The 72,089-nt window shown below is 33.4% G+C and overlaps 1 protein-coding gene across 1 annotated transcript; it reads left to right on the top strand.

Annotated features, from left to right (window-relative positions):
- Positions 1 to 21,113: 21,113 nt before the first annotated feature.
- LOC139503656 (chitin synthase chs-2-like) lies at positions 21,114 to 68,482 on the top strand. Its single transcript, XM_071293477.1, has 17 exons — positions 21,114 to 21,367; positions 39,701 to 39,970; positions 42,034 to 42,424; positions 45,029 to 46,098; positions 46,789 to 46,888; positions 50,472 to 50,641; positions 52,252 to 52,331; positions 53,448 to 53,556; positions 54,851 to 55,004; positions 55,961 to 56,171; positions 56,876 to 57,076; positions 57,819 to 58,103; positions 59,062 to 59,174; positions 60,809 to 60,973; positions 62,390 to 62,646; positions 63,026 to 63,228; positions 64,515 to 68,482. Exons 2-17 carry the CDS (start codon positions 39,765 to 39,767, stop codon positions 65,984 to 65,986), a joined length of 5,187 nt encoding a protein of 1,728 aa, XP_071149578.1. The 5' UTR covers positions 21,114 to 21,367; positions 39,701 to 39,764; the 3' UTR covers positions 65,987 to 68,482.
- Positions 68,483 to 72,089: the final 3,607 nt, after the last annotated feature.

Below are 72,089 nucleotides of genomic sequence, written 5' to 3'. Positions count from 1 at the left end.
TCTGATGCAGATGGTTTATCAAGAATACCAACCAACAAAGAGACAAACATACCAATGGAATCAATTAAAGCGATTTGTGGAATGATTTCAACACCATTAGTCGAAACTATCTCAATATCACCAGAAGTAGTTGATGAAACAACAATAGATACGCAACATCAAATTTACAACGACATAGATTGGGTAAGTATACAACATCAGGATAAGGAACTACAACCATGGGTTGAATGCGTTAAGATAGGAAAGAAACCAAAGAAGGGAGAAATTATACAGAGTCCGTTACTCAGACAGTTTGAACATCTGAAACTGATAGACAACATCTTATACCGAGAAGTAACAGATAGGAATGGTAAAATACTCAACCAGCTTGTACTACCATCAGATTATGTCAAAACAGTATTAGAGGCTCTACATAATGAAATGGGACATCCTGGACGTGATAGAACTACATCATTATTGCGCGACAGATTTTATTGGCCAGGAATGTCAAAAGATATAGATGATTGGATTGAGAACTGCGATCGGTGTATAAAAAGGAAAAAACTACCATCAAGAGCACCACTGGTAAGTATAGCAACTTCACAACCTTTGGAATTGGTATGTATAGACTTCTTAACTTTGGAACAATCAAGAGGAGGACATCAGCATATTTTATTAGTGACAGATCATTTCACTAGGTACGCTCAAGCCTATCCGACAAGAAATCAGACCGCTAAAACTACAGCAGAAGTTTTATTTTATCAGTTTATTGTTCATTACGGAATACCGAAACGCATACATTCAGATCAGGGACCAAATTTTGTAGGGAATTTAATACAGGAACTTTGTAAACTTTTGGGAACTAAAAAATCACGAACTACACCGTATCATCCAATGGGAAATGGAATGACCGAAAGATTTAACCGCACTTTACTCTCTATGTTAGGAACTTTGGAACCGAATCAAAAACTCAACTGGAAATTACATGTAGGATCACTTGTTCATGCGTATAATTGTACAAAACATGAATCAACCAATCAATCACCATACTTTTTAATGTTTGGAAGAGAACCGCAATTGCCTATAGATCTAGCTTTTGGATTAGTTACTGAAAAACAACGCAAACCGCAAACAAAATATGTTCAGGAATTAAGGGAAAGATTAGTTAAAGCGTATGAATTAGCAGCTGCACACTCAAGGAAAGCTCAAACGAAACCAAAAGGAAGGTTATGACATAAGAGCAAGAGGTGCAGCAATTGAAAAAGGAGATAAGGTTTTAGTTAGGAAAGTTGCGTTCGATGGAAAACATAAAATTGCTGATAAGTGGGAGGATGAACCGTACATTATTTTATCTCAACCAAATTTAGAAATACCTGTTTTCAACGTTAAAAAGCAAAATGGAGAAGGCAGATTAAGAACACTCCATAGAAATCTACTTCTACCTATTGGTCATATTTCAGACAATACCGTTAAAACTCCACCGAAACCGAAACCTAGATTTAAACCGATGAAATCACCACCGAAACCGAAATCAGATACAGACACTTCAGACTTAGCCAGTGAATCTTCATCAGAGGATGAATGTTATTTTGTACCTGCTATGACAACTGACAGTGCTCCAACAAGCACTGAGGATACTGTTGCATTACAGGAAGTGGAAATTGAACAGGATACAACAGAATCAGTTGGGGACGCCCAATCTGATATTCAGGAAATCAGAGATGATTCTGAATTAGGAAGCGCTTCTGGACTTGAGGAATCTAGTCATGAGTTATTGAACGCAGATGAAACCGTTCAATCAGATGATAGTGATGCGTTAGATGATTTGGTTCTTACTCCGATACCTCCACCTAGAAGGTCGCGTCGTGCTAGGAGAGAACCAAAGTGGCTAAGGTCTGGAGATTTTGTTGTAAAAAGTGCAGTGTGTTGCGATTGGAAAGCAAAAGCAGAATTTATGGCTGCTGCAATTAAGGATGGAACTCTAGCTGGATTAGAAAAAGAAGCTGGGAAAGCTTTAATAGACATTATTATGAAATCATCTTAGAAATTCAGTGAGATTATTCCATTCAGTGATTGAGATATGTGTTTTATCTTTTATATGTTTGATAGTTAATTTCATGAATTGTTAGTAAGAAGTACTGAGAGTCAGAACTTCATATGTGTATTGTATTTTGTTAAAACCTGACTGCAATGACGGGGACGTCATTTCCCAATGCAGGGGAGTTTGTAGTACAGCTTGATTATAGCATTTATGTTAATAAATAGTATTTGTATATATTTGTTCATGCACTGACTTGTTGACTGACTTTGACAGAGTATACAATATGACAGTACTTTGATTTTCTATTCACTTTGGTATTTACATCCTGGGTTTTCTATTTCTTTATTCCGATTGGTTACTCTGTGAACTCCTTTGATATTGAGGCACTCTTTTCAAATTCTACACAGAGAACACTATACTTGATTGTGATTGATATATTCTATTTATTCTTATTCTGGAAACCATTCTTTATATTCAGGTCAGTTATATTCTTTACATTAGTATTTGATGCATTTATTTCTATATTTTTATCTTGGTATAAAAGATATGAATGTGTTATGAAAATGAGTATGAAAGTCCACTTTGATTCCCATGAGTATGAAAGAGTTCATATTTTTACTTTAAGTTGGTATTTGCAAGACAGAAAGAATATTACAGTTATTGTATTATTTTTCATATTTGGCTGCTATTAGATTCCAGCATAGAATATTGTCTTACATTGAGTTTAACTATATTATTTACTATTTTTGACATTAAGATTTATGAAGTCATATTTCTTTATATTCAGATTCCAGTATGTGAAGTATAGTATAGAGTACAGTAACTTTATAGAGGAGCACTGCTCAGCCCTTGTATTATATACACGGTAAGCTGTGTTCTGTGTTTACATGTTTATTTGTTTACGTGTTGTCTATTTTTACTATGTGTTTTAATTAATGTGTGTCTTGTCTGTGTTTGTAATGTGTTATTGTTTAGTTTACTAATATCTCCGAATACAATAGTGTATTAGAATCGATTACTGTAGATAATGATCATTGACACAAGGTGTTATTGATATCTGTAGAATTGCATATTGAACAGTTACCGGAAATAGACTTTGGTATAAATGCTTATGATTTGTAGTAAAACATATTTTATAAATTATGGTATATTTCGAACTGAGGTTAACTACTTGGATAATTTATATTTCATTTTATTAATATGGAGATAATGATTAGAGTTATCGTTCTTTGAACGTATGTATTGTGACTTATTGTGTATTCTATATGTTACAGGGTGTTTATTCAGGATTACTATAATAAACCAATAGAACCCAACTCAAGTGTTTATTACGCCCAACTTGATGAGTCTACACATCTTTTGACATCAGACTCGGACTTCTCTTGAACTGAATTTTAATGTGCGTATTATTATGCGTTTAATTTTCTACATTGGCTAGAGGTATAGGGGAGGGTTGAGATCTCATAACCATGTTTAATACCGCCTCGATTTTGCGCCTGTCCCAAGTCAGGAGCCTCTGGCCTTTGCTAGTCTTGTATGATTTTTAATTTTAGTTTCTTGTGTATAATTCGAAGTTTAGTATGACGTCAATTATCACTGTACTAGTTACAGCTGAAGGACACCTACGGTTTAGGGAATTCTCGCTACATTGAAGACCCATTGGTGGGCTTCGCCTGTTGCCTGCTCTATGGTCGGGTCGTTGTCGCTTTGACAAATTCCCCATTTCCTTTCTCACTTTTATTAAAAAAATTTGAGGATGTACTTAGGTAAAATTGAAAAACAATAATGCCTGAAATTGGAAGAGTATTAATTAAAAACAAAAAAGACTGAATATATTGATAGGAGATAGAGCTCCTTTTCGAAATATTCCATTTAATAAAAAAAAAATCGAAAAACTCTGACTCGTATTTTTCCTTATATTTGCATTGCTATTATGTGGATGCTAAACCGAAAGGAAATAAATAAAAAATCTGCTTATATTTTGTTAAATGCCCTTTTTTATAAGCATTGAATTCGTATATGAAAAGAAAAATGGGTGTTATGGAGCAAAATATTTTACCGTGTATTGAAGAAAAAAAACAAGCAGTCCAAAAATTGACAATTAATTCCTAAACCTCAACTTAGTTCATCCTTAATATAGCATATGGCTTGTCATTTATATTAGTCCCCGAGGGTATCACTAGTCCAGTAGCCAGTACTTCGGTACTGGCATGAAAATACGGATTTTTTTATGTTATTAAAATTTGCTGTTACAAAATGATAGAAATTATTATAAATTAAGGAATGTACAAAATGTATCTCCCTCATGCAAAGCTCTGATTCCTTTCACGGATTTGGCTATACTTTTTGGACCTTTTGGATTATAGCTCTTCATCTTTTACATAAGCTTTGGATTTCAAATAGTTTGGCCACGAGCATCACTGAAGAGACATGTATTGTCGAAATGCGCATCTGGTGCAAGAAAATTGATACCGTTAATTTTAGTATAGTTGTAAAATTTATAAAATGAATTTTGATAATGATTATTTCATTCCTTCTCTACGCTCTGATTTCTTTACTATAGATTAGGGAGCAACCATTTGATTTTTAGGGGGGGGGTGGGGGGGGGGGGGGGGCTAGGATGAAAAATTTTGTCCTGCATTTTTTTTTAGCTGTAATCTCTGTCCTTAAAAAATAAATTTTTATTTTTCACTCTGTTCGATCCTGCCTTTTTTTTTAGTTTATCCTGACTTTTTTTACCTAAATTGTCGTCCTGACATTTTTTTTACTCAAAAATCCTGTCCTGACTATTTTTTTCAAATTTTATCCTAGCCCCCACCACCACCCATCCCCCCGACCACCCCCCCCCCCCCCCCCCCCCCCACCCCAACCCCATAAAAATCAAATGGTTGCTCCCTTAGGTCACTTTTGCTTTTATCAACTCTTCAGGGTTTTTTTTTTAATATTTTGACGTCCTTCCATACGCCTATATCACCCTGCTCAGTCGCTCCGTAATACTCGTATCACGGCTTAGATACGAGATCAGTAATAATATTGGTATAGTTAAAGTTATTACATGATCTTTAACAATTTCTCTGCTACTGTTTTTATTTGCAATTCCTATTATGAAAGAAAAGAAACAGTAGTACTATGTCCGCCGTAACCATCCAAGAAAATCTGACAGCATCGATAAAGCCAAGCGGGATTAGATATGCGTCTTCCACAGTCAATAAGTCATTCTAACGATTTGATAATAGGTACACTCTGAAAATGTAGCTTTCAACGTTCATACCCACATCATGGAAAGGTGCTGGAAATTATGAAAACTGTGTAAGTGTGGTGTATATGATGTAGAATACAAGAAAACGTATATTTTATACATGTATCTAGGAGAATGAATGACACATTTACGTTTCATTTGTCGATGCTCTTCAATTTCATACTTTAAATGGCTTTTTTATTTTGTTTTTTTTTTCGAGCGGGATTTACGCGTAATATGCATACGAAACGTGTTTGGTAAACAGAATTTAATTGGCCATAAAACCAGGTTCAACCTCCCTTTTTTTCTTAAAATGTCCTCTACAAAATAAAATCATCAGAGATACCAGGATTAAATTATGTATTTATGCCAGACGCGCGTTAGGAATATGTCAGTTGTTATCAGATAGTCCATTTGTATGAATGTTGGCGTTTGTTTGTTTTTTTTTCTTTAGTTTAGTGTTTCTATTGTTCTGTTGTTTTCCTCTTATAGTTGATGCGTTTCTGTCGGTTTTAGTTTGTAATCTGGATTTGTCTTCTCTTAATCTATTTAGGACTTTTGAACAACGGTATACTACTGCTGCCTTAAATTTAAGAAGTATCCCTAAGAAGTAGTTTTTGAATGCTTTTAAAAAAATCATAACCGTTTTTATGTTTTAGTTGATGACATCAAGCCAAAATGATATTCAAGTTTTTTCTCTTGGCCGTCTTGCAAACGGTTAATGTCGAGTGCACCTCTATATATCGTTATCCAACGGATGTAGACTTCAAAGAAGTGAATAATTTAATTGAACCCTTTCAAGATGGATACCAAAAAAGAATTTTAGAAAAACAATTATTGTACTGTCCAATGGTTCCTCTCTGCAACAATTTGACGAGACAAGATTCATACCCAAACGGAACGTCCCCGGATGTTGGAAGTTGCTGTTTTCCATGCTCATGTCAGAAGAATGGAATATTGAACAACGAACAATGTCCAAATGCTGATGTCATGTTATCAGCACATAAGAAGACTTGCATATATCCACAATATCTTACACAGGGTAGAACAAAGATTATTTCAAAGCATTCGTACTATATGATTTCGACATGCGCACCAAATTTTTATACTGTCTCAATAATTCAAAAATGTACAGTTGACCAGAGGAAGCTTGACACGTTTGATATTTCTCTTTATATACCCGTTTCAATAAACAGTAGTAATCTTCTTTTCAAAAACAAATATTGTGCCATATGTAACAACCATACGACTAATGAAATGATTCCATGGTCTGCAAACCTCACATGCATATTTAAACCGTTTGATACAATTTCATTTTCACGCAGCATAATGAAAGAGATCGCACAGTCAGATGATTGTAATATATTATTTCAAAGTTGGAACATGACCTCTGAACCGGAAACATGTGACTGGGGTAGATATACCGTTTGTAATCAAACAGGTAGCTGGAAAGTGTATGACAAGTTTATTGAAGACGCTTGTAATTCGTATACCTCTGTGTACAGGGCCAAGTATAGAAATATTTTTTGTTTCCTATGCAATTCCAACGAAACACTTTATATGGGATGTGACTATTGGGACTTATATGACAGAATTAAAGAAATTCCAACAGCGACGTTTGCTAGTCTAATAAGTTTTAGGGAGAAGGACCAAAGAAACACTTACCAGGATTGTTCAGATAATGAAATATTTTATAGTTATGAGGTAAGACAACATTACTGACTGTGGATTCATTTACTTTCGTGGGTATCAATTTTCGTGGATTAAGGAAATCTTACATATTCGTGGATATTCAATTTCGTGGGTACCAATTTTCGTGGATTAAGGAAATCTTACATGTTCGTGGATATTCAATTTCGTGGGTACCAATTTTTGTGGATTAAGGAAATCTTACATGTTCGTGGATATATAAATTCGTGGTTTTGCTGAAGTCAACCTACAAGCATATAGGAAATTTGTCATTCATTGAACATTTAATTTCGTGGTTCACCTGTACCTACGAAATCAACGAAAATTGGTATCCAACAAATGATAATGAATCCACAGTATTTTGTTATATCAAAATAAGTAAAAAGTAAAATAAGAAACCAAAAAAAGCAGGGGGGCAAATAGTGTTCCTAAGCCAAAAACAAATAAAGACTGATAAGGTTGTTTAGTGCCCTCCTAGGGGAACCTATGATATTGATTATTTCACAAATATGAACTGTGAACTAACTAGTTTCTAGCGATAAGTAAAATAAAATCGAGAATGGAAATGGGGAATATGTCAGAAAGACAACAATCCGATCAAAGACCAGATAACAGCAGAAGGCCACCAATGGGTTTACAATGAAGCAAAAAAAAAAAAAACGCCCCGTATCTTTATGCATGCGTTGGTCCACAGTTTTTTTCCTCACAAATATTAACTAAAAAACAACAATCTGAATCAAAGCTTTTAAAATCTGAAAAAAAAATGTTGGATAATTTCTATGACCTTATCTGTATTCAATAAGTATTTTCAAAGTATACTAAGACAGATAAGCTAAAATGTGAGTGTATCGTTAATTGTTAGTTGATGAGTTTATAGATATTCAAGTTTTAGGTGATCTATAAACTTTTAAAGAGTGATTTTTAGATAACATCAAATAAGTATCGTCATAGGTAACCTACTGTAATAAGCAACACGACAGTTTTCATAAAAGAGAACTAAACCTTAGGAGTCATTTTAGATATGGCGATATGTGTATATGTGCTGTCCAATGTTTTTTGGACTTTTGTTAATTAGTTACTTTTCAAGTTTTTTTTATGTTTGTCTAGAAATTAAATGAGGGACGCAAGATACCGAGGGGACAGTCAAATTCATAAATTGAAAATAAACTGACAACGCTATGGCTAAAAATGAAAAAGACAAACAAACAATAGTACACATGACACAACATAGAAAACTAAAGAATAAACAACACAAACCCCACGGCTGATATGCATAAAACTACTTAGGTTAAGATTTGTTCCAAACGCACAGATTGTACTACAGGTCCTACGATAAATTAGTATTCAGATTTAAATGGTTCAGTGCGTCTGCTGTTGACTACTCAGGATTGTCTGTCATTTTTGTTATAATGAGGAGCAGAATGTTATTATATCAAAGGGTGATTTGTTAGTTACACCTAATGAAGTAAGCCCTTCAAATTCAGATGAATATTCCAATCGCGATAATGTTAGTAAAGAGAAACCATTACTGTACACATCTAGTGTTTGTCAAACTGTTATATATATCGTTTGTTTTCCATTAACATTAAAAAAAAATATTCACTTTTATGATGAATAAAACAAATGATAAATGTGAAATGGAGTACTGCTTGCCAATACATCCAATCGCTTCATTCCATGTTCTTTTTGGCAGAACAATCTTCCACAGCTTTGTGCATGTCATTTCGAGTTTCTAATTTGCTGTTTAAGGAATGACTGTAATATTTTTTCTGTCTATGAAGAAATAACATAAAAAATTTGGTGCACACTGAATAACGCGCGTAGCGGGTTATTAACAGTGTGCACCACATTTTTTTTTATCTTATTTCGAATAGACAGAAAACATATTACAGTCATTTGTTATAATTTAATTCTAAATTCCATTTTAAACCGTAGACAACCATGAAAAAACGTTGATGACGGCACGGTCACATGACTAAATTATGTCTATGGGCTCATAACAAAATAACGTCAGCCAATCAGAAGACGCGTTACACCCAAAATTAAATTATTATGTATTGTTATTAAGAATGTATTGTAAATATTTGTCAGATATTCGGGCTCCTTGTTTTATTCCTTCAATACAGGAGAAAATAGTTTGCCCCATAACACCATTTTTTTTATATTAGACTTCAATAGCTCATAAAAGGTCATTAACCAAAATTTAAGCAGAATATAGATTTCTTTTCTTTAGCTTAGAGAACAAATAATAACAATGCAATATTAATGTAAATGTCGGAGTCAATATCTTCAACAGATAGATACTATATATAAAAAAAAAGGTGTGGTATGATTGCCAATGAACCAACTCTCCACAAGAGTTCAAAATGACACAGAAATTAACAACAATAGGTCACCTTACAACAATGAGCAAAGACCATACCTTATAGATCCACCTTTCACCTAGTAAGTACATCCTTAGGAGGATCACATAAAGGTTACACGTGATTTAATATGTTTGTCAATTTTGAACCCTTTCTTCAACCAAAATATGATTATCTATACATAAATATGTTCTTATAGTAATTTAATTATTAATATGGTATTAATGAATGGGTGTTTTTATAATGGCCCTGTTATATGTCCAAGGTCTGTAATAATGGTCGAGGAAGTATGTAATGGCCCGAGGCAACGCCGAGGGCTATTACAGACATCCGAGGCCATTATTACTGACCGAGGACATATATCAGGGCCATTATAAAAACACCCATTTCTTAATACATTTATTAACCAACTGAACAAAAGTGTATGTGTTGCTGCTAACTTGATGTACTGTCTTACTCTTTTAATGACAGTTTAGTTTGAACAAAATAATTTGTACTTCACCATTATAAAGCTTTAAATATACCAAATATCCAAGATATTAAGTTGAAAGAGATATGTGTTAAAAAACAGGATGAACAGTGGTCCCTTTATATGTTTCTTTAATGTTGGTTGCTGGTTACTAAATTAAATAAAATACAAAAAGGTATTATACTCTTTACAACTTAGTTTTATTAACTTTATCAAAAACAAAATGGGCATTAATACAGGGCCATTACAGAAAAACAGGGCCGTTACAGAAAAAACAGGGCCATTACAGAAAAACAGGGCCATTACAGAAAAAAACAGGGCCATTACAGAAAAACAGGACCATTACAGAAAAAAAACAGGGCCATTACAGAAAATATGAAATTTTTAATAAACAGTCACTTTTGGCAATAATGCACTTAGTTGGTTAATAATTTATTATAATACACACTTCTCTGTTACATTCTCTTAGTTGTCCTGTACTATTTATGGAAAAGTTAACCAATAAATATAATTTATATAGTTTTCATTTATTTGATGATATTAGCATTTTATATTTTTTTATGCATTTATGTTAAGGAAAAATGCTGAGAATTAGTATGTTTTGTGATATAAGCATTTCGTTATTTTCTCAATTTTTTTTTTTACGATTATTTCAACGAAAAGTGCATAACAAATAGTATGTTTTGTAATATTAGAATTTTATAACTTTTGTGTTACATTTTTTCCTAGGGAAAGTGCCGAGAAGTTGTTTGTCCGAGTATGCACTACTATAACAGACAGAACAACAAATGTGAAGGAATTTTCAGATATATCAGTGATGTGTTTTATCAAGTTTACTACAAAGTTACAGTACAAGTCGACAACGTCATATCCGGTTGTTCAATGAACTGTGTGTTATACGATTATTATACAGTAGATATGGCTATAAGTTTATATGTTAATGATATTATAGGTGGTGCCGATTGTTGTTACATTTCGGAATTTCATTATCCGAATGAAATGAAGAACTTGACACATCACGTATACATAATTGGTGTAAACTTTTTAGCTACAGATATTCATAACCAAACATTGTACGTTGAAGCTCTGTCTTCTTCTATTCAATATACATTTGAAGATAACAGCCTAGTATTTGAACCAATTTCACAGAAAACGCTTGAGCTTATTCCGGACTTTACCGAATTGGATCATTATTATGACGATTATGACGATTACTGGTATGATGACAACATTGATCGATGTTTTGCATACCATAAAACAATTAAAGTTGTTTCACACTACTTTTGCCCAAGAATCAAACTGCAATTCAACGAAGTCCAACTGTCCACAAATTACCTTACAATGTCGAATATGAAGATAGATTTTGAACTAAACAGTGTAATTCAAATAGAAAATGATTTCCTAGTTTGTTTAGACGACAGAATTATATCAAACAACCGAAGTGGGGAATCAAAGTCTCAAACTCAAAAGAATGAGATTGAAAAAATTTTGTCTTTGATTTGTTCAATTACATCAATAACTTCGCTGACACTGACGATGCTAGTCTATCTGTTACTGAAGGAACTTCGAACTCTTCCAGGATTGCAACAATTGATGTTATCCTTCCACTTGTTAGTGGCGCACGCACTCTACCTTTTTGGTATGAATGCAACATACAATACAGCCGTGTGTGTTGCTATTGGACTACTCACTCATTATTTCTGGTTAGGATCCGTCATGTGGATGCATATCTGCACGCTTGATATTTTCAGGGTATTCTATTATCAATCAAACTCTCGGTGTAATTTAAATCGCATGAAGCTTTTTAAACGTTATCTTTTATATTCTGTATCAGTTTGCTGTTTTATGTTGACAATTAACGTAGTTTACTTTTTCGTTAGCGACAAATCCACGTTAGGCTATTTAGGGTATGGCGGTGATAGTTGTTACATTACAAAGGCAGAAATGGTACTGTATACGTTTGCCATTCCTGTAGGTATTTTCGTACTCCTTAATATGATTTTGTTTTGTTTTGTTATTTTCCGAATTGAAACGGCTCCACAAGTAGGTTCGGAAACCAAAAACGACCGCCCAATGTTGATTATTTATACCAAAATTTCATGTATGACAGGAATTACTTGGTTCTTTGGATTTCTTCACCAATGGACGCTTATTGATGCTCTATCCTACGTCTTTATTATTTTGAATGCTTCACAAGGATTGTTTATTTTCCTTTCGTTTGGTTGTAATGGCTTCGTAAGGTCACGCATCAAAGTAAAATTATTTGGACAAGGGGCACAGAATTCACGTGACACAGTCATTACGAGTGTAGATAAAGAGATTTCTATGACTTCCTTAAGCGTAACACACTAGAACCAATCAAAATGGCAAAAAGATATGTTTCCACAAGCCGTGGTACCATAGCATATCCAAGTGTGTCCATCAATTTGATTCGACTAAGTGAGAGGTTTGGCGTTTAAAAGTCAGGTTTAATCCATCATGTTCTACATAAGAAATTCCTGTACCAAGATAGGAATATGACAGCTGTACCCCTATTGAAACAAATTTAGCTATTATATAGATAAAGGCAGATGTGGTGTGAGTGCCAATGAGACAACTCTCCATCCAAATAACAATTTAAAAAAGTAAACCATTATAGGTTAAAGTACGGCCTTCAACACGGAGCCTTGGCTCACACCGAACAACAAGCTATAAAGGGCCCCAAAATTACTAGTATAAAACCATTCAAACGGGAAACCCAACGGTCTAATGTCTGTTTTGTTCACGCATTGTTGTAAATATGATGGACTTTGATCCAACTGTCATACAAGTGAGAGGTCAGGAATATGACAATTGTTATCCAGTCGTTTGATGTGTTTGAGCCTTTGATTTTGCCAATTTGATGAGGGACTTTCCGTTTTGAATTTTCTTCGGAGTTTAGTAATTTTTAGATTTTACTTTTTTGTTCATGTCAATCTTCGTTTTTCTATGATTATTATGTAGATTAGTTTTACATCAGCGTGGAAAGAGCAATATGTTGACTCTTTTGGTTGATCATTTTTTTTTCAAATCAATGTGTGTTGCTAAAAATATTTATCAAACCTCAAATTTATAATTTAATTCTTTAATTTAACATGTTTAACAATAAATGTATTTTCGTAATCGTAATAAAGAAATCAAAAACTGTTTATTCATGTTGTTTGTATGCATTCACACAGAGTAAAACTTGATCATGTTGATACTGACAAAATAAAATGCTCAAATACGAGAGAAAAGGATGATACAAAATGTTCATAGACGCAATAAAAACACAAGTCTCAAGTCAACATAAAAAAATGCATTATTGTTTTCTCTATGGTCGGGTTGTTGTCTCTTTGATAAATAAAGGCAACAGTAGTATACCGCTGTTTAAAACTCATAAATCTATGGACAAAAAACAAAATCGGGGTAACAAACTAAAACTGAGGGAAACGCATTAAATAGTAGAGGAGAACAACGACACACCATTAAAATGTAACACACACAGCAACGGACAAAGCATAAGACAAAATCCGATGAGGATAACCAATATAACTTCAAAACCAAATACATGAATTTGGGATATAAAAGTACCTTGACACGTCTTATAGTAACGTGAATTCACACTCAAAAATAGGAGAAAACAAACGACACAACGGAAACACAACGTAAAAATGTTACACACACAGAAACGATCTATGACACATTCCCCATTTCCATTCTCAATTTTATTAACAAAACTAAAAACAATATTATAGGACAAAACATAGAGAAATATTATTGTACAACACAAACCCTGAAATAAACTTGAAGAAAATGTATCTGAAATGCCCTTCGTATAATGTTATTTATTCTGTTCAAGTAAGCATACATAGAGGAGATGTCGCCTTACAAGTACTGGAACAATCTTAATGTTTTGTTTGGGATTTGAATTTAATTAAGTAAAATATTTTAGTTATAATGTGTTTTTTATGTTATCGTGACTGATTCGTTGGTCATAGTGTCGTCTGTGTTTTTGTGTTGTTTTGGGGTTTTTTGTTTTAGGGGGTATTCTTTTTTATTTGACTTGTGTTTTGAATGGCATTTCCTATCCCCTTATTGTATTACATTACATTTTAATTAATTATTAGATAAATTGTAAAAATAAATGTATGTTTTAGCAACTGGAGTCCTGATACATTTTATACCTAACAAGTGACATATAAATACTACACTGTTGTAAAAGAGGGGTGGGAGACACATTCAAACCCAAAAATCGAAAATAATCTGACAACTCCATGTCTAAAAATGAAAAATAAAAACGGACAAACAACAGTACACAACAAAAAACAACAGATTAAAAACTGAAAACTGAGCAACACGGACCCCATACATACTTGGGGTTTTCTCAGATACTATGGATCAAACTCCATATGTGGTGCCTGTCATGTCGCTCATGTAAGTACAAACACCAGGATAAAAAGCAAAATCACAAAAATACTGAACTCAGAGCAAAATTCAAAACGGAAAATCCATAATTAAATGACAAAATCAAATGATAAAACACATTAAACTTATAGACAACAACTGTCATATTCCTGACTTGGTTTAATTCGGTAGTTAACATTCGGAGAAATGGTGACGGAATAGTAGTTACGACAATTGGAAATAAACTCATCATAGATACCATCATATTTTTTTTCTGCGACGACAGCGCTCGAATAAAAAAAATGTTAAAGTCCAAATAAAGTACGAAGTTGTTAGAGAACATTGAGGACCAAAAATTCATAAAAGTTTTACAACATACAGCTCATAACATTAACGGTACTTCGGTACTGGCATGAAAATACGGATTTTTTGTGTTATTAAAATTTACTGTTACAAAATGATAGAAATTATTATAAATTAAGGAATGTATCTCCCTCATGCAAAGCTCTGATTCCTTTCACGGATTTGGCTATACTTATTGGACCTTTTGGATTATAGCTCTTCATCTTTTATATAAGCTTTGGATTTCAAATATTTTGGCCACGAGCCTCACTGAAGAGACATGTATTGTCGAAATGCGCATCTGGTGCAAGAAAATTGGTACCGTTAATTTTATTACTAACACTGGGTCGATGCCTCTGCTGGTGGACTATTAGTCCCCGAGGGTATCACCACCCCAGTAGCCAGTACTTCGGTACTGGCATGAAAATACAGATTTTTTTGTGTTATTAAAATTTACTGTTACAAAATGATAGACATTATTATAAATTAAGGAATGTATCTCCCTCATGCAAAGCTCTGATTCCTTTCACGGATTTGGCTATACTTATTGGACCTTTTGGATTATAGCTTTTCATCTTTTATATAAGCTTTGGATTTCAAATATTTTGGCCACGAGCATCACTGAAGAGACATGTATTGTCGAAATGCGCATCTGGTGCAAGAAAATTGGTACCGTTAATTTTATCACAAGACAGTGTACAAAATAAACAACGATTTGAACCAAGCTATAACAGTACCTACACATTTAATGGTAAATAAAGTAGTATACCTATGTTCAAAAGTCATAAACAGATTGAATTGAAAGAAAACATGTATGGGTAACAAAATAAAACCGAGGGTCACACATCAACTATAAAAAGAAAACAACAGGACCAACAGGAACACTGAAGTGGTAAATCAAAGGAACAATGCTGAAAACAATGAAGGAACTTATGTTCCACGTACGGGTCAGTTATTTCTCATCTGCATGTGACATCCATTGTTTCAAACTTAAAAAACATAAAGAGGTCATATCTATTCATAACGCATATTAGAATAGATTTTCAAAAACAAACAATGCAATAAAAAATAACACTACGTACACACACAAAAAATTACACTACGTACACGACTCATGACTGAACAAACAAATACATCATAGAACATGTAGAAATCGGGATAGAAATGAATATGCCAGACGATTGTTTCGTCTCTCAGTAACGTTCGAAAGATAAATAGCATAAGGGACCAAATATTTCTAAAGGTTTTGCAAAAATACCGCTTACATTATCTATTCTTGTAATGTAATAACGATGACACCAAAACGATCCAACCACGTTTTATAAAATTGTTTTATGTAATTTGTCTGTAAATATTAAATAACGTTCATACTTGAAACCATGACTACCTATTGTACATTACAACATATGTTACTGAATGAGTTAAAGTTTACATAATAAATTATTCACTGTTTTAGTAAGACTGTTATGACTCCTAATGTTTTGTTTATGAAATGTTGTATTGTTATAGCGAACTGTATTAATGTATTAATAAAAAACCAAAACAAAATGACCCTCGATCCTACAGAGAAGGCATACGTTAAATATTATAATAAGGAGACTTGGTATAATATTCAATTTTAAATTAGCAACAATCAAACAGTGACTTGATGACGACGACTTGACTATAAATTAACCACAATACAGCTTTTCACATTGAGCACAAAATTAAAACTAAAATCGAGGGAAACACATACATGTATATAAAACGATTTAGATTCGAAAAGAACTTACGAGACTTAGTTTAGTACATGTACGCATGTATTGGTTCAATAAATTCGTTAAACTCTTTTAACTTGTTAAATATAACTTTAAAGAGACCATTTATACAAGCCCAATACAGATAATATCTATATTGCTCTTTGATGCCAAAATATCAGACAGGCGATGTCATCAGCAGTAATAACATGCCGTTGCTTTTCCTTTTTGAATTGTTTTACACTGGTCATTTTGGAGTCCTTTAGGGAGCTACCATTTGATTTTTATGGGGGGGGGGGGGGGGGGGGGGCTAGGATGAAAAATTTTGTCCTGCTTTTTTTTTTAGTTGTAATCCCTGTCCTGCCTTTTTATTTTTTACTCTATTTGGTCCTGCCTTTTTTTTTTACTAGTTTATCCTGACTTTTTTTACACAAATTGTCATCCTGCCTTTTTTTTTACCAAGTTGCTCATCCTGCCTTTTTTTTACTCAAAACTCCTGTCCTGCCTATTTTTTTCAAATTTCATCCTGAAATTGAATATTCTTTATTAGTATCTATCAGATTCTTGAATTGCACTATATAATTACTCTGTACTACGCAATTTACCTATTTTTCTATATATAAATAAAGAGGATGTGGTATGAATTCAAATGAGACAACTTATCACAAGAGACCAAATGACACAGTAATTAACAACCTTAGGTCACCGTATTGCCTTTATCAATAAGCAAAGTCAATATCACATAGTCAGCTGTAAAAGGCATCGAAATGGCAAATGTAAAACAATCCCAACGAGAAAAAAACTAACGGCCTAATTAATGTACGGGAAAATAAACGAAAAACATATATGTACCACAGCCACTGAATTAGAGAATCTATATCTGTACCAAACTCGTTGTACTGTTAAATCTTGTCGGCCAATAACTATTACAAACAGGGGTTGTATAACTCATGCTTATATTCTAAAGGTCATACTTAACGTGATAAATAGGATATTTTCAGCAGGTTCTGAATCATCTTTTAAGGCGTGATTCTCTGAGCTGAAATTCTGCCGCCTTTATCAGTTAATATAACATTCTCAAATTTCACTGTAAATTGAGAATGGAAATGGGGAATGTGTCAAAGAGACATAAACTCGATCAAAGAGCATGAAAACAGCCGAAAGCCAGCAATAGATCTTCAACACAGCTAGAAAATCCCACATCTGGAGGAGTTCTTCAGCTGGCCCCTAAACAAATATCTGTTCTAGTTCAGTGATAATGGGCGTCATACTAAACTCCGAAATATATTAGTGAACTCAAATTAAAAACACACGAGACTAGCAAAGGCCAGATGCTCCTGACTGGGGACAGACACAAAACTGCGGCGTGGTTAAAAATGTATTGCAAGATCTCAACCCTCCCCTTTACCTGTAGCCAATATTTGATAAAGAAACACATAGCAATGCCCACAGTAAAACTCAGTTTTAAAGAAGACCAAGGTCGATGTCAGGATAGGTAACAAAAGAAACTAAGCAAAATGATAATGATCCATTAATTAACAAAGGACTTATAGCAGTTACTGACATGCCAACTCCAGACCTCAAGTACTACGCTTTTGTCGCAATTTACCTGTTTCTCCACAGTACATTTACGCATTATTTGAGATAAAAACTACTTCGCTTGTGTTTAACATGACTGTGTAAAACTATGTATTAAATTTACCATTACTACATGATAAGACGGTCCAGAGAATAATAGACAAAAAGTATTGAATAAAGGGCTAAATAATGAGTTGCTATCTTACTGTACGTATTGCTGCGTGTATGTTCATTCCACATTGGCTAGAGGTATGTAGTAGATTTCATCTTGGCTAGAAGTATATTGTTTAATTGAGGTACATGTATAGGGAGGTTGAGATCTCATAAAACATGTTAAACCCCGCCGCTGTCCCATGTGTGGAACCTATTGCCTTTGTTAGTCTATTTTTTTTCTTTTTTCTTTTTTTTTTCATTTGTATGTTTCGGAGTTCAGTGTGACGTCCATTTTTGCTGAACAAGTATACATACATTTGTAACTGTTCCGTTACCATTGTAAATTTTATAAGTAAATATTGTTCCACTTTCTTTTGTGCTTTATGTTATGTTTGGTACATGATTACATGTCAAAAGTAAAGACAACCCGAAATTCGAATAATATTGACCTGTTCAAAGTATACCGATGTTTGATAATTGTTTAGGGAGCTACCATTTGATTTTTATGGGGGGGCTAGGATGAAAAATTTTGTCCTGCATTTTATTTTTAGCTGTAATCTCTGTTCTGCCTTTTTATTTTTTACTCTGTTCGGTCCTCCTTTTTTTTTTAGTTTATCCTGACTTTTTATTACCTAAATTGTGGTCCTGACTTTTTTTTTTGCAAGTGTCTCATCCTGCCTTTTTTTTTTTACTCAAAACTCCTGTCCTGCCTATTTTTTTAAAATTTCATCCTAGCCCCCTCATAAAAATCAAATGGTAGCTCCCTTAATAGATGTGTGTATAATAGTCTCATTTGAACAAATATATACAATCAGGTGATGAATTCGTTATGTCAACAGCTAAGCCGCTTTGCATGAAGTGAATACTCCGAAAATGGAAAGATAAAATAGGCAAGACATCGGATTACTACATTCTAATGATATCTGTGAAACATGGACTTCTTTCTTGTTCATTTGCGAAATATCTGAGTTCACTCCCTTGCACTGCTTTGTGACCGTGTGTTGTTCAATCTGTAGTTTTACATGACTCACAAATTTATTTTGTTTTCGTTTTTTGTTTTCGTTTTTTTCTTTTACTTCAGAAATGTCTTTTTGACATGTATTACCATATTTTGGTCGGGTTCGTGTAGTTTATTCTTTAGTTTTCTAAGTTTTGTCTTGTGCACTCTGATTGTCTGTTTGTATTTTTCTTTCTTAGCCATGGCGTTATCAGTATATATTCGATCTATGAGTTTGAATTTCCCTCGGGTATATTTCGCCACTCTAGTATGTGCATGTATATAAAATTATATATTTTGTTTAGGGTATTTTTAATATTATATAATGCGCTGTTATAAATACTGTATAATAATAATTATCAAATAAATCAGTGCATGTAAATATTTCGCATTCAGTTTAATATTGTATACAAAGTTGACAGTTTTCATCGTCCCTCTCGCGTAAAGTTATAAACGTTGATACTGACACATAATTCCCCTTATGAATTTTCTAAATAACTTGAACTGATTTTAAGATAAATATTCTGTGCTTTCATTTCTAATCGAAATCTATGTACTTAAATATTACCGCCACACATAATGTATAGATTATATCGTGTTTCTTATATAAGTAGCATACTTTTTCAATTTGAATCACATTAATGCACATGCATTTGCTTAAAAATTAGAAACCAAAAAATGTCACATTTTAAGTCTATTGAAATTGTTTTTTAAAATATAGATTTTCAATACGTCAAGTAGGCTTTCCGGTGACCGAAAAAATGAGACTAGCTATTTTTAATGTTTTTATCAATGCGATAAGTTGTACAGATTATTATTATATAACTATATCACAAAAATTTATAAAATTTGAAAGATATCGAATATTCTTTATTATGTAAAAATTTACTTTCAGTTTCTCTGCGTTTAAATATACACACGATTTATCTTGTCATACATTAGGGTTTTGCTTAGGGTTCCTCATTTTTTGTATTATATTAATTTCTTTTACCTTTTCTCTCTATTCCTAATACTTTGTCTCTCCATTTTTCTCTCTATTCCTAATACTTTGTCTCTCCATTTTTCTCTATTCTTTATATTTTTACGAATGAACTAGCTATCAACCAGGGACAAAATCATATAGACTTTAATAACTATTATATTTTACCGTTGCCGGATTTTTAAAAGTTATAATTTACAGTTTTAAACTATTCTAAATTGAAAAAGTACTAAACTGCTACTAGTTTTATTTGAAGAAAATACATAATTATATTCTTTCTATTAGGGAAGACAATTCTTTTTCTTCTCTCTTGGTAGGAAAAAGGGGAGGGTCGATATTAATATTGTGGACTGATACTAATTGAAAAAATAAATATCGCTTGAGGCACGAAGAAGACTTTTATTCTGTCATACAAAATGCATGCGGAGTTTGTGTACAATATCAAAAATAAATGTTACGTCTCCAAAAAATCCCTAATCAAAGAATATCAAATTATCTTCTCCTGAAAAAGTAGTACAACAGATATTGGAATTCTCTTTCTGAAAATTTTAATTTGTTGAAAAGTGTATTTGAAAGCAAGTATTTTCATTTATTTATTAATATTTGTCTATTTTCCTTATATTTTTAACATTCATTTATCTCTTTTCCTGCTTTCTTCTTTTAAATTTTTCCTATACACCATATATTCAAAAGAATTCCTAAATTCAATGCAAATACTTAGTCTAGATTAAACATATTTATTTAAAGTGGATTGTGAAACAAGTTTTGCAACTTAACTTATCCCTTTCCACTTTGCGGTTGCGAGTGCTTGCATTGCTGCCTTGTATCGACATTAGCCTGCTCTTTTTTCGATGTCTACAAGGATGTCTTTAAAGTGTAGGATATATTGCTCTTTCTGAACACGGGTCCGCCATTTATCGTTGGCCATAATGGCCATGTATTTTTGACAACATTAAAAAAAAACCACAGTAGCTCTACTCCGCTTGCTTCTATAGTTTAAAACAACCGAGTCATGCTGCGAGTGACACGAACCTTCGTTTTTAAGGGGAAGTCGATTTCACTAATAGCCAGTTACGATACCAATGATAGATAAAACAAGGAAGTACTACAATGACTATAAAGGATAGGGGTTTATCTAATCTGATATGACACAGAGCTCGTATCTTGAATTCAACGACATTGGATCATTTATAACAATCGTTCAAACTTTTATAGATTTTTCATTGATTTTTAGTGAATTCGACAAACGGCACATGCAGTGATCATTTGGGAGATATCGGAGCAACATCTATTCGTTTTAAAGTGTTGTTAGGAAACTTAAGTCATAGCGGCAGGGACACGGGACTTTATTTGTATGCATACTTTTATAGTACTTATTGGTAGGATGAGTCTCTGTGCAGTAAGTCTTTTATTTTATTATTATACCTGAATATATACATGTATATATATATATACGTACATGTATTTTCCTTATTGAATCATAAAAGAATACATTTGCTACTTTTACGAAACTGTCCGAAAAGAAATATCTACTATCAAATAGTTATATACAAAACTATTTACTTGTTATGAGCTATTTAGTACTGAAACAAATAATTTGCTGATCAAAATAGTTTCAATTATTTTTTTCCCGTAAAAAGACAATTTGCCGGCTAATAGTTTCAAAAACTATTTCCTGGGTATGAGCTATGTACTGGACGCAAATATTTTTTTCGTAAAGAGACTATAATTTAGCGGTCAATAGTTTCAAAAACTATTTCCTGGGTATCACGAACTATTTACTGGAAGCAATTATTTTTCCGTATAGAGACTATTTACTGGGCAGACATGGGGTAATTGAAATATGTAATTGTAATTGACTGTAATTAATTACAATTTATCATGTAATTGAATGTAATGTGTAATTGAGCATTTTTTCAATTACATGTAATTGAATGTAATTAATTACATAGCCAAAATTGCCTGTAATTGACAATTACTTTTCAATTACAAGTCAATTACATTTGAAATTTTGGATCAAAAGATTAAATCTTGTGTTTTCTCAAAAAATTATTAAAAGCAATAATCTTAACAAATGTTGTAAGCTGACAAAGAAAAGCCTTCACAGTATACTTTCTGTATTAACACAACCATGGTAGATTCTTCATTTTGTATTGAATGATAAAAAAAATGTACCGAACCAAACAGTTTCCCCCAAAAACTATTTACTTGGTACTTGAGTCTAACATTTTCTCTCATTTCCTGGAAATATAAAACATATGAACAACGGCTATGAGAACAATAGCAAGTGTATTATAATATCCCTCTAGATACCAACTATTTCCCGACACGTTTTTTTTAACACAATAGATTAAGGGACGACATCAAAAGATCGATGTAGGATAAAAAAAACTTAAATCAAATAGTTTGGGGTGGGGTTAAAATTCTGCAAGTTTTGTATATCTAAAATCGATTTTTACATATATCCCTATTGGTAAATAAATTTTTCCCAAATTAAGATAAGAGGGGTGGGGGTGGGGGGGGGGGTGGCAGTGAAAAAACTATGTGAATTAAGTTTTGTATCCTACACTGAACTTTTGATGTCGTCCCTAAGGTCGTCGAAGATAGAAATGCGACATTGACTATATGAAAAACAATTTGTATTCTCTCTGTTATATGAACAATGCACCTGTAGAATATAGGCCGGACAAGGTTGTTCGACAATCTTTATCCTTAACTAATAATCTAATGTTGTTAAGATCAAAGATTAAGTCATTTTTACATTTTTACAATATTAACAGGAAATGGATTGAAGAACAAAGATAACAATTTCCTGCATGCATTTTTTATTCAAAAAACACAATCCCCTTAATCTTTTATCAATTTTTTAAAAATATTGTTTATCAATTTGCCTGGTGCTTTCAAAGTGTCCGCAAATAACCCCGTATTAAATCGTTCCACTTCAAAAGTATACAAAGAGAAGATAACCCCGTATTGAATTGTTCTTCTTGAGACTATGGTAAATAAACTTAAAATGATAAAAGATAGCATGCAGACTTCTCATACGTTCAGGTATTTCACATCCAATATTTTATGGAAATATTCTTTATAAAGCACAAAAATGTCAGTATTCACCGCAGAAGCTAACAAAACCTTTAAATAGACTTATTAAGAAGGGATATAGTTACGATACTGTTCAACTTGTCAGGTCATTAAAGATTGCATATTTTGGCGTTAATACTGATTCACTTATAGGGTCTTTGCATCGGAACTAAACACATTCATTATAATGAACCAGTTGTTGGCATGACACGAGTTATGTTCTTCTCATATATGTTATGATGGTATGATACTAAACCCCTCACGGGGAGGATTGTGCCTGATATTCATATGATGAAGACATAATTTTTCAATCAGTTTAATTCAAGTCCGGATCTGGCATGTCAGTTAACTGCTAGTAGTCTGATGTTATTTTTGTATTATTGTCATTTTGTTTATTTTCTTTGCTTACATCTTCTGACATCAGACTCGGACTTCTCTTGAACTGAATTTTAATGTGCGTATTGTTATGCGTTTACTTTTCTGCATTGGCTAAAGGTATAGGGGGAGGGTTGAGATCTCACAAACATGTTTAACCCCGCCGCATTTTTGCGCCTGTCCCAAGTCAGGAGCCTCTGGCCTTTGTTAGTCTTGTATTATTTTAAGTTTTAGTTTCTTTTGTACAATTTGGAGTTTAGTATGGTGTTCATTATCACTGAACCAGTATATATTTGTTTAGGGGCCAGCTGAAGGACGCCTCCGGGTGCGAGGATTTCTCGTTGCATTGAAGACCTGTTGGTGACCTTCTGCTGTTGTCTGGTCTATGGTCGGGTTGTTGTCTCTTTGGCACATTCCCCATTTCCATTCTCAATTTTAACTTATAATGTAGCAACGAAAAAACTGTTATTTAAATTTAATGTTACATTCTTGTACTTGTCGAATTCTAAATGATATTATAATGTCAACTTAATATCGTTATACGCGAACTTAGCAATAAATACAACTTGCTTACAAAAAAAAATAAAGATATATGACATCCGCACAATTTAGAAAATTTAAAAGAGGGGCGAAAGATACCAGAGGTACTTTCAAACACATTTTCGAAAATAAACTGACAACATCACTGTTAAAAAAATACATGTTTAACCCCGCCACATTATTTATGTATGTGCCTGTCCTAAGTCAGGAGCCTGTAATTCAGTGGTCTTATGTTAATGTGTCACATATTTGTTTTTCGATTATTTGTTTTTTTTACATAAATAAGGCCGTTAGTTTTCTCGTTTGAATTGTTTTACATTGTCTTATCGGGGCCTTTTATAGCTGACTATGCGGTATGGGCTTTGCTCATTGTTGAAGGCCGTACGGTGACCTATAGTTGTTAATGTCTGTGTCATTTTGGTCTTTTGTGGACAGTTGTCTCATTGGCTATCATACAACATCTTCTTTTGCGTCCAGTACATAGCTCATATTAGTCATCACAACACAACATGAAAAAATTAAGACTTTTAGTGTTCGATAAACCAACTTATTTTCGCGAGTGATTTATTTTCGCGACATTGGACTAGAAATCGTAAAACGCGAAATAAAGTATCCGCGAAAATAAGTTGGTTTACAGTATCCAAATATGCATAAACGAGTTTCCTAATCTTATTGAATGAATTAACTGCCCTGGTTGACCTTAATTCTTCGGGTCGGGTTGGGGGTCGGACGCTTTTTTAAAAATGGGTGAAATTATTACCTTCAGTCTTTGTCTTCTATTGCCAGTTTGTGTTTCAGTTTAAAAAAATAAACAGCTTCGCCATGAGCGCATGATACGCCCGTCATCTTGTGTAGAAGTTTTATGCAAAATCATAAATGGTTTCTGAGAAAGTTTTAAGCAATAACCATATATTGTTTTTGAGATACGGCAGGACATGTGAAACCTCTTCTGTTTTTTTTACAAAAAACTAAATATCACTAAAATAAAATTTTGAATCAAAACCAAAAAGTATTCAAACTCATAGATCGAAAAAAAACTCCCCCTTTTTTACAAAATACTCAACGACTCAAAAATAAAATGTTGAATCATCACCAAAAAGTATACAGATCTTAAGATTAATATAATAAAGAAATGTGTAAAGTTTTAAGCAATAATCAGAAATCGTTTTTGAGATAAGGCACGACATGAAAAAAAAACCCTCCCCCTTTTTTTACAAAATACTCAATGACTCAAAAATAAATTGTTGAATCATCACCAAAAAGTATACAGATATTAAGATTAATATAATAAAGAAGTGTATTAAGTTTTAAGCAATAATCATAAATCGTTTTTGAGATACAGCGCGACATGTAAAAAAAAATCCCCTTTTTTTACAAATACTCAATAACTCAAAAATAAATTTTGAATCATCACCAAAAAGTATACAGATATTAAGATTAATATAACTAAGAAGTGTGTAAAGTTTTAAGCAATAATCAAAAATCGGTTTTGAGATAAGGTGCGACATGTGAAAAAAACACACACCCTGTTTTAGTTACAAAGTGCCGTAACTCAAAAAGTTTTGATCTTATTTTCACCAAAAAGTATACAGATCATTTGACCATCATAAGAAACAACTATTTATAGTTTTATGAAAGTTGGATAAGTCGTTCTCAAGTTACGGTGCGACCTGTTTACGCCGGACAGACAGACGGACAGACGGACGGACGGACAGACAGACGGACGGACAGACGGACGGACAGACGGACATTTGTATACCATAATACGTCCCGTCAATTGACGGGCGTTTGAAAACGGTTGTACTATAATTCAGTTATTTACTGTGTCCATTTAAATTACAGATCGAGATGAAGAAAGTTAACAGAATCACCGTTTAAATCACAATTTCCTCCAATTTAAAAGGGTTGTTGTGAACGAGGAAAATAGGAGCCTTCAGTGTAACTATGTTTGTTAACCGCTTATTTAAATCGACCAAAAACATTCTAAACTATAGAAAAGGGGGAGGGAGTCTGCCTTGAAATGATTAGTTTACTGCGGGAAGGCTACCATTACAGAATTCTAATTGTTTGCTCTATTTGTCTTACAATTTCCCCAATATAAGATTGAGGGTTCACTTAAGGTTTTTAATGAAAAATGGAAATATGGAATACATTAATTTTACAAATTGGAAATGGTAACTTAATTATTCAACATATTCTCTGTAGTATAAATTTTATTGAGATATGATAAATTTATCTATTAATCTATCTATCTGTCTATTTATCTATTCATTTATTTATTTGCGTTCTAGTATCTATATGTAGTTACATGTTTCTTATACCAATAGTGTGCACATTAAAAAATGTCCGAAATACCGCAATTAGTCATGTCAAGTACATGTATGCACATGTATATATGTTCAATCCTGTCATCCTACTTTGCTATAAGTTTTTTTTCTTTCAATAATGATATTTGTATTTGTAAAGCTATTTAGAGTATTTTAAAAGTAAGATTGTACTTTTATAAAGAATTTAAATTAAGAATAGATTCGTTTAAGTCCACTTTATTACACGAAAGACTTATGCATTGCTTTAAGCACAGAGTTGTATATAAAATTGAACATTCAGTTTATAAAATATCAAATAAAAACAGATTCGTTTAAAAGAGGGACGAAAGATACCAAAGGGACAGTCAAACTCATAAATCTAAAACAAACTGACAACGCCATGGCTAAAAATCAAGTATTTTACATGACTTTTTTTGTATACTTTGCTTGATCCATACCTTTATACGTTTATCAGTCTACCAGTGTCGTGAACTAAAAATACAATATAAAATATCCTCTATGAACCATATTTAGATAAATATCACATTGGGGTGCATGTTTTGGACAAAATATCTTCGAAATACCGCAAATTGTCATGTCAAGTACGTTCATGTATATGTTAACTTCTATAATCAATATTATTAGTTTTTTTATTTCCTTTTTTTCCATAATGATATTTGTAATTCGAAACAGAGTATTATATAAGATTGAAATCTTATACCGAAAGAGTCTAAGAAAAAGTGATAATCACAAAGAATGTCTATCCCGTCTACATGTATAATACAGTCAACATTTTGTTTCATTTTTTTTTCAAAAATAATATTTGTGAAGCTAAACAGAGTATTAAATAAGATTGAACATTTTTATAAATTATCAAATAAGAAAAGATTCGTTTAAATAAACTTTATTACACTAAAGTCTCATACATTGCTTAAGCCATAATATCTTTATACGTGTATCAGTCTACAAGTGTAGTGAACTTAAAATGCAATATAAAATAGGTTTTAAGAACCATCTTTAGATAAAATTCACACCGGGGTACATGTTTTGGACTTTTATCAAAACGACGCGAATTCGTACGTGTAATCATTTGTAAATATAACCCATGATAAAACTCTGCACATACTACACTTTGTTAAACGTTAACCTTAGATACCTACCGATAACCTTTACAAATGATACGTTTAGTATAGAAAAAGTTTTACAATGTGGAAAATTTGTTTTTTGCCAAGATTCAAATATATTACTTTTTATATTATTAATATTTTTTTTTGATAATTTTTGATTACTTAGCTTCAATTTAAAAGGACAGAGCAAAGCAAACATTCATCTAGGGGTAATATATAGACTCCCCCCTTTTTTAGTTAATATTTTCTTTGCAAAGTTTTTACACGCCGCGACTGTCAGGATATATTCATCAATTGAATACGTTATACTCAAATACTCATATATTAGAATATTTCGGGAGTTTTCAGCCAACCAAGTAACTTTTTTGATAAATTACATGCGCACTATATTCAATCATGCGCATCTTCTTTTTTTTATAAATTACATGCGCACTATATTCGATTATGCGCATCTTCTTTTTTTTTTTTTTATATATATACACAGTTCGTAGTACGTAATGTTTATATTTTGAATCACATTATGATTAAGAGCATTTGATAAACATTGTATCAGTTAAGTCCAAATGTTCCCTCAAAAAGCATTTTTCCAGAAGATTTACAAAATCGTATTTCCATTTCTTTATGTTGTAAGTGACATAATAAGGCAGACACAGCAAGGCGAAACAAAGGAAAAGCAACTGAGCAGTGGCGGATCCAGGGGGGGGGGGGGGGGGGGGGGGGGTTCCAGGGGTTGGAACCCCCCTTTTTTTTTGGCCGATCAATGCATTTGAATGGGAGCATATAGTTGGAACCCCCCCCCCCCCCCCCCTCTTTTTAAAATGTCTGGATCCGCCACTGCTGAGGTTTTTAATAGCTAAAATAAGACCAGGTGAAACAGACAAAGGACAGCGGACCAATCTAGTTGACCTTAAAATTAACCAGGTTCACTCCAAGGTCAATCATAAACAAGGAAGAAGCCTGTCAGATCAATTTTAAAAAAACGTGTGAAGAAAATTCATAATTTTTATTGACATCTTTAAACCATTATTAGATCGGTATTGATCGTAGATTCAAAAGCATTCACTAGTTACCAATCAATTGAAATATTTCGCAGATCTAAAACCTCGGAAATAAAAGATACGAACATGAATATACAATGTATAGGCAGTGACAGCCAGGTGTCCGGGGGTCTGGATAGAGGTTATTCGTTTAGTTCAATGTAGGTGGCCTTAGTTTATACATATTCATTTATAGTGGATTGGGAAACAAAATTAAATAGACTCCAAAGTAGGTGGCCTTGTGGTCGCACACACTGAAAGCGGGATCGTCTCGATATCCTAATTGCATGAGTTTCAGTCCCAGCGATTGAAAAACAAAATTGTGCTTCCGCAAATTTGAAGCGGGGTTGTCACGATATCCTAATAGCATAAGTTTCAATCCCAGTAATTAAAAAACAAGATTGTGCTTCCGCAAATTTGCAGCGGTGTTGTCTTAATATCCCAATAGCGTGAGTTTCAATCCCAGCGATTGAAAAACAAAATTGTGCTTCCGCAAATTTAAAGCGGGGTTGTCTCGATATCCCAATAGCATGAGTTTCAATCCCAGGGATTGAAAAACAAGATTGTGCTTCCGCAAATTTAAAGCGGGGTTGTCTCGATATCCCAATAGCATGAGTTTCAATTCCAGGGATTGAAAAACAAGATTGTGCTTCCGCAAATTTGAAGCGGGGTTGTCTCGATATCCCAATAGCATGAGTTTCAATCTCAGGGTGGAAAATTTTGTCCTGCATTTTTTTTAGTGTAATCTCTGTCCTGCCTTTTTATTTTTCACTCTGTTTGGTCCTGCTTTTTTTTATTTTTTAGTTTATCCTGACTTTTTTTTACCTAAATTGTCGTCCTGACTTTTTTTTTTGGCAATTGTCTCATCCTGCCTTTTTTTTTACTCAAAACTCCTGTCCTGCCTATTTTTTTCAAATTTCATCCTAGCCCTCCCCCCCCCCCCCCCACTAAAAATCAAATGGTAGCTCCCTAACCTAGAAATCTGCGAAAATTTGCCATCCAACGAATAATAGTGAATCCACGGCATACTCTTTTTCTGTATGTATAACCCCTTCATACCCTCGTGTCCCTATTTATCAAAATATGTTAGAAAAAAAATCACATCATGTGAGATAAACTATGATTGATAATGATTGTGTAATCGATAAATGGTCTATTCATATCTGTATGTTGTTTTAATGTGCTTTATTTCAATACATTTAACGTTTACGTAATATAGCTTTCAGACTATGGATTTAGTGTATATAAAATGATATGTGATATAATTGTCATTGAGACAACTCTCCACCAGAGACCAAATGATATAGAAGTTATCAACTATTGGTCACTGTACGATATCTTTTTACATTAACGGGTACTAGTACAATATTTTTTTTTTCTTCAATAAAATAAATAGGTTAACATTTCACTGTTGTTCTTTGGATCTCATTCAAAACCTATGTTGAAATTTGAAAATTAAAGACTCAGTGTAAATAGCGTACTTGAAACACTAAGTAACATTTTTAACTCAAAATTGTAAATTTTAAATTGAATTGTTGTACTCGTCCTTCACGGGGGATCAGGCCTTACGGTCATAAAACTTTCGAGCATGATTTTTGTACTCAGACTCGAAAATCAACCAATCAAATTGCTGGATTTCATGTTTCGAGCATGATTTTTGTGCTCCAAGCACTGATAAAAGTTTTATGCCTTCAAGGCCAGATGTGAACTCGAGGCGAGCACGCGCCTACCACAACGCCATCGAATCTGTTTGTCTATTTGAAATCACATAATACAAATCTGTCGTTAAACTGAAGGTCTGTCTAATTTGATTCAAGGTTATGATTCGTGTTAGCTTGAGACATAACAGTCAGCATATTGTGTTCTTTTTGTGATAATTTAAAAAAATCGTGAAATTAAAAACATTTTTTTACACCATAAAATATTTTTTTTCAATTTATTTTTTAGTTTACTACTTTTTATAATAGGGAAATTCATATATACCTTTAGTTGACTTGGGTGACCTTTAAGCCAATACACATTGATACAAATGAGATATTCATTCACGCAAAAAGGATTGAAGGTTTCGAAGTTTAGTGTAGCGTCCATATTGGGGATTATAGCTGGACTAGTAAACATTCTTGTTTGAGGGAAACCAAAACCCGCCTGGAGTTGATAGATTATATAGCTGCACTGAACTCTGATTGGAGGCATAAAGCTGTGTTATATACTCTTTGGTCAGGCTGTTGTTTTTCTTACATTCCTGTTCTATTGTTATATTTCATATTTTTTTATTTCTGAAACATTCCCAGTTTCATGCTTCAATGTATTGTAAACAGTTTAAAAACAAATTCCCAGTATATATAGAAATAAGAAGATGTTGTATGAGTGCCAATTAGATAACTCTCAATCCAGATCACAATGTATAAAAAGCAAAGATAAATATACAATTTGAACATTTTGCAAAAGAATAAGTGCTATGTCATAATATCAGTATAAGACACTGATTTTTGGAGATTCACCATTACTCAATCACACCTACACTTTATGTCCCGCTGGTATAAATATAGTTGAAACGCAAGATATAGATTGAAAAGAAAAACTTCTTAGAGATTATATTATAAAAAAATATCTAATATAATTGTCTTGCGTAAGCTTAAAATCGAATATTTGTCATGATTATAAGCGCTCTGTGGGATATTGACAGACCTACAGTGTCAATTTTTTTGGGGATTTTTTTTATCATTGTCTCATACCTTTTATTGGTTTTTAAGTTATGCAATAAAGAGGGGGGTAAAGGGTTATTTTCGTGCAACGGGTTTTGCCATTTTTATTTCACGTGCAGCCGTGAAAAAGGTTCCTTATTCACCGTTGTTTGCGAAATTGGTAAAAAGATCAACATGAAGGAAAATTCTGAAAATGACAAAGCTCGATGTGCGATATAAAAAAAACCAGACATCTTCTAAATTCGTCCTATGATTGACAAGTGTAACTTGTTAAACGTTCAGTAACAAATATTTCAGTTTAACTATTTTTTGCACACACAACGTTCAGTGACAAATATTTCAGTTTAACTATTTTTTGCACACAAAACGTTCAGTGACAATGATATTTCAGTTTAACTATTTTCTGCACACAAAACGTTCAGTGACAAATATTTCAATTTAACTATTTTTTGCACACACAACGTTCAGTGACAAATATTTCAGTTTAACTATTTTTTGCACACAAAACGTTCAGTGACAATGATACTTCAGTTAAACTATTTTCTGCACACAAAACATTCAGTGACAATGATATTTCAGTTTAACTATTGTCTGCACACAAAACGTTCAGTGACAAATATTTCAGTTTAACTATTTTTTGCACACAAAACGTTCAGTGACATGATATTTCAGTTTAACTATTTTCTGCACACAAAACGTTCAGTGACAAATATTTCAGTTTAACTTTTTTTCTGCACACACATATTGTGTGTGATGTATAAGTACTTGTCTACGCCCACTCTATGTTTGTGTTTGATGTATTTTTATTTGCATCCATCTGATGAGTAACATGTAATAAAATAGAGAATGGAAATGGGGAATGTACCAAAGAGACAACAACCCGACCATAGAAAAAAAACAACAGCAGAAGGTCACCAACAGGTCTTCAATGTAGCGAACAATTCCCTCACCCGGAGGCGTCCTTCAGCTGGCCCCTAAACAAATATATACTAGTTCAGTGATAATGAACGCCATACTAATTTCCAAATTGTACACAAGAAACTAAAATTAAAATAATACAAGACTAACAAATGACAAAGGCTCCTGACTTGGGACAGGCGCAAAAATGCGGCGGGGTTAAACATGTTAGCGGGATCCCAACCCTCCCCCAAACTGGGACAGTGGTATAACAGTACAACATAAGAACAAACGATAAAAATCAGTTGAAAAAGGCTTAACTCATCAGATGGACAAAAATATAAGTGGACGTGGACACTACATATCATCCTTAAAAAAAAGCCTTTCTCAACCGATTTGTACAGTTTGTCCTTACGTTGTATTGTACATGTAACACCTCTGTCTCGTAATATTAAAGTTTATAGTGTATACTGTTTTTGAAAAGATATGTACATGTATGTAAATTTTACAAAAGATTAAGTGTTATAACATACAACTTATATCATTATATCAGTATAAGACAATAAATTTTGGAGCACACATCACGCCTACATTTTATTTCCCGCTGTTATATATTAAATAGTTGAAACACAAGATATGGATTGAAACGAATCGCTTTTAGAGATTAATCTATAAAATAAAATCTAACGAAATTGTCTTGCGAAAGCTAAAATTCGAATATTAATCATGTTTATTAGCACTCTGTAGGTTATTGACAGACCTACAGTGTCATGGTTTTTTTTTTCTTCATTGGCTCATACATTTAAGTGGTTTTCAAGTTACGCAATAAACAAAGGTTGTTGGTTTTTTTTTTTAATTCAAAACCAATAATTTATATTAAGCTTATCTGTTATTGTAATATTTAAAGAAATATAGCTCGATGTGTCATGTAATGAAAGTCATGACAATGCTCAACGTGAGCTATATAAAAAAAAAAAAAAAAAGAAGAAGACATCTTCCAAATCGCAGGCTCTCCGATGGTTGACAATTGTGTCTTGCTTAACGTCCAGTGATAAATGTTAATGAGTTACTATTTACTGCGCATAAAAGTTTTCAACTGGTATATTTTATTGTACAGTTACATGTAGGAACGTTTTTGAAATGTTGCTGCCAGTATTTCCCGGTATTACATTATTTCCCAGTATTACACAGTGAAAGTTATGCACTTGTTAGACAAAATCGAATGTAAGTAGCATCGCCCAGAGGCGGATTTAGGGGGGGGCAGGGTGCCCGGGTCCCCCTTTTTGGCAAAAAATTTGGTTGCTTATATAGGGAATCATTGAAGCGTGACTGGAGCGGGCCCCCTCTTAGGTCAGTCAGTGGGCCCCCACTTATGAAAATTTCTGGATCCGCCACTGTCGCCAATAATATACACATGATCTATGTATGTAATTAATTGTTATGGGTTAAGGGTTACTGTGAAACTTACTACTCTTGGGGCTGTGAGATTGTGAAAGAGAAACAGAAAATTAATTTGAAAATAAGAAGATGTGATATGATTTCCAATGAAACAACTCTCCACAAGAGACCAGATGACACAGAAATTAACAACTATAGGTCATCGCAAGGCCTTCAAAATGACATCGTTTTTTTTATATAGATAAGACCGTTGGTTTTCCCGTTTGAATGGTTTTACACTAGTAATTTTGGGGCCCTTTATAGTTTGTGAGATTGTGAAAGGCTCCGTGTTGAAGACCGTGCATTGACCTATAATGGTTTACTTTTTTGATAAATATTATTTGGATGGAGAGTTGTCTCATTGGCACTCACACCACATCTTCCTATATCTATAGTCATTTATAAAAAGGAAGCTTTTCTCTAAATTTGAAGAAGGGCATTTTAACTCTTAAACAAAGTTTAAAGTTACTGTTAAATTCAAAAACTTTCATCATGACTTGTTTAAAAAAAAAAATAGATATAAAATTTTTGAAAAAGCCAAACAAACTTTCAAAAAGCACTCTAAGTAAAAAAAAATATGTGGTGTACACTATAAGATTAAATTGAGAATGGAAATGGGGAATGTGCCAAAGAGACAACAACCCGACCATAGAGAAGATACCAGCAGAAGGTCACCGACAGGTCTTCAATGTAGCGATATTCCCGCATCCGGAGGCGTCCTTCAGCTGGCCCCTAAACAAATATATACTAGTCCAGTGATAATGAACGCCATGCTAATTTCCAAATTGTACACAAGAATCTACAGTGAGTTCAAATGAAGTGGATACATTATAGACAACCACACGGCCTTCAACAATGAGAGAAGCCCATGCCGTGCAGTCGCCCCAATTGCATATTTATTTAGGTTAATATAATTGAAATTACAGATAAAATGTAAATTCCATGAAATCATATAAATAGTATCAAATTAAGTGTAGGAATTTTAACTCTACAAATTATGACAAGCTCGTGTAATATTTGAATAAAAAGTTATAACCTGCACAACTTTGCACCATACATTATTAATAAATGAAAGAATGTTATTGACTGAACTTAAATAATGCATAAGTTATAATATTGATTATGGATTCGGAGTACCAACATATGCATTTGTTTAGTTTTAAAGCATGGTGACTTTGATGTTAGCAAGGTGCGTGTAAATACAAAAGTAGACCAAGTTTAAAATTATAACTGGATATTAAATATGTATTACAGATTAGATTCTGAAAGTGATCGTAAAACAATACATGTAAAGAGAATTTGTATGTGTTCCACTTGTTAAAAAGAATAATTAAAAGTTAATTATATTAATTTACTAAGTTTCTTAAGACTTTGACATCGACCATATGTTTCCTAATTATTTGTAGCGGGATTTGCTTCAGGATAAAACGGGATTACTCCCGCTTTTGTTGGGTTCGTGTTGCTAAGTCTTTAGTTTTATATGTTGTGATTTTAGACGATTATTTGTCTTTATATCGGTACTCGTTTCTGATCATGGTATAGTCTTCGACTTATGAGTTTGAATTTTTCGAAAAACTAAGGATTTTCTTATCCCAGGAATAGATTACTTTAGCCTTATTTGGAACAACGGATTTGAATTTTGGGTCCTTAATGCTCTTCAACTTTGTATTTGTTTGGCTTTACAACTTTTTGATTTGAGCGTCATTGATGAGTTTTATGTAGACGAAACGCGCGTCTGGCGTAGTAAGTTATAATCATGGTACCTTTGAGGGGGAGGACAGGGGTAAGGGAGACAGGGAGAAAGGGGGTAGGAGAAAGGAGAAAGGGGATGGGAGAAAGGAGAAAGGGGTAGGAGAAAGGAGAGGAAGGCTGGGAAAAAGGAGAAAAAGTTGGAGAAAGGAGAACATTTTTTAATTTATCTCAAAAGGAGATGTTTTATTCTAATAGGAGAAAGGAGAACGGGGGTAGGAGAAAGGAGAAGAGGGGTGGGAGAAGGGAGAAGGGTACCCCTGTCCTCCCCCTCACCTTTGATAACTATTGTATTTCTCTTTGGTTTATTCTGCCTTTATTTTATTGACAAACCAAGAAATGTATGGGTGGTTATATGGCTCATGGTAATTCTTAAAGATGACCATATGTTGCTTACATCTTTTTCATTTGGACTGTGGTGAATTGTTGTATCATTGGCATTCACATAATCTAATTTCATCATAGTCAAAATAAATCAGTGTATATAAAAAAAGAAGACGTGGTATGATTGCCAATGAGACAACTGTCCACAAGAGACCAAAATGACACATACATTAACAACTATAGGTCACCGTACGGCCTTCAACAATGAGCAAAGCCCATACCGCATAGTCAGTGTATGTACATGTATCAACATATATGTCAGTGATTCAGTAAACAAGTATCTTTAAACAACGAAGAATTGTAGTCGAGAGTCTATCATATTTCTGCAAACAAAAGTGCAAATTATGTCTGAGCCTTGTTTGCCTCTGTGGCAAGTCTCAAACATTTATATGTCAATTTCTGCAGATAAACTCCATCTCAGATTCTCAACTTCCAAAACGAGGCAGTTTTGTATCCATTTTTGAATCAGGCAAGGATATAAACATACTATGTAGCTTTACAACTTGTCACTAATGACCACTTGTTAATAACAACCGTCTTGTTTCGTGGGTGCCTTCAGGGAAAACGGTACTATTACATTTTCCTAGCAGTAGGTTGGCCGGCCTTTTGTGTACCCAAGGCAGGTGGAGGAAGTCAAATTAGGAGCGCTGTGATTGGATGTAAGGATACACTTTTATCTATGAATAACGTTAACTGCAGTGTGTATATTTACAATATAAATTTCAAAAACTATTGAAATATTTTCTAGAGAATTATTCGAAAAGGCTTCCAAAGTTTCATAAATTTGGTGTAAAATGACGGTGGGCATGGATAACATAACCAAGCTCCGTTGGAAATTGGTCATCATACTATTTGGTTTCATTTTTTAAAATAGAATAATAAAGTAGTAACATCACACATAACTGTTTTATCCAGGTTTTTATTATAAAAAGTGGTAAATTTAGGAATTGTTAGTCTATGGCAGAATAAATAGTACCGTTTTCCCTTCATTGACCGCAACACTTTGTGTAACCATAACTCCTTAATTTAACTTATAGTAGTAACACTACAAATATGTTACATGTGGAGAAAGATCTGATTATATCCGGAGCACTCCCGTTTTTCAGTGGGATTCGTGCTGTTTGAAATTCCAAAATCTTGCAAAGATTACTCTACAAAATATCATTTTGTGCACTTGTTGTTTTGATCCGAGCGAATTTTGGGGATTCCCAACCCCCAAACTTTGGAATTCGCCATTTTTTCCAATATTACTTGAGGACAGGAGGTGACATACTATTTTTTAATTTTTATGTTAAAATAAATACTTTTATTCGTATTATCAATAATCAAATATAAGTTTACTCTTCTTTTTATCTTTAAAGCATGCAAAATAAAATTCTCAAAATCGAATCAGGAAGTGGCTTGCCTATCAATATTATTAATTGTTAATGTCATTATAAAGGTACTGATAATATAACGTGAAATGTACAAATCATATCAGTATTGATTATTTACATACATAAAAGGGTTGCTAATCTGTCCAAATACAAACAGTAAATCTATTGATATACGCACAGTAATCTTGATAACATTTTGGAAATCTCATTCATTGCTTTTCCAAGTATTTTTAAATGAAAACAAAGTAAATTAATAAGGACCACTTGAATATCTATATCCATTGTACTAGGTGGTATTCTGTTGAAACGTTTTTGTTTGAAAGTGAACTTAAATCATGCTGTTATCAATATAACCGGGATTATCCTTCTTTTTGGATTTTCCCACACATTGCTGGGACGGCAGACAGACTTTTCGACAAGAAGTTATAAATATGTATTTCTAAACCGATTGCGGTAATATATATAAGGTCCAAATAGTTCATGACACATAATTCACACACTATAACTTCTGGGTAATTATGTGTTAGAATAAAAAACAAAATCAAATGTGAAAAAGATGACATTTATCATTATATCTGACATTTGAAAATAAAAATCAAACCGTCCCAGCCTGTTTAAAAGAATTGCTTATACATCTCATTATCTGAACTTTTAAAAAATAGATTCACAAGATTTTAATTACTTACAAGCATCTAAAGATTTGTCTCAACAATACTGAATTTAGGGAGCTACCATTTGATTTTTATGGGGGGGGGGGGGGGGGGGGCTAGGATGAAAATTTTTGTCCTGCATTTTTTTTTTAGCTGTAATCTCTGTCCTGCCTTTTTATTTTTCACTCTATTCGGTCCTGCCTTTTTTTTTAGTAGTTTATCCTGACTTTTTTTACCTAAATTGTCATCCTGCCTTTTTTTTTTTTGCAAAGTGTCTCATCCTGCCTTTTTTTTTACTCAAAACTCCTGTCCTGCCTATTTTTTTCAAATTTCATCCTAGCCCCCCCCCCCCCCCCCCCTAAAAATCAAATGGTAGCTCCCTTACTCATTTCGTAGCATACCTCTGTCTTTCTATATTACATTCTTTTGGTATGTTTCAAATGTGTGAAATCTTGAACTCAAATCCAGGCGCGGATCCAGAGGGGGGGGTTCCGGGGGTTGGAACCGCCCTTTTTTTGGACGATCAATGCAATTGAATTGGAACCCCCCTTTGTCCTGGGTTAGGAACACCCCCCCCCCTTTTTAAAATGGCTGGATCCGCCCCTGAAATCGCTTGGATCCAAATATAAAAGTGGCAAGGGTTTTGATTGCCTGGACCCTTAATCTATCCTCCTCTTTTTCAAAAAGGGGAGAACAGTCAGTTCTGTAACGTAGAGAAATCATTTTTATATTGACTTATAAGTATTTCTGTGGAAAATCTGCATGCAGATATTACTTCTTGGACTCCCAAGAATTAAAACAGACTATACATACAGCTTGGACTTTATTCTTTGTTGAAGGCCTTATTTAATAGTTATCCCACAAAGACTCGGTGTGTCAGTGTAAGATCACCCCGATGGCCGTGCCAGGGAATGATCTAACACTGACACACCAAGTCCGAGTGGGATAACTATTTTACATCCCAGCTATTTAAGATTAGACGAAAATCATTTACAATCTAGTTTAGAACGCCACACAACCATTATTATATACTTTAAATATTACTATATGATGTATACCCTTTATGGCCCCAAACACGATGAGTAGATATCAAAGAATATCAACTCGCCCCACTTGCCAATCGGCCCACACTATATCGCCACCTAATAAAAAAATCGCCCCATTCTTGTTTACCGATTTTTTTTGAAAAAGTGTAAAATCAAATTGAACAATCAGTCTGAAAACTCACTTATTATCGAAAAAGGTTTAAACCCCACTGAATAAAGGTCTGACAACTCGACCCACTTATAAAAAGATCTTGCTTCCTTTAAGTATGTCAAATAACTATTATTTCGTATCCAGTCGTCCTGGTGTAGTGGTATTGTAAATACACGGGATTATTTCTACGTGAATTTTGATAGGTAGTCTTTTCCGTATAAATAATTATAAGTTGTATAGTGGATTTGACATTCCGGCCAAAATGTTACAGAACAAAAGAGAGCATGCATAACATAGAAACTCAAACTGTGGTGATCTGGTAGGGGTGATCCGGCTCAGACCACCACTGTTAGAACAAAGGAGCTGGGGTGTAAGGTGACATATAGAAGGGGGAGGACAGGGGTAAGGGAGACAGGGAGAAAGGGGGTAGGAGAAAGGAGAAAGGGGGTGGGAGAAAGGAGAACGGGGGTAGAAGAAAGGAGAAGAGGGGTGGGAGAAGGGAGAAGGGTACCCCCTCCTGTCCTCCCCCTCATATAGGCTATAGTTTATAATTACTGTGTCATTTGGTCTGTATGGAGAATAGTCTCATTGGATGGGCAATCATACAACATCTTCTTATTTTTATATTGTCGTATTTACTGCTAAATGATGTCTCGAAGATGTCTGTAATTTCAGAGCATCTTTTTACTGGTTAAAAATTGACTTGCAATAATTTTTACAGATTTTGAGCCAAAGGGAAATATATGGATCAGTATTGCAGTACGTTTTTTTTATCTTCATATCATGACACTTTGACACTTGTAAAACATAAAATAAAATCTTATCTTGAATTGAAAAGCATGTTTAAATGCCGTGTTATATATCTTTATAGGTGAACACGATTTGACGCAAACGAAAAATTCAATTCTGAAATTCACTGATAAGCAAATATAAAAATGGAATACGGAAGAACCAGACCACAACATAACTCGTATCTGAATCATGGTTACGACGAAGACCAGGATGAAGGAAGTGACGTATTAGCTCACAGTATCTCGGATCAGAGTGATGGTGAGATGGAAGATACAAATCAGACATTCCAAACAGAAACTGAACAAATGAGACAGAGGCAGGAAACATCAAGGAAAAAATCCGTCAAACAGTAAGTTTTATGATATTGGGTCCCTTTTTTTCTGTTTTCTTTAACTTTAGATTATTTTTTCTCTTTTCTTTATTGATTATGTCCATCCATTATTCTTTATTCTTAATATTTTAAAATCTCATTATGTTCTTTTCTTGTTATTTCAGTATCCCAATATTTTTCTTTTATATTTTTTTGACTATTTTTCTTGTTTAATTCTTTGCTATATTCTGCACTTTTCGGACAATATCTCCAATTCGGAAAACACTACCCACACCCTCTTTTACCTATAATAAGATTAATTGATCGATGTTTGCTTTGCGTCTAGAGGCAGGGAGCATCAATGAAAAAAACTGTAAAACAGTAAGTTTTATGAAGCGCATAACGGCGGGTCCTTGTTCTGTTTTCTTTAATTTTAGATTATTTTTCTCTGTTCTTTTTACATTATGTCCAATATTTTCGATTCTTTATATTTCAACAACCAATATATTAAACTGGTACAAAAATGTAATTATCAGGGTTTCTTTAATTGAAAATATTAAAATTGATTTTGTTTATTTTTCAAACTGTCTTTTCTTTCGTTTCCTGTTTTTTTTGTCTGGTGTCATCGAAGCACAATAACAAGACACATTCCTTAACAGTTGCAAAATTTCAACACAATTCTTGCATTGGAAGAAACAAAGCTGATTTTGACAGTTTGGCATTAATATTTATATAAGCCTACTCAAAAAATGATAATTACGAATATATTTGTATGTTTGTAAATATCAATTTTGCTAAAATGCTACATTTATAAAATTGCACTTAAAATATGTAAAAGGTCACTTTCTGATGGAAGCTTTATCTCCGATATTGTATCAACTAAATAACCAATGTTTCATTTTGTCCACTAAAACTATTCAATTAATAAAACTATTTTTATACTGCACCAAAACATACGTTGTAACCGTTAACGTGTTTGTCTGTTCTCTCTATTTGTTGTTCTGTCAAACTTTTAACATTTTTTGTTGTTCTATTGGGAGCTACCATTTGATTTTTATGGGGGGGCTAGGATGAAAAATTTTGTCCTGCTTTTTTTTTTTAGTTGTAATCTCTGTCCTGCCTTTTTATTTCTTACTCTATTCGGTCCTGCCTTTTTTTTTACTAGTTTATCCTGACTTTTTTTACACAAATTGTCATCCTGCCTTTTTTTTTTACCAAGTTGCTCATCCTGCCTTTTTTTTTTTACCCAAAACTTCTGTCCTGCCTATTTTTTTCAAATTTCATCCTAGCCCCCCCATAAAAATCAAATGGTAGCTCCCTAAGCTTCCAGCTCCGCTTCAACATGATGCAGATCAATCGAACATCTCCACACAACACGTGTTGTCCTAACTTAGATAGTATTATAAGGCATTTTTGTTGACGTTATGACACCACACAAATGTATAGGCAGTTTTTCACCATACATCTGTCAATAATTTAATTTTGGATGTAAAGCGTCTTCTGATTGGCTGACGTTATTTTTTTATCAGCCCATAGATATAATTTAGTCATATGATCGTGACGTCATCAACGGTTTTTCATGGTTTTCTACGGTTTAAAATGGTATTTAGAATTAAATTATAAGAAATGACTGTAATATTTTTTCTGTCTATTCGAAATAACATAAAAAATGTGGTGCACACTGTTAAATAACCCGCTACGCGCATTATTCAGTGTGCACCAAATTGTTTATGTTATTTCTTCATAGACAGAAAAAATGTTACAGTCATTCCTTAAATATAGAAATATAAAATCAGGCAGTAGTGGTGTGATTGACTATGAATAAACTATCCATCAAAATTCAAATGGAGTGGTTGTAAGTAATTAAAGGCCACAGTACAACCTTCAACAGTGAGAACATTATCAATACTATAAAAACACATTTGTAAGAATTTGACTTTTTTTGGCAGTTTCAGTCGGTAGGAAATGGGTGAAAATAAGAGCTCTAGTCACATTTTTATATTTTCGTTATTAGTTTGTCTTACACTGAAGCTAATTGATAATATTTGTAATTTTCTTCTTTACTAATGATCTTTCTTTAATGTATCTTTTTTTTCTAATAGAAAAGAAGGATGGGATGTGTTCGAGGCACGTTCCAAAGATGTGAACAGCCAATCAAACATAGACTTCTGGAATGTCGTTTTCAAAATCACGCGAACTATCGTTGTGACGGTATTTGCTCTTATTGTATGTTTGACAGCTGTGATGTCCAAATTAACGCTTATATACATGTTATCTAAGATAAATGTGCCAATAAATCAGGACGAAACATCTCTAAAAACTTTCAACGGAAGTGTGATCTATCCTACCGGAAGTGCCAGTAAAACGGAAGTGACGTGGATATGGGCTGTGCTTGTTTGCATGTTAGCGCCTTACGTATTTACATTGATCAAAAGTATGAATAGATTACTTTTCAAGAAGACGAATTCGATCAAACCAGTTGCTTTGGTTGTAGTAAGTATAATAACAATTAAGAAAAGAATAGAAAAAAGAAAAACTGCGGCATAACTCATATCTGTATGTAATAAAATTGAGAATGGAAATGGGGAATGTGTCAAAGAGACAACAACCCGACCATAGAAAAAAACAACAGCAGAAGGTCACCAACAGGTCTTCAATGTAGTGAGAAATTCCCGCACCCGGAGGCGTCCTTCAGCTGGCCCCATAACAAATATATACTAGTTCAGTGATAATGAACGCCATACTAATTTCCATATTGTACACAAGAAGCATAAATTAAAATAATACAAGACTAACAATGGCCAGAGGCTCCTGACTTTGGACACAGGCGCAAAAATGCGGCGGGGTTAAACATGTTTGTGAGATCTCAACCCTCCCCCTATACCTCTAGCCAACATTTATAGTACTAATGTATGGACTGTTTCATATTGGCCCTGTAACATTCCCTAGGTGTTAATAATGGCAAAGGATGGTTGTAATGGCCCGAGGCCATTATTAATATCAAGGGCATGTTACAGGGACAATATGAAAAAGTCCATATATTGATACTTTTATTAACCAACTATAAAGGCAACTTCATTCAAGAACAGTCATCGAGTCTCAGATCCAAAATTATACAGAGCTTATCCACAAACTACAACAGGACCAATACAGAAAAGCCCGTTTCATAACATTTTTAGCTCACCTGGCCCGAAGGGCCAAGTGAGCTTTTCCCATCACTTTGCGTCCGTCGTCCGTCGTCCGTCGTCTGTCGTCGTCCGTCGTCGTCCGTCGTCGTTAACTTTTACAAAAATCTTCTCCTCTGAAACTACTGGGCCAAATCAAACCAAACTTGGCCACAATCATCATTGGGGTATCTAGTTTAAAAAATGTGTGGCGTGACCCGGTCATCCAACCAAGATGGCCGCCACGGCTAAAAATAGAACATAGGGGTAAAATGCAGTTTTTGGCTTATAACTCAAAAACCAAAGCATTTAGAGGAAATCTGACATGGGGTAAAAATGTTTATCAGGTCAAGATCTATCTGCCCTGAAATTTTCAGATGAATCGGTTAACCTGTTGTTGGGTTGCTGCCCCTGAATTGGTAATTTTGAGGAAATTTTGCTGTTTTTGGTTATTATCTTGAATATTATTATAGATAGAGATAAACTGTAAACAGCAATAATGTTCAGCAAAGTTAGATTTACAAATAAGTCAACATGACCGAAATGGTCAGTTGACCCCTTTAGGAGTTATTGCCCTTTATAGTCAATTTTTAACCATTTTTCATTAATTCGGTAAATTTTTACCAAATATTTTTCTCTGTTACTAATGGGCAAGGTTCATTATAGATATAATTGTAAGAAGCAAGAACGTTCAGAAAAGTAAGAACTTCCAACACATCACCATCACCAAAATACAATTTTGTCATGAATCCATTTGTGTCCTTTAATATGCACATAGACCAAGGTGAGCGACACAGGCTCTTTAGAGCCTCTAGTTATAAAATGGTTTTAATTCTTCAGGCGCAAAATCACGGCAGGGTTAAACAAGTTGATGAGATCTCAACCCTCCCCCTATACCTCTAGCTAATGTACAAAAGTAAACGCATATCAATACGCATATTGAAATTCAGTTCAAGATAAGTCCGAGTCTGTGTTTCTATGTGCTGTGTGTTCTTGCGTTAGTTTGTTCTGTATATCTGATGTATTGTTATCCTTTAATGATATGTTTTGTTAATATTGCCATGTGAGCATTAGGTTCTGCTAGCCGTGAAACTAGAATCAACCCACCATTTCTTTTTGAGATGTCTTTTACGAAGTCAGGAATACAGCAGTTTTTGTCAAGAAGGCCGTTTCTATTGCCTTTATTTATTTATCCAGACAACAGACAATAACATTCACTGGACTTATATGTATATAAAAAACAAACTAATTAAAACCTAATTCAAGTAGCATATATTTCTACGTATTGTGTGTATATTAAGGAAACAAACAGTAAAAATGGTTAAAATCTCATTAATCGGCGAACATAGTTTTAGAAGTATGGGAAATATAATTAATCGTTACCTTTAAATGAATCCCAGAAAATAATTAAGATAAAACTTATATATAATGTAGTTTAAGATAACTATTGTTTACTTTTACCTTTACTGTATAGATATAGGAAGATGTAGTATGAGTTCCAATGAGACAACTCTCCATTCAAGTTACAATTCATGAAAGTAAACCATTATTTGAATATGTTTGTCCTTGACACAAAAACCGAATGATATGAATAATCAAATTAAAGACAACATTAAGGGTCAACATAAAATGTTTTTACACTTTATACAAAAAAAAGTCTTCATAATCAACATGTCCGTCTCTTTTGCTAGTCCTGGATATTATATGGTCTATTCAATAATCATGTTTGTGAGGGTGCAGCCCATCTCTTTGCAACATTGTTAAAGTTCAGTTTTGACTGATCGGAATGAAGTACAACTTAAAAAGTTATTTGCTTTTTAATAATTACTGTTCGTATAACTATTATTGTTTGCATGTAGCATGTGTATCATACTTATCTTCCTTATTTTCTAGCCTATAATTATAATTTTTAAAAGTATTAATATTATTTCAGGCTCTTTTGGTTGAAACCATGCATACCATTGGATTGTACATCTTAATGTTCGTAGTCTTGCCAAATCTAGATCCGGTTATCTCCGCCATTGTTATTCTAAATGTCGGAACGATTCCGGGTCTCTTGAAAATTATTTATCCTTCTAGAAACCGACTACCAAGCCATGAAAGGGAGCCAGAAGATCAAATGAAATTTGGGAAAATATTTGCATCAGTTATTATGAACATCGTTATTGCTTTAATACATATAGGAGGGCTTGGACTTACATGTTTTTACATTTTAAATCCTCCAGCGTCCTTTAGAAATAACGTTTCACAAGACCAGAGACAAATTATTGCCATTTTATTAGTGTTATCATCTATTTTTATATCTGTGTATTGGTGGGAGAACTTTGTGCCAAAAGGAAGGTCCTACTCAGAGGGATTACCAAAAATAAAACGATATTTAATGCAAAGTAAAAGTAAAATTCTATTTATATCAATCTGTTGGAAGATAGTCTTGTCCACGTGTATTTTACCAGTAATACACGGTAGCCTTATGTGTGGAAAAGACTGTGTAAACATGCTGTACTTTAAATATCAAAAAGATGATCGCCTAGCTAACAGCACACCGTCTATTATGAACACCATGTTGACGGATGGAACGATTTTAAATGAATGCCCGACTTTTAAAAAGTTGTTCCCCTTCATGATAGCTCTTGTGTATATTGTAATGAATGGAGTGTGTTATAAGATAGCAAAGGCAGCTTGCAAAGTAGTTGCGCAGAGAATGGCATTCGGATTACCTCTAGCCATGTCAACACCAATAGCACTGGTCGTTTTATTTGTGCTTATGTCTTCGAATGGTACCGGAGATTACAACGACAATATTGGGAAATTCTGGTTTGGGAAATGTGAAATTCAATTTCCGCACTGGACAGATAATGAACATAATCCAATACTAAATTTAGTGGACAGATTTACTGATATTTGGCCACTAGTGACCGGGGGAATAATCAGTTATTTATCTCTTTTACTGATCACAAATTATATTTGGAATCCAAAGAAAGAACGACTCCAGTCAACAGACAAGTAAGTCAAATAAATACTTTTTTATATTTTTTATAGTATTGGAAACTTGTTTACGGAAGTTATTTAATATGTGTTGAATTGAGTGTTTCCCTCAGTTTTAGTTTGTAACCCGGATTTGTTTTTTCTCTATCGATTTATGAATTTCAAACAGCGGTATACTACTGTTCCCTTTATTTGTTAATCTTAAACTGAATTATACATTTTGAATGATAATAAGCTTGCGATTCAGCGGCGACCCAATTTGCACGACGATAGCCTTTAGATGAAAAAAAAAATAGAAAATTCCTATATTGCAAGTCCAAAAAGAAATCGAACGATACTAATGGGGAGTTAAACCCATAATTCGAAAATAATTTGACAAAGCTATGGTAAAAAATGAAAAAACAAAAAAACAAAACAATAGTACACAAAATACAAGAAAAAAAAACACTTACGACTGAGCACGACGAACCAAACATTTAGAAAAGTTATGTTAATAGTAAATCTTAGAATTGTCAATCTAGACAAAATCTAGGGAAACAGATAAGGGTAAATAATACTGAATTACTTTGGATGAATAAAATATTTCAAAACTAACATAATATCTAACTCAGCACTACTTGAAATAACTTTTATAAACAGATCGCAGATACAAAACATGTGTTCCATTAAACATATCGTTAATACCTTGTCTATGTGAATGAATTTCAGACTATTTGTTAAGCCATTGTATTGCGGAGTCTTATTGGACCAATCTTTCATGTTGAATAGAAGACGAACTGACGAGGAATTTAAGACCACGATAGAATCGGTAATATAGCTATACTAAGTCAATTAAAGAAAGAAACGAACTATGGCAACGGGACATTTAAACTTGAAACTGAACTGACAACGCATGCCAAGTCAAAAGACAACCAAATTTACTCAAAATACAACTTAAAACTAAACAACACCAAAAACCCAGTGTGATCTAATGTGCTCCGGAAGATTAGTAGATCCTGCTCTACATTTGGCACCCATCGTGCTGATATTGTTAGTATGAACCCGGTGGTAATTTAAATTCGGTTGTCAAAGATTAAGTTGAGTTGAATTATTTAAGTCAAGTTCTTGTTATAAGTATTTCAGCTTTTTTTCTAAAACGATACATTTCTATGTCTCTGAAAAAATGTTCTTTATACAACACAAGTTACTTAGATGAAGTGTCACCCGGTCTCGCACTTTTGTCAAACATGTGAGTTAAGTACCTTGTGCAATATTACGGTATATAGGGGAGATTCAGAGACACGTGCCTTAATTTGACACAGAGGAATTAAGACACTGTCAATCAAAAATATACATACACAGAGAGATTTGCATCACACACCTTAACCACAATGAAAGTAAAATAAAATAAGCATGAACTAGAAATTGCAACAACATAATAGAAAAGACCATTAATACGAGTTATGGTTTAATTGATGTTTACACGAAGACATTTTTTATTAAATTATATCTTATTTAATTATATTTTATTTTATTAACTTATATTATATTTTATTAAATTAAATTATATTAAATTAAATTAAATTAAATTATATTATATTATATTATATTATATTTTATTAAATTATATTATATTTTATTATATAGCAATAAATATTTGTTTGTTTATTTAAATAAAAACACCCGAGAAAACGACCGTGCAATAAATCTCTGTATTTGCACGCATTTCCGGAAAAAAGCTGAGGCGTTCCGAAATCGGCATGCATATTATTGCATCTTTGTTGTCGTTTGGAAAAGCAAGATGGCGGACGCCGGTCAAACAGATAATTTGACAGAGTCTATTATTGATAAGCAAATGGTGATGAGCTTCATTGACGATCAAAAGAAAAAAGCAACAGTTAACTGCACGAAGCGAGATTTGAAATTGTTATACAAATGGCTGGTTGGAAAGGGGGAGTTGAGGTCAATCGAGGACATCCCTCACAATGAACTTGATGCTTTCTTGTCTGAATTTTATATAACTTTAAAGAAAGAAAATGGACAGGAATATGAACCGGGAACGTTTGACGGTATTCGTGCCAGTATTGAGAGGTATTTAAAGGAAAAAGAGTACTCACATTCATTACGTGACAAGGAATTTAATTTGTCAACAAGAGCACTGTCTGCAAAAAAGGTCCAGTTGAAAAAACTAGGAAAAGGACATAAGCCGAATGCTTCAAAGGCAGTAAGTAAGGATGAAGAAGATTTGTTGTGGGAACAGGGGCAGCTCGGTGATGGTACACCTAGAATACTAATATTTTCTCTCTGGTACTATTTTACAAAATGTTTCGGACTGCGTGGTAGAAATGAACATAGGCAATTACAATTGGGAGATATTCTAATGAAAAAGGACCCTGTGGATAATCGACAGTATTTAGAATTTTCAGAGAGACTTACGAAAACTCGTGATGGAACCAAGGGGAAAGAGAATCGTAAAGTAAAACCGAGACTGTATGAAAATAAAACTGATCGCTGTCCAATACGGCTTTTTAAAGCATATCTTATTAGACGTCCTGATAATGTAATGGAACCAGAGTCACCGTTTTATTTGACATGTATTCCAATGGAAAGAGTTGAATCCATGATATGGTATTACGCAAGGCCTATGGGAGAAAATACACTGGCAAACTTGATGCCAATGGCCGCAAAAGAAGCTGGGATGGACCGTAAAACAAACCACAGTGTGCGTAAAACAACAATAAAAACCCTTCGCAAGGCAGGTGTACCTAGAGACAAAATCAAACATATATCTGGTCACAAAAGTACAAGTTCGATTGAAGCTTACGATGATGATCTCTCCGATAATGAGCAAAGGGAATATTCAGATGTATTAACTGGTGTTAAATCGTCAATTGGACAATCAGTGACCGCAAATGAAAGTGACAATACATTTAACAATATGGCTTTACAGAAAATTCACCGTCCTACTGTTTCACACCAAATGAGCCCTCCGATGGCCACATCTTCACAGTCTGTATGTTCTTATACTGCTGCGCCTAATAATATTCATGAACAATCTTCTAAAGGTGCGTCAGAGGCATTATCTAACATGTTCAGTAAAGGCACTGTTTTGAATAACTGTACTTTTAATATTAACTTTAACATGGAACAGTCAAATGGAGAAGGTCAGAGACAATCTAGGCAAAATTACTGTTATGAACCACCAAGGAAAACATACAAGAGAATTCTTCCGTTGGAATCTTCAGACGAATCGCAAGAATTCTAGACCATAGACTTTTCAAAACTTTTTCAAAATTTTATGGACACTTTTTTATTGTTGAATTAATATTACTTATTAAACATGTTAAATTGTTGAAAACTGATTTATTTTCTTAAAAAATACAAAAAAGACATCAATGCAATAATAAATTACATTTTAAAAGTACATTTTTGTCAAACTATCAGGATCGGACCTTTAAACAACAACAAAAATCATTCAATTTATTATCGTCACTTGGTGTCCTTTGTCTTTCATTGATATCTCCTTTAAAAAATACCATATTAATATCGCCCTTGGCAATAGTGTTGACTTGAGTTATTGGAACTGTACACAATATACATGATATATAGTTGGTCATTTCATGATATTGGACTGCTACAAATTATATTTGCACACTCTGTCATTATTTTATAGGAATGCTACCAATATGAAAAAGAACAGATATGGGACAATGGCACAAAGGCACAAAGGCATCACAAACTCACTAAATCTAACACAAAAAATATAAATCCTAAGCTGACAACACAGGAGAAAAACTTGCACACAACCTCCTTCTTAATATCGGAAAGCTGCAAAATATACCAAATGTCATTTCGGTCAGAAAAAATCTGGTTCAATTATTGTGGTCACTTGTCTGTCTGTCTGTTCTCCATATTGTCACCACTTGTCCATCTGTATTGAGTGTAATCTGTCACTAAGTTAATTTTTATTCAATTTATTGTTGTCCATGTCTGTCTGTCATCCGTCAACAGGGAAAACATGACTGTCATGAGTCTCATCACAATGATCAATTTTACTCGTAGTAAAAGTTTTAAAAAAAATACAACTTCAAATTATTTTGTTTTCATTTTTTTATTTATTTAAAGGTTAACCATGAATGAAATATTTTACAAAGAAAAAAATATCACTCACCCCCAAAAAATATCGAAAATATTATTGCACTAGTGCAAATAACATTTATTAGCATTAGTGCAATAATATATACTTGTCTCTAAAAACTTGTATTTTGACTGAATATAACAGAAATTTTGTGTGTAAAATATTTATTACTATATAATAAAAGGGTTATTGCATTAATATTTACCCTATATTATTACATTATATTATGTTTTATTAAATTCCATTTTATTAAATTATATTTTGTATTAAATAGAATAAGCCTTCGAAGGTTCCAATACCTGACTGGACGGAGAACCCCGAGTACAATCCTAATGATGATTGGTCAGTTCTACGTAAGGATAGCACTCCTATGATATACATGTGTGCCACTATGTGGCATGAAACACTAAACGAAATGACACAGGTTCTCAAGTCTATTTGCAGGTATGAAAAATAAACGCATGAAATCTATATATAAACGTTATGTACGACAATTGTTTATAGTTCCTGTGAGTTGATTAAATTGGGTGCGCATCCAAAACAAAAAAACATTACAGTTCAGTATGGCAATCATTTGGATTCAGCAGCACCAACTGTGTAAACATCAATCTCAGATTTAAAAAGTAAAATCACAAAAATACTGAACTTAGAGGAAGATCAATTGGGAAAGTCCATAATCACATGGCAAAATTAAATAACAAAACGCATCAAAAACGAATGGACAAAAACTGTCATATTCCTGACTTGGTACAGGCATTTTCAAATGTAGAAAATGGTGGATTAAACCTGGTTCTATAGTGCTAACCCTCTCACTTTAATGACAGTCTCATCAATTTATAACACACAAGGACTAAAAACTTCAAACAATCATTCATATAAATTTTTAAAACACACAACAAAAGAGGTGTAGTAGATAGTACAAAAACTCATCATAAATACCTTAAAGAAAATAACAAAAACTTCGAACTACGAGGTAAATTCTAAATGGAAAGTCCCTAAATGGCAAAATCAGAAGCTCAAACACATCAAACAAAAGAATAACAACTGTCATATTCCTGACTAGGTACCGGCATTTTCTTGTGTAGAAAATTATAAATTAAACTTGGTTTTAAAACTAGCTCCCTCTTTTGTACGACATTCGCATAAAATTTCAGTATATTGACAATGATGTATGAACAAAACAAACAGACATAATAGGTAAAAATTTCAAAAATAGGTGTACATCAGTCAACGTTGTGTTATAATTTTGATCACTATGTATCATGCATATATTCGTTGAATTACTGTAAACCAACTTATTTTCGCGGACACTTTTTTTCGCGTTTTACCCTTTCATGATTACTTCGCGGCTATTTAATTTCGCGATTTTCTGATTGACTTGATGAATTTAAAAAAGGAAATATCCAAGCTTTACATATTCACGACGATTTAAATTCGCGTTATTTTTTTACTCGCGAAAGTCGCGAAAATAAATCGCTCGCGAAAATAAGTTGGTTTACAGTATTCAACAATTATACAGAATGGACGAAGATCAATGTGCTAGACGGAATCTTCAGCTTTACTTTTTGAATTTCGAACAGCGGTATACTACTGTTCCCTTTATTTGTTAATCTTAAACTGAATTATACATTTTAAATGATAATAAGCTTGCGATTCAGCGGCGACTCAATTTGCACGACGATAGCCTTTAGATGAAAAAAAAATTCGAAAATTCTTAAATTGTATGTCCAAAAAGAAATCGAACGATTTTAATGGGGAGATAAACCCATAATTCGAAAATAATTTGACAAAGCTATGGTAAAAAATGAAAAAAACAAAAAAACAAAACAATAGTACACAAAATACAAGAAAAAAACACTTACGACTGAGCACGACGAACCAAACATTTAGAAAAGTTATGTTAATAGTAAATCTTAGAATTGTCAATCTAGACAAAATCTAGGGAAACAGATAAGGGTAAATAATACTGAATTACTTTGGATGAATAAAATATTTCAAAACTAACATGTATCATGCATATCCGTTGAATTATTTCATATTCAACTATTTTACAGAATGGACGAAGATCAATGTGCCAGACGGAATCTTCAGCTTTACTTTGGAATACGAGACCCAGATTATTACGAATTTGAAGGTAGGCCATAATATACAGATAACTGATTATTTGCTCTTTAATCAGGTTGTTTTTCTATTGACACATTTGCCATTTCCATTCACAATTGTAGATAAAAGAGGCACGAAAGATACCAAAGGGACAGTCAAACTCATAAATCTAAAACAAACTGACAACGCCATGGCTAAAAATGAAAAAGACAAACAGAAAAACAATAGTACACATGGCACAACATAGAAAACTAAAGAATAAACAACACGAACCCCACCAAAAACTAGGGGTGATCTCAGGTGCTCCGGAAGGGTAAGCAGATCCTGCTCCACATGTGGCACCCGTCATAAATGTCGTGGCAACTTGAAAATAAGATATCAGACACAGGGAATAAACCAAAAAATGTGGCTGTATCAATTAAAGAACAACATTTTTAATGATCTTATGTTTTAAGATACTAGAGAAGTCGTTTTATCGCTAGAATAACCCGAGTATGTTCGGTCTCTGTGTTGAAAATGGCACTGGAATTGATTTAATAACATGTACACCAGCTAACAAAGTTTAACATAGGCTGTTTATCTTTTTAAAAAGGTATAGGTACCCTTTTATTATCTAAAGATCGATGGTTTGGAACATGAGTGGCATTTACTGTTTTTTCGAAAAAAAAAATATCAGTTCATTATCTTCAATGGTGTCTTTCCCAATACAAATATGCATTTACAAAATACCAAATTCATTAAGGAGAGGTCTACAAACACTGATATAAAATACCAAACCCAAGATAAATTCATGAAGGAGAGGTCTACAAACACTGATATAAACAAACGGAGGACTTTATCAACCAACGAATCAAATGATAGACGACTTTATACAGGCGTTTTCTAAAGAAAATGGTGTGTCTAAGTGTGAAACCAGATTTGAATGTATTTCCCTTCACAACTTTTTATGTTTACATTGTTTTACAGTTTTTCTGTGTGTGTTAGTTACATTGTAGTGTTGTGTCGTTGTTCTCCTCTTATATTTATGCGTTTCCCTCAGTTTTAGTTTGTTACCCCGATTTTGTTTTTTGTCCATGGATTTATGAGTTTGAACAGCGGTATATTACTGTTGCCTTTATTTACAATATTTTTTAAACTTTTCCTTCAGCACATATCTTCTTTGATGATGCTTTTGAGCCGCATGGTGAAGGGCAATATGATTATACAGTCAACAGTTATGTAAAGATGTTGGTTGAATGTATCGACGTCGCTGCAACGTAAGTTTTAAGTCTACAGAAATTTGATATTCGTTAATTTATGCTTTTCCGAAGTTTGCGAAGGAAATACGATGTTAATCGGAGTCGTGCATTTAACTCTTCACTTAACGTTTGGCCTAAATAGGAATCATGTGATCAAGTAATGAAACGTTAGCTTGCATTGTACATTAAATAAAGGCAACAGTAGTATACCGCTGTTCAAACTCATAAATCCGTGGACAAAAAACAAAATCGGGGTAACAAACTAAAACTGAGGGAAACGGATAAATATAAGAGGAGAACAACGACACAACACTACAATGTAACTAACACACACAGAAACGGACCAAGCATCAGACAAAATCCCACGAGAATAACAAATATAACATCAAAACCAAATACATGAATTTGGGATAGACAAGTACCGTGACACGTAAAAGAGACGAAATATACAGAGGGACATTCAAACACATAAGTCGAACATAAACTGACAATGCCATGGCTAAAAAAAAGACAAAAAGGACAAACAGACAAACAACAGTACATACCCCATGAACTAAATGTTCAAATTAGGTTCTGATTTGCATATTATTTTAATTTTCTTTGAACATACATATTTGTTTTGTGAATCAAGATCTTGCTTCGTCTATATTAGGAATGTTATAAAGCTTCTCGGAATTTTCCAATAAGCAATGTAAAAAAGGGATTGACAAAGTCGATTCATTCGATACTGAGTTTTTACATATATAAAGTGACATAGTTACTACATATTAACAGTGTGCCGTATCATTGAGCCTTTGAAAGTCTCCTGGATTTGCAAATCAAAATGCTTAATCATTTTTGGTATTTTGTACACTTCTTGTAATATTGTGCTAAGATTTTTATACAGTGTAAACAATGAAATTGTTTTCAAGATAATTTCGTAGTAAGATGGTATATTTGGGAGAAAAAATACACCTGTTCTGTTTGTTTTTGATATGATATTATCTGAAAAAATAACTTAAGGTGGTACCTAACACTACAGGGAGATAACTCTGTAAAGTCAGCTTAACGTTTTAATTACGTTGCGTGTAAAGGAAATATTAAGCTTCTCAATGATCAAAATTAGTGTTTGTCAAACTGTTATATAACCAGTGTAATTTTTCTGATTAAACGGTTGGTTCAAATTTTTTGAATTTTTTATATTTTTGTCAAAGGGTCAAAGTAAATACTTTGTTAAAATTTTAAGAAAATTAAACGAGCCAAATTAATTTTAGTTAAAGTGTTGGGTACCACCTTAATCCATTCAGAACTGTTTACATTGTTATTGATTTAGAGCTGTTCACAATGTTATTACCAAAATCAAAGCACCAACAAAGATACCAACACCGTATGGTGGTAAGCTGGAGTGGAAATTACCCGGTGGAAACAAAATCATCGCACATTTGAAGGACAAGCAGAAAATTCGACACAAGAAAAGGTGGAGCCAGGTAACATACCAATAAAATTTAAAAATAAAAATACTTTTACTATATTTCGATTTTTTACGTCATTTAAACGTTTAACATGATCCCTGCATTTTTACTGATAAAGTAATTGTTACTGCTTGACATTCTTCAAACACCCGTATCTATTTTAAGGTGGTACCCAACACTTTCACTAAAATTAATTTGGCTCGTTTAATTTTCATAAAATTTGGACAATGTATTTACTTTGACCCTCTAACAAAAATATAAAAATTTAAAAAATTTTGAACCAACCGTTTTGTCAGAAAAATTACACTGGTTATATAGCAGTTTGACAAACATCGATTTTGATCATTGAGAAGCTTAACATTCCCTTTACAACACAACATAATTAAAACGCTTAGCTGACTTTACAGAGTTATCTCCCTGTAGTGTTAGTTACCACCTTAATTTACAAAATCTAACCCTGCATCAAGAAATATATAAATGTTAACATTTTAAAATTGTTATCGAAGCAGTCATAAAGAAGTTATCCCCATTAGAATATTATTACATAAGCTCCACAATGTAGCTAGTAATAGTTCACGTGCATTTTTAGCACAACTAACGCACACACGACGTCAAATAACGTCACCTAAAATCAGATGAAAAGATTACGATCGGAATCAAGCGTATTTTGTACCTAAAAATTATAAATTTATTGATTACTAGTATGTGTAAAACAATGTGTTAAATAAGTGTGTCTATACACTTTAATAAACTAGTAGAACACAAGCCTAGCAATAAGAACAACAGAAATAACATCATCGGTGACAAACATGCTTTTGATACTTAATTGTAAATAAATGAAATAAATCGACACGAAAGCAAGACATAGTGCTACATGTGCTCTTTAATATAATATTTATATTTCAGCTGATGTACTCGAGCTTGATACATAATATAAATGAATTAGACATAGTTGTTTCTTTATTGTATAGGTTATGTACATGTACTATTTCCTTGGACACAAACTAATGAACTTAAAGAAAAGCAAAAAAGCCAAAGAAACAATTGCACAGAACACATTTATCCTAGCTCTGGATGGCGACGTAGACTTTCAACCGTCTGCAGTACAGCTTCTTGTTGATCGAATGAAGAAAAATCTCAACGTAGGAGCAGCATGTGGAAGGATTCATCCGATAGGAGCAGGTAATTGAAAACTTTACAAAAATCTTTAACGAAGCTTTTGAAGCTTTTAAAGTTTCAAATAAGATAACTAAACAAATGGGTAGCTTTGGAGAGTTTCCCTCGGTTCTAGTTTTTGACCGGGATTTGTTTCAGTTAGATCGATTTATGACTATTTAACAGCGGTAGAATACTGTTGTCTTTATTATTCAGCAGCCTTTTCGTATAAATATCTGCAGGTAAAATGCAAAATAGCACATATACCAAACTCCAAGAAAAAAATCAAAACGGAAAGTCTTTCAATCATCAAATGGAAAACAAATTAACAGAGAACAATGTAAACAAATCTTTACAGGAGACATGTGTGAGGTAACTTGTAAAGACAAGGTTAATCAAATAGTTCTTTCGATCACACAGTCTATTTACTTTTTTTATATAAAGTTTAAAGGTTTTCTATAACCGAGCATTGCTTACATCTTCTCTTTGGGAAGGAAAATTGGAATTAAGATATGTATATCTGTACCATTATCAAAACTTAAAATTAGTGGATTTTTTATTAGATTTGAATAAAGGAAAGAGTACAACTGTATACTCTTCTTTCGAGCGTTCTATTGTGGCGTATGACGTTCGCTGTTTAAAAAAAATGAATAGAATTTTATCACGATTCCATTACATAAAGGTGTAGCACTCATACTGATTTGCCACTCATATTGTATTTCATTTAAAAGGTCCGATGATTTGGTATCAAAAGTTTGAGTACGCTGTAAGTCATTGGCTACAGAAAGCAGCGGAGAATATGATTGGATGTGTGTTGTGCAGTCCCGGATGTTTCAGTTTGTTTAGAGGCTTTTCATTGATGGATGACAACGTCATGGCCAAGTATACAACAGTACCAACCGAAGCATATCAGCATGTTCAGTATGATCAAGGTAAATACATAAAAAATAGTCATTGTGATCGTAAGGTATGAAAATTTGGGGTATACAATTATTTAACGCAGATCTTTTTCTTTTTTAGCCATGGCGTTGTCAGTTTCTGAGTTTGAATTTCCCTTTACTATCTTTTATATTAGACTGTCAACAAAGTGAGAGGTTTAGCGCTATAAAACCAGGTTTAATAAACCATTTTCTACATTTGAAAATGCCTGTACCAAGTCAGGAATATGACAGTTCTTGTCCATTCGTTATTGATGTGTTTTGTCATTTGATTTTGCCATGTGATTACGGACTTTCCGATTAGATTTTGCTCTGAGTTCAGTATTTTTGTGATTTTACATTTTTTATACATAGTTATATGAGTTCATCGGCGAATAGCAGCTTACTTCATATATAGTATATGCCATTTGGAACAATTGACTATTTCTAAGGATTTGCAAACTATCGTCTTCTACATTTCCTTTTAGAATATTTATGACACAGCTATTTTCAAATATTACCAGATCATTATTCTTTTATGACTGACTAGGTATATATATATATGGATGTTTTTAACTTGTATTATGTAAATGCTTTTCGATACAGTGTGACAATTATTTGTATCTAACTCAGTCAAAAGGAAATTCGGAGTAACAAATTTCCAACGGCATCCATTCAACGGTTGAACCACTCAATTCTATAGATTTCTTTATTCCAAAATCTAACCACACAACACATTGTATATTTCTATTTTCAGGTGAAGACAGATGGCTGTGTACACTGTTGCTCCAACAAGGATATAAAGTTGAATATGTAGCTGCGTCTGACGCTTTGACATTTGCACCGGAAGGGTTTTACGAGTTCTACAATCAGCGTCGTCGTTGGTCTCCTTCAACAATGGCGAACATCATAGATCTCCTGATGGATTGGAAGAATGTCACGGAAAAAAATGACGATATATCACTTTTGTGTGTTGGATATCAAATGCTTTTACTAGCCTCATCACTTCTCACACCTGGAACTATTTTGCTTATGGTTTTAGGTAATCACAAAATTTACTACATGAATGTTAAAATAAACAACTACATTAACTACATACGTCAAGGGCGCTTTTCTTGATCTACTTCTATCGGGAACGCTCAAAACCATTCATTGAAAGCCAAGAAATGATATACCGAAACAATGAAAAGTTGTATTACTAAAACAACCGACTCCATCTAAGGTTGACATTTAAAGGCTAGAAATATATAAATATGTAAACACGGTAGCAGCTATGTACCCAAAAAGGACAAATACATAAGAATGATATTAATCTAAAGTACATATTGCCTAATGGAATTTGTACATTCGTTTCTTTATAATGTCGTAATTCACCTGATATCATTGTCTAAATAAATGCAACTGTTCAAAAGTTAAAAAATCGATGGAGAGAAAACAAATCCAGGTTTCAACTATAACCGATGAAAATACATCAACTATAAGAGGAAAACAACGAAACAATAGAGTTGGTACTTTTTTTATCCATGATTCCGTTATTTCCCTGAGAGATATTGAACCTTTGTCATTTTTTAATAATAAAAAATACATCATTTGTCATGTCCGTATTGAAGCACTGACGAACACCAAACGTATTTACAGTGTATAAACACTGGTATCAACCAGTGCTTGTAAATGAAAAAAATCACCTCTAATAAATTACCTTCGTCTGGTCCGAAGCGTCAATAAGCATGTTTTTAATAAAAAAAAAATACTTTGATCTTGATGAATTTTTATGTACAAAGTAAAATCAATTCGCGAAGTCCATAATCACATGGCAAAATCAAATAACAAAACGCATCAAAAACGAATGGACAAGAACTGTCATATTCCTGACTTGGTACAGGCATTTTCAAATGTAGAAAATGGTGGATTGAACCTGGTTTTATAGCTAGCTAAACCTCTCACTTGTATGACACTCGCATCCATTTTCCATTTGATTCCATTTGTTCTGTTTGTTGCAGGTGCGTTGTATACAGCTTTTCCTTCTGTTCAACCGTGGACAGCATTTCTCATCAATCTGATTCCCGTTGTTATCATGGTAGCTCTTTGTTTTGTTTCCAAGAAAGAAGTTCAGGTAATTATTTATCAGAAGTTATATAACCCTAAAAAGTAAAATCACAAAAATACTAAACTCCCAGGAAAAAATCAAAACAGATAGTCCCTTATCAAATGGACAAATCAAAACTCAAACACATCGAACGAATGGATTACAACTGTTTGGATTAAACCTGGTTTGATACATAGCTAAACCCTTTCTATGACCCATAACCTAGCTGTAAATATTATTCAAGATTTAAGATTAATTGGACAACCTATAGTAGCCGTCACGTAAAATTGGTACCATGCTTTTAGTTGAAAAAAATTAAACTAACAACATCATTCATTCAAGATGACGTTTTCCAATTAACGGAATCAAATATCCTTCAAAAAATCAACTACTGTCCTACCTTTTATTGTGTTTGCACTGTGTTATTCTGACCTTCACATAATCCAAGATTATTTTGTATGGTGGAATCCGACATCGTTTTTACCGGAAGTGTTGCCGTGGAGTTCCACGTGCTGTCTATTTTCTCGTGTCTCTCGGAGCTTTTCATCATCTTTTTGCAAAAAGCGCGTGAATTGTATCATCAATGACAAAGATATTACCGGAGAGTAACGAATGTTATGTAAATAAGGAATCCTCATAGAAACCAAGATGGCAGTTTTACAATGTAAATAATCATGGAAAATGTGAAGGTCAGGATTATACAGTGCAAACACAATAAAAGGTAGGACAGTAGTGGATATTTTAACCGGATTTTTCTTCGGCTAATCGAAAAACATCATTTCGATTGAAGGCGGCTGATATTTTTGAAAATTTGACAAAAGTCATTGTGCCAATTTTACATGACGACGACTATACGGTTAAAATTCACGATTCTATAACTTTCCTTGATCTTTTCATATAAAAATTATCAGTTGATTAACAGATAAGATTTGTGTTAGGCGTTATTCAGTAATGACAGGAAATAGGGACTTTTTCTAAATATACACCTTTTTATTCAATTCCATTTGAAATATGCTTCCATATTGTAAACACTATTCGTATTGGCAATGCTAGATTACAGTTGAATCATGCTTCAACTTTATATATACCAGTTGAGTTATACCACTTAATTATCTATAGCTGAAGTTCGTATGTCGATAATTCCGTATACCAGTTGGGTTATTCCGCCATATTTTGTCACTTTGCGTCCTCATGATGATGACTTCATATTCCAGTTGGGGTTTGCCGTTTATTGTCTACAGTAAAAGTTCGCATGACGATAATTTCATATTTCAGTTGAGTTATGCCGTTTAATGTCTATAGTAATAGTTCGCATGATGATAATATCATATTTTAGCTTAGTTATGCCGTTTAATGTCTATAGTAATAGTTCGCATGATGATAATGTCATATTTTAGCTTAGTTATGCCGTTTAATGTCTATAGTAATAGTTCGCATGATGATAATGTCATATTTTAGCTTAGTTATGCCGTTTAATGTCTATAGTAATAGTTTATCGATGAAAATATCATATGTTAGTTGAGGTATGATGCGTATTGTCTACTCTAATACACTGTAATAGTTCACATGATGATTATTTCATATTTCAGCTTAGTTATACCGCCATATTGTGTACTGTAATACATTGTAATAGTTCGCATGATGATCATTTCATATTTCAGCTTAGTTATGCCGCCATATTGTCTACAGTTTACGCTCTTCTGATGATGATTGTGATAGTTGGTCTTCTTAAAGAAACGGTAGAAGCTAAATGGTGTTCTGTTACAACGTTTTTCTTGGTGTTTGTTGCCTCTGCGTTTGTGATTTCAGCGTTATTGCATCCACAGGTTTGTGTCAATTTGATTTCTAAATGTGTAGTAGGTCTGTAAGACTTAATAGCACGCAGAGTGTAATTTGTAATCAAAAAAAGATATCTCAGCTGCCTAGAGATCTAATAAGTTCATGTATCGTGATCACTACCATGAGAAGTTCAATTCCACTCGTTACAATGTGCGTTTGAATTCGATAATCATTGAATGTTATTACCAGTTTGCCTGACAACTATGAGTTCAAATGTTCTTATGGTATCTTTTGTCCCTCTTTCAGCATACAGTCAATTGAATTGGAGCTTTGTCCACCAAATATAATCCGGCTGTTATTCACAAAATACTATGCTAAAAGTTGTGTTCAACACCAAATTTTATCAACAATCGTAATATATTGGGATAATGGACCGATCTTAACAGTACTTTTATGATATTCCTTAGTGTAAAATATGTGTCGCTCTCATTTCCTAATATACGTTTTATTCATTTAAGAAAATCACACTTCCAAAAAACTTTTTAAATTGTATGCGTCTGAAGCGCTTATCTAGATTTAAAAATAACCATTCACATGAAAGATCAAACCTAACTGTTTGTAACAAACACGTTTAAGGCTATATGACTAAAGGGGCATACAAACAATTATAGCCAAATCAAGATCACTTTTGCCTAAGGGGGTTGAACCTTAGTTTCATAATAATTTATTAATTTATAAGCTGACAATTGGGTGTCTGTTTAACTGACATATTATAAATATGAAATAGTGTTGTGTAGTACAATTGCAACCTTGCTGACAAAGTAACATGTGCAGTCAGCATTAAGACATATCATATCAAAATGAAACTATTACTTTGACTTTGAGTCATCCACTACTAAATGGCATATGCTGAAAGAATAGAAAGCGGGAAAATAGAAATAAATCTTTTTGTAATGGTGTGATCAGATTGGAAATTGAACCCTTAGATCTGCACTATTAGCGAGCTCATTGCAATTTAAACAATAGAGGCCTATGAAAACAATTGATGTTATTGAAAAAAGAAAGAGGCAAAGAATACGACTGTATCATTAAAACTCACATGTTGAAAATAAACGGACAACGCCATGGCTAAAAAAGAAAAGACAAACATACAAACAACAGTACAAAAAACACAACATAGACAACCAAGGACTGAGCAACACGAACCTCGCAAAAACTGGGGCTAATGACAGGTGCCTCGGACAGAAGGGTCAGGCGCGGATCCAGAGGGGGGGGGGGGGTTCCGGGGGTTGGAACCCCCCTTTTTTTTGGACGATCAATGCATTTGAATGGGGACATGTAATTGGAACCCCCCCCCCCTTTGTCCTGGGTTAGGAACCCCCCCTTTTTAAAATGGCTGGATCCGCCCCTGAGGGTAGATGTTTTCCAATTTAATTAAATACTTATTTATCGATGCCTTTCAGGAAGTATGGTGTTTATCACATGGTCTTCTGTATTTCTTGGCAATCCCATCCATGTCAATGCTAATGATGATATATGCATTGGGAAACCTAGATGATATTTCATGGGGAACAAGAGATACTGGGACGGCAGCTGGAACGCCTGCGAGCTTACCGCAAAATCGGACAAGATTGGATGATATTCGCAGCTGGGTTATGGGCCCTGGGACTACTGATAAAAAGACATCCGATTACCAGTTCTCGTTTGGAAATTTATTCAGGTAATTTTACTTTTGAAAAAAGCGAAAGGAACCTAGATAGATAGATATAGATATAGTTTATTCTCATTAAACCATGCAAGTACAAAGGTTACAGAGAAGTTAAAAAATAATTACATAAAAATAAAAATGCATTAAAAATGCATAAAATTCCAGAGGGAACTTCGAACACATAAGTCGAAATAAATTAACACTGGCCATAGCTAAAAAGAAAAAGATAAACAGATAAATAATAGTGCACAAATCCCAACATAGAAAACTAAAGACTGAGCAACACGAACCCCATCAAATTCTGGGGATGATCTTAGGGCTCTGGAAAAGAGGACGGAAATTTAGTGAAACACGAAGCACTCCAGGCTAATTCTCATTTTTCATTAAATAGATGCATGTGCTGTCCTCAGTCTGGAACAGAAACAGAAGATACAAGACTTCGAGCAATTATTGAAAAACTTGATGACATGGATACCAGAATAACATCATTCAGTCAACGCAGCGTGGCATCATACAAACAAAATGACTCGAAAGAAGATATAACTCCCTTTTCTCGCCAACCAGAAGCCTTTGAAAGAGCAGGGGAAATGATCAGTAAGTTAGAATGTTATAAGTCAACAATAATCTTTCAATCCACAATTTTCTTAATTTGAAAATGCATGAACCAAGTCAGGAATATGACAGTTGTCCTTTCATTTGATTTGCTTTATCGTTTGATTAGGAACTTTCCGTTTTCAATTTTCCTCGGAGTTTAATATATTTGTGATTTTATTTTTGGCACATGTTCTAACACTTCTATAAAAATTGTAAAATAACAAAAATACCGAACTCAAATTGAAATTATAAAGGTATATAAAAATTGTAAAATAACAAAAATACCGAACTCAAATTGAAATTATAAAGGGTAAATCCTTTATAAAATGACAAAATCAAAAGCTCAAACACTTCAAACGATTGGATAACAACTGTTATATTCCTGACTTGGTACAGGCATTTCATTAGGTAGAAAATGGTAAAAACCACTCGACATGTATAAACCAATCTTTACAGGAATGCAATAGTACCATACCTTATAAATTTATTACTTTGGGATATACATGTACCATAATGCATATGTTGTTAATAGTGAACAAAAGGTAAATCATTTAACATAGAAAAACAAGTGATCAGTATGCTGGAGTTTCTTTTCGACAACATATTTGTTGAAATTTGAGACAGACCTTTTCAACAAATTGTCGGCATTCTGATGAGAACAATCTGTGCGCCTCTCATTGTCAACCTCTTCTAACTTTCATACACGCCAGGGTTCTTCAGACGACACTTGTCAAAAACAAGAATATCAAAGAAACTTTGTTTATCATCTCAATAACGTGGTAAAGTATTCTTTTATTTGTCTTCATGAGTATTACTTTTACTGTTTAGTTTTTTTGGGATATCCATTTGAAGTGGCTCTGTACTTATAATTTTTATATTCTTATCTTTAATTTTTACTAAATTAAATGTGCTTTGTCTATTTGTGTATCTTGGTTTACTATCTGTTTTCTTTATAGTGATTAAAATAATAACACATTGTTGACTGCTGTACCACTATTTTTGACATTTTTACTGATTATGTCTCTATGTTTTGTCCACACATCGTTGTCAAGTTAATGTTATTTTACGCAACTGTCATATAAGTTAGGGGTTTAGCTAGTTATAAAACCAGATTTGTTTTAGCTAGCTATACAATTGACTATATTCACCATTTTCTACATTATATTCTCAGTTGTGTTCGATTTAACGAAACTCATTATTGACATAATAGTATTCCCAAAACAATCATCATCTTAAAGATCCACTTTGTTGTATCTTTTTTTTTTACGTTAGCCTTTTCATTGCAGATAACCCTTTGTTTGCAAAGCAGGAGCAACGTGAAAACTCTAGAGAAATTCTCAAAGACCTTCGAAACAAGCCTAGAGATGAACTGGTTTGTCCATTTTGGATTGAAGATCCTGACGTTCGATATGGTGAAATTGAGTATATGCTTCCGAATGAAATAAATTTTTGGGAAAAATTCATTGAAAAGTATTTGAAACCACTGGATATGTCCAACGAAGTTAAAAAGAAAATCAAACAAGATCTGCGCGAACTTAGGAACAAAGTTTGTTTGGCATTTCTGCTGATGAATGCACTATTCGTGACCATAGTTTACACGTTGACAGAAGTAAACAAACAAGAGTTGGGGTCATTATCTATTTCATTGAACTGTGACAATGGGAAGGAAAAGAATGAAAAAGGGTATGGTCAGGGTTATATTGAGCCTATTTCGTTCGCTTTCACTGCTGTTTTTGGAATAATGTTATTAGTACAATTCATTTGCATGCTCTTTCATCGTTATTCTACCCTTCTACACGTCGTTGCCTCGCCTTCAGCTGAAATTAATTTCAAAAAGAAAATCTTAGGTAGTATCTTTGAGTCTGCTGAGGAAGAAACCGATAAAGAAATAAAAGTAATTGAGGGCTTGAAATTAGTGAGAGAATTTCAAAGTAATAAGCAAGAAACAGATTCTGACACCTCTTCCGTGAAGTCATTTGCAACAGACATAACAGACAACGAATCTGAATATGGGGACGATTCGGTTGGGCAACGTAAAGGGAAAACCTTGTGGAAGAAACTTGCAAAACGAAAGACGGAAATGGCGCGTAGCACTTTAAGTCGTAACTTCATGAGAAACTATTCAAAACTTCAGAAGGCTGTAGACGCGGAGGAAACAATGAGTACTTCGCCCATCAATATGGAAGAAATGGAGAGAAAACCCGAGATAAATAGGACGAACTTTGTTCTGCAACAGTTTGGTCCGAAACGACTTACCCATAGTTCCATTCGCACGGTCGTTACCATGATGAAAAATGACGACATCAAAGAACAAGTAAGAAGAAAAACAGAGCATTTGAATAAACTTAAACATTTACGTAAGGAAAGAGCGAGAGAAAAACTCAGATCAGTATTACCTAAGCTAGGTGGCGTATCGAAACTGAACTTTGCTAATATTGTCTCCCAAGCAAAGCACAAAGAAAGACTAGATAAACTCGATAGTGAAATCGAAAATATGAAACCGGATCTCGATGAGGAAACGGTACCAAAAACGGAAACTTCTCGTACAGAAAACCAACCTAAGCGGCTTCCTTCTGTCAATGAAAAAGATGAAAGAGAAAGTGCATCGGACAGTGATTCAGATAACAACGATGACGATAAAGATGATTCCTCAAATGACAGCGATGATCCGAGTGGACGTCCGGTTAGGGGAAGTTTCCGAGTAAATTCAGATGGTAGTTCTAGAAACAGTTTAGCTGATGCAGACGTTTTGTTTTAAAATCTCCATTGTTACAATACCGTTATTTATACTTATAGACGTGTTTAAAGCAGAAACAGTGTAGATAGTTCATTTTTTTTAAATTATTTATTCACAGTAGTATGACGTACTAGTATTGAACATACAATGTATTTAAATTCGCTATTTAAGAATCACAAATTGTGTTGAATTTCTTTTTTAAAGGCAAATACAACAATAACATCTATTTTATTGGTATTTAAGGGTCCTAACTATTATTGTTGTTCTGTAAAGAGTCTCTTTTATCTAAATATAAACATGCTTAACAAGTGTTCCACTGAACATGAAAACTAGTATATCTAATTGTAGGTCTATATAGAGTTGGAAAAAAATATTTGTACTACATTAATATTGTTTATTCCTGAAATAATATTTGTTTATCATTTTTTCATTCATGTATTTTTAGTAATCAATTTGAGGGTTGACAGAGCTATGCCTCGTAATTATATATAAATGATGCTGGACTAATAATTGCAAATTGATCTTTCAAAATAAATCATGTAAGACATATCCATTTTTGATAATTTTGTTCTTGTTTAACCATGACGTCTTCATAAAGTATTTTCATTTTTAATTAGTGGACTACATTCTATTCCTTGTATGTTCCAAAGTTTTTATTTTTATAAAACATGGATAGATTTATATTTGTTCGCTATATAATACTCTATATAATTAAGTTTAATATGCATCAGAGATTGTTATAAATGCATTTCTTTTCCAATATACTGCGTGAACGTGCCGTTACAGAACTTACATGTTTTACTCAAACTTTGACTATTCTACTCAAATACGTTTGCAAAACCTTAATTTCGGTATCGTAGTTTATTTTCTGTTGTGATGATTATAAACATTACGGGAAATCAGGTGTATATTCTCCAGTGGTGAAATCACACGACGGACAAAGCGGATGAAGGTTCATAACAACTTAAAACAAAATGGCAACATCATAGGTTCAAACAGAAACACGAAGAAATGACATAAAGCGTCTAGAACTCGCCGTATCATAATCTAATCATGCATTCTTAGTAAAATTTCAAAAAAATAGTTGATTATTCTTAAATTATTTTCATAATTTATTAATATTTCCTTTAATTGGATTCAAGCGCGTCACCTTATTCTGATTTTTTCTCATTAAAACATATTGTAGACCATGATAGATTTCTGCCAGAACCTAGTATTTCATACATCAACTTAAATAGTATCACTATTAATTGATTTGTGTTTTAAATTTACTCTATTTTTAAACCTCTTTTGTGGCGGTCATTATCATTAATAGAGGAGGCTGGAGTGCTAGAAGAAAATCACTGACCTTCGGTAGTAAAACTAGCAATGCTAGTCAATTAGAGTCACCTGCCACTAGTGGGATTTCAACTCACAATCCCAGTGTCGACCCGCTGGTTAAACAGTACAGTGGCGTATCCAGAAATTTTCATAAGTGGGGGCCCACTAACTGACCTAAGAGGGGGCCCGCTTCAGTCACGCTTCAGTGATTCCCTATATAAGCAACCAATTTTTTTCCCAAAAAGGGGGGACCTGGGCCCCCCTCTAAATCCGCCTCTGCAGTAGTTCGACTACTTAGATCACAAGGTCAATGAGCCTTCTCCGACCCCCCAATAAAAACTAGTACTAGGTATTTAATTCATTTGGACGGAGTTTTAGTATAATAACTTCAGGGAAGTTTATGAATTTTTGTCTGAGTATATGAATATTTTTTTTAAGTTTTACTAAGCTATCAATCAAAAAAAAATAATACTGTAGGGTAAGGAAAAAATCTGGATTTTTTTTTGTCATCAGATTGACCACAATAATTTGTTCGTCGAATTGAGGATCAGAATATTTTTTTAGCAAAAACCATAGCATCCCTCCACCTTTAATAAAGTTAAATGGTCGTTCCATAATGCAAGACTGATAGAACTGATACAAATTTAAATATATATTTGACCTAAAAAACAAAACGGGATGTTTAAAAAAAATGAATTCTTCGCTATTGCTGCCACTTGCCGCTCATGTACCACGCAACCTATTAAGTTTCACCAGATCTGTACCTGGTTGTATAGTTACAGTGAAACCTCTATAAGTCGTACTTCCTGATAGAAGCTGACATGTACGCGGTTCACAAAGGTCATTTTACTGTTGTTATAGTTATGCTTGATTCAAGTATCATGATGCACGAGTTTAGTTTAGAGATGCAGTATTTGAAGGATTTGTTTTATAATAGGTTTTGCATATTTAAATTTGTGTTTACATTTAATTGATACTGATTGATGTTTGTATTACTTTAGATAAAGATCTAGACATACGGTTGCACTGTAGATAAAGATCTAGACATACGGTTGCACTGTAGATAAAGATATAGACATACGGTTGCACTGTAGATTTGATCTAGACATACGGTTGCACTGTAGATTTGGTCTTTAGGACTGAAACTGATTACTATATTTTATCTATTTTTGTAATAAAATGTGTATGGCGTTTTGATTTTGTTTTTCACGTGGCCACAATAATGAATAATGGGGTATGCAAAAATCCACACTGAGATTTTAACTGCTACAAATCACAAAATGACTAAACCGAAGCATACTTCAAGTACAAGAGCTAGGTGAATGAAAGTATCATAAAGTATTCAAACGGCCTCGGTCCCCTTTAAGCTCATCGTGCCAACTGATCATTTGAGTTATTGTAATCACCTGGCGTCCGTCGTGGTCGTTAAACTTTAAAAAAAAAAAAACTTTTTGTATCATTTTTTAATTTTAGTTTCTCGTGTATATTTCGGAGTTTAGTATGACGCCCATTATTCATGAACTAGTATACAATTTTTTTAGGGGCCAGCTGAAGGACGCCTCCGAGTTAGTAGTTTCTCGCTGCATTGAAAACCCATTGGTGGCCTTCTGCTGTTGTCTGCTCTATGGTTGGGTTGTTGTCTCTTTGACACATTCCCCATTTCCATTTATTTTGGTAAATGATTTATCAATTTGTTTTTTGCGTTCAGTTCATGGAAATGGGGAATATGTCTTAAGAGACAACAACCCGACGAAATACATCGGACTCGGACTTCTTTTAAATTGAGTTTTACTGTGCATATTGATGTGTGTTTCTTTATTCTATATTGACCAGAGGAATAGGGGGAGGGCTGAGATCTTCCAAAGCGTGTTTAACCCCACCGCATTTTGGCGCCTGTCTCATGTTGGGACCCTCTGACCTTTGTTAGTCTTGTGCGGTTTAAAAAAAATATATTTCATTTAAATGTTTTGAAGTTCAGTATGGCGTCCATTTTCACTGAACTTGTACACATTTTTTATTTAAGAGCCAGCTATGGCCCACCTCCGCTGCGTTGAAGATCCATTGGTAGCCTTCGGTTGTTGTCTGCTCTTTGGTCGAGTTGTTGTCTCTTTGACACATTCCCCATTTCCATTCTCAATGTTATATATACATATAATATATAAGAAACAAATAGACAGACACAAATATTTAAAATCTGACAAAATTGGGAAAAAAGAGAACACAATTTGATTTAGGAAAAGCTTAACAAACTGACAATTCAAGTCAATTAAGATTTGAGTCGAATACACCTTCAGCCCAGTGCGGGATTCCAACTCAAAACCCCAGTGTTGACAGGCGAGTTATGCATTAGTTTAACCATTTTGACAGCTCGGACATCGAGCCTAAGGCCTCCCCTCCCCCCTAAAAAAAACAACAAAAAAAGAAAAAAGAAAAACAAGTTCTAGGTATTTAATCCATTTGGACGGAGTTTAGATTACAATTTCATTTTATCATGTGCTGCTGTCCTGCAATTGTAACGAGTAATCCGGCGTTTATATCTAAAACGAACATTCCTGTAAATACTTGGATCCAAGTTGTCCACATACCATACGTCAATACTAAAAACAATCACTATCTATGATATACATAATGAACAAAAATATATCCGCTAGCTCATTAGGTGTCAGACCACCAATTAAAAGTCCCTATCTGTTCAACCAAATTTTGCAATTTTCATAGCTTTCTAATTTTTTTATCTTAAGTTTAACCTCTTACAAACCATGTATGTCCTGAATCGTACAGGTATCACCTTTCTTCATGCCAATTTTCGACATACCTTTAAAGCCATATAAGAAAGAAGAGACCTTCCGAATGGATGTACCACTAAAAATAACCCCTGGTTTTCTTGAAATCTTAAATTAGTATACTATGGAGCGCATTAATCCTCAATTTTTAATTTCAACTCATAGACAAGTTAATTTGGGCTCAAAATGGTCTTAATATATTTCTCTTTCACCAAAAGTTTCATTTCTGCAAATTTGTTTGGTAGTTTAAGTAAACAATGACATCAAATGCACTATTTTTTGTCCCGAGTAGGCCTACTTTTACATACGTTCTAAATTTGAGGGAGTAATTGGTGGTCTGACACCTAAAGAGCCAAAAAAGTTGCTCAGAAATCTTTGCTTTGCTTTATTCTTAATCCTTAGTCAATTTGAAGTCAGAAACAGCTTATCTGAGCATAATGTGACTTATATTACAAATTTCACAGCTCAATTTAAACTGACTGTAATGTATGACTTTGATAGAAAATACTTGAAAATTTAATTTTGGGCTACAGGAACATAAACTTTCAATATCAAGATCAGTTTTGTTGATTTTTTTCTTGTTTGTTCTACTACTTAAAAGACTTTCCACAATTTTTAACATGGGTTAAGTAAAAAATCCAAGGTATTGAAGAGTCAAGGAATATTGACCCCCCTTTTTTAAACCTGGTTTAAGTAATGGGACTGTTAAATGATCAAAAGTGCAGTCATGGTCATTTAACTGTTTTTATTTACTATCAGTTGATACAACTTAAGGTATAAAACTTTCATTTGAGATAATAAATGGGATTTTTGTGAGTTTTTGCAATGTTTACATCAGGCTATGTTATCTGCCAAATACATGCTATGACGCAATGATATAAGGGATAAAAATCAAATAATTTCATTAAATCTTGATGACAACAACTTATTTTGGTAGTAAAATAACCATGTTTTAATGTTGATACCACAGAAACAACTTACTGTGCATTTATAACAATTTGGGACATTTTTTTTTATGTAAAGCATATTGTTAGGGTGGGAAAAGCTAAAAATAGCACAAATTCAAGTTTAAGGCTCTAAGTTTGCAATATGTGACTTTTTGCCCCAAAAAAGATTGAAATGTGACTACTATCACTTCATATGATCAGTTAAGTAAAAAAAATCAATTGTTTTCTGAATTTGAGGTTTCAGCGCATTTCCCTTAAAGAGCCAAAAAAGTTGCTCAGAAATCTTTGCTTTGCTTTATTCTTAATCCTTAGTCAATTTGAAGTCAGAAACAGCTTATCTGAGCATAATGTGACTTATATTACAAATTTCACAGCTCAATTTAAACTGACTGTAATGTATGACTTTGATAGAAAATACTTGAAAATTTAATTTTGGGCTACAGGAACATAAACTTTCAATATCAAGATCAGTTTTGTTGATTTTTTTCTTGTTTGTTCTACTACTTAAAAGACTTTCCACAATTTTTAACATGGGTTAAGTAAAAAATCCAAGGTATTGAAGAGTCAAGGAATATTGACCCCCCTTTTTTAAACCTGGTTTAAGTAATGGGACTGTTAAATGATCAAAAGTGCAGTCATGGTCATTTAACTGTTTTTATTTACTATCAGTTGATACAACTTAAGGTATAAAACTTTCATTTGAGATAATAAATGGGATTTTTGTGAGTTTTTGCAATGTTTACATCAGGCTATGTTATCTGCCAAATACATGCTATGACGCAATGATATAAGGGATAAAAATCAAATAATTTCATTAAATCTTGATGACAACAACTTATTTTGGTAGTAAAATAACCATGTTTTAATGTTGATACCACAGAAACAACTTACTGTGCATTTATAACAATTTGGGACATTTTTTTTTATGTAAAGCATATTGTTAGGGTGGGAAAAGCTAAAAATAGCACAAATTCAAGTTTAAGGCTCTAAGTTTGCAATATGTGACTTTTTGCCCCAAAAAAGATTGAAATGTGACTACTATCACTTCATATGATCAGTTAAGTAAAAAAAATC

This window comes from Mytilus edulis, chromosome 14 (genome assembly GCF_963676685.1).
Source record: "Mytilus edulis chromosome 14, xbMytEdul2.2, whole genome shotgun sequence".
NCBI lineage: Eukaryota > Metazoa > Mollusca > Bivalvia > Mytilida > Mytilidae > Mytilus > Mytilus edulis.
Note: the sequence above shows the minus strand (reverse complement) of the source record. Positions and strands in the feature narration are given on the sequence as shown.

What these genes read in the sequence shown, in the direction of transcription:
- LOC139503656 (XM_071293477.1), top strand. Translation starts at nt 39,765, where the DNA reads ATGGAATACGGAAGAACCAGACCACAACATAACTCGTATCTGAATCAT. An exon ending in AGGAAAAAATCCGTCAAACA is followed by an intron (nt 39,971 to 42,033) that starts GTAAGTTTTATG and finishes TTTTTCTAATAG; the next exon opens with AAAAGAAGGATGGGATGTGT. An exon ending in TCGTTTGGAAATTTATTCAG is followed by an intron (nt 62,647 to 63,025) that starts GTAATTTTACTT and finishes TTCATTAAATAG; the next exon opens with ATGCATGTGCTGTCCTCAGT.